Source organism: Antennarius striatus, chromosome 9, assembly GCF_040054535.1.
Source record: "Antennarius striatus isolate MH-2024 chromosome 9, ASM4005453v1, whole genome shotgun sequence".
Lineage (NCBI taxonomy): Eukaryota > Metazoa > Chordata > Actinopteri > Lophiiformes > Antennariidae > Antennarius > Antennarius striatus.
The window spans coordinates 15,721,977-15,790,368 of record NC_090784.1 but is presented as its reverse complement, the minus strand read 5'-3'; the positions used below and the strand labels follow the sequence as shown (position 1 = coordinate 15,790,368).

Below are 68,392 nucleotides of genomic sequence, written 5' to 3'. Positions count from 1 at the left end.
GAGATAACAGCTGATCAACACAATTAAGACAGGAACAGGAAGACGAATGAGCAAGATTTCTGGTTGACATCGGGTTGTCCTGGTCCTCACATGTTAAAATTGTGTTGTCCTGTTTGAACTTTTTATGATATACTTTATCTATAAATTATCTCCACATCTCTTGGCAGCTGGTTTTTCTTGTGTATAGTAAAAAATAATGCTGTAATAAGTATCTTATTACAGCATTATTTTTGGGCTATCCTGCTATACCAAATCAAACACCCACCTGATCTGAGTGAAAGTTTGGTTTACTGTACAATCTCCTGTCTTTTGCTCATTGCAGTGCCTGTCTGAATGCATGCAGAAGGACAGGGACATCAGGGGTTGTTGGTGGGAGGGGACAGATGCTAGTGGGATCCATTGGCATGGCTAAAACCTGGGCCTGTAGACAAAATCTGCTTGCCAAAATATTGCTTTCAAAATGTGAAGTCATTTGTTCCACTTAATGGAAAGCAGAGAGGAGGATGAGACTGGAGAGAGCAAAGGGCAGAAAAATCTTTTAGACACGTAGCCGTAAGAGTTTTTACAATATCGATTTAAGCTCTCTCATCTCAGCTTTAAATCCAGCAAATCGAAAGCCGTTGCACGGAAAAGTGATATAAAAAGGACTGGAAGAAGGTTAGGGAGAGATTGAAGAGATTACATGAATGTACAGGAGAGAGTGTGTGGGTGAGGAAAATTTGTATGTGGGAGCATGTGTTAGGAATATTATACAAGTTTGTTTATTGTTCAGTCACAAACATAGAACAGTACCCAGTGACAAAGGACAGAACCATTATACTTAAGTAATTAGAGCACAATTAATTGGCCACTGAGCCCACTTGTGTCTATGGAAACAACCTCCACCAGAGCAGAGACGGTGTCTGAGTCCCCTGTCAGAACCCCTGGTAAGGTCCACGGGTTGTTCCGCACAGGGCTGATGGCTTCTGAAGTGCTCAAAGCACCATTTGTTCCATTTCTATACTTTATTGAATCTCACATGAAAACCTTTTTCCTATTCAAAGTCCCTACATAAATAGAATGAAGGAGTCAAGGACACCTTAGCAGATCCTGACGCTGTACTTCTATTAAAATCCTCGTCTAATTCGCTACTCAGCCAAATATAAACCACACTCAATGACATAGACTGCTAGAAGAAAGGCTAAAATACAAGAACTAAAGTTAATTTGAGGAAAAATTAATGTGATGTTGTACTTCTGAATTTATCTGTGCACATATTTAAATCTACCACACTGAGGAAAAGGGAGATAGATATGATGAAATCTGTGTGTAAGTGTGTCTCCCTCGCGGGTTACATCAGAAAGGTTTAAAAGCTCATCACTGGTCTGTGTTCCACATACCTCTCATCATCTCACAGACAGGGGGAGGTGGAGGGACCTGAGATCCACAGTCACATAAATTTGTACACATATGCTTGAGTACACAGAAACACACAAATATACATAGACAAGGAAACAGAGAGAAGCACGACTGCACACAACCTACAGCATTGAGGGTCACTGTGATGGATGCCATCCCTGAATGGCCTCCAGTATTAAAAGCCTGGCGTCCTGTTAAAACAATCAGTCATGTCAGCTGGTCACAGCTTGAAATTAATCGTTCCTCTGTCCCTCATAATTTCCTGCATTAATTATTCTGGCCGTGTAGTTTAAATAGCCTCCATGCTGTGAGTGTGTCTTCCTGTACCTTGTGTGAAAGGACATTTATGGAGATGAAGAGCAGCTTGTATAGCCACTGAAGGGTAAGTGAGGCGGTAATCTGCACCTGCCTCTAGTCAAACACGGTTAGATGCAGCTCAACACCTTTCTACATGTCACTGGGGAGAAGATTGAGGAGGAAATTACAGAGGGAAGGTGAGGATAGACTTAGTGATGAATCATTTCTACTCTCGTCCTTTTTGTAGAAAATGCAGGATACCAAAATATTTGTTCAGTTAATTAAGCTAAGCTGTATTTAAATGAAAAACAGGGGAGGAAAAAATGTAAGCAAGACTATTTTGACCATCTGTGAAGGTTCGAGCAGACTTTCATTGGCTAATTACGTCCTACTAATGGAGAAGATGGATAAAGTGTTGGGTCTCCCTGTAACGGTTGTCTTATGAGTGATGCTCAGAAAATGTAAATATCTAACCATTAGCCAGATACCTCTCAGTTGTTTTCATAACCCGTGTGCTCGCTGAAGTGTTTGTTCTACTGTCAGAAAAATGTGTTTGATTGGTGTCCTCATCCATATTTCAAACGGTAGTGTACACAAAACGGTAAGATAAATGATGCATTTGAGCAATAATTTAGAAAGGATGTCTTTTCAAACTTGCGTAGAATACAAGTGTTAATCTGATGCAACAGGGAGCCTCTGCTCCAGTTAGCTACATAACACAGATACACAAATGTCAAGATGCATTTAACTCCATTAATTTATACATGAAGTCTATTCATCCTTTGTCTTTGCATGCTTATTTCTGCTCACAGAATCATACTGATCCAGATTGTGTCCATGCAATTCTTTGACAACGGCAGAAAACACTTTCAAGTTGCCATACAGTCAAGTCTATTCCTGTTGGAATCACCCAATCAACAGCTTTTGTTCAACTCATTAAAAGAAACAGTGTGAATCCCATGCTGATTTCTAATCAACAGTTCCACAAATGCTTGAATGTGAGTGAGAGTATCCATGTTTTTGTGACTCCCCTTGCTCAGCATCCCTTCTCGTCTGGTGTGTGAGGAAACTCCTGCTTCACGCAGACACAGTCAGTTGCTGTGGAAACCAACATGACTTTTCAGGCAAGGGGTGGAAGAGGTAGAGAGAGGTGATGGGTTGGAAATAAAACAGAGGTTTGATGAATATGAAATTCTCTGCAATTTCCCTGTGTGTGTGCATGTGTGTGTGTTTGTGAGTGCGTGCATGCACACCCAACTTTCAGCACCTGCATTTTCAAAGGTGTGATAAGCTGATGCTGAAGCGCTAGTGGCAAAGAGGAAAGATGAAAGAGAGCAGAGGAAATAAAACTGAATAAAGAAACTTGCTGTGCTTGTGGGGTTCTGGGATTGAGGGCAGGGTTTAGACTGGATTGAGGAAGCAAAAAAAAATGCTTGGGGGGCGGGGTTAAGCACGAAATCCTTACAATAATTCACTCAAACAGTGAGTTAAGTATGTTAACAGAGATCTCTACAGATGAGACCACATGCCAACATGACTTGAATAAAGTCCCACCAGGTGAGTAGCTTTGCTGGTGCTGCTAATCTGTTTCTTGATTCTAATTGGCTGACGGCCCCAAACTTTAGCCTGTTCACATCCTCCTTTAAGGGTTGATAGACTTACCTCACATACAATGATCCAGAGTACTCAAACAAAGAACCCTGCCTCAGAAACAGAACCCGATGTCCCACTGCCTGTCAGACAGACAAGGAAAGAGCAAACTGGGAATACAAACAGTACTGGGCCACAGCGGAGTCTAGCCTGCATGGAAGTTACAGGTAGGAGATAAAGTGGCAACCATCTAACTCCTGTCAGGGGAGGAAGCCAAGCACAACTCCCCTGTGGTATCATTAAAAATTTCATTGTGTCTATCTTCATCCAGATTCAACTGAATAGTCAGACAAATGGGCCAATTAACAACCTGTTCTCTACAAGTCCTTCTCTTTCCCCCCCATACTTACGGACATGTCCCTTTGATTCAGCCTCAAGAGACAGTATTGTCATGGAACCTATATTGTACACTGCTGTTTCTGTGGTGATTATACCAAAGACATGCCTCAGACCTCTTTTTTCTTAGTGCATAGCAACTTGGACTATCAGCAGCTGATTTATGTGTGTGGTTTGTAATATATGCTCTGGAAAAAAAATGATTATGGAGTGATAGATAGATGGGCCTACAGAGATAGGGTTGACCATATCCCCTTGTCATTTTATGGTGGGGATAACAAGATCTTTCCTGCAATCTTTCAGGGACAATGAATTTACCCTCGAACAGCAGCCAGCTCCCTGGGGCCACAAGTGCCCTCCCCCCCTACTAACTGTATCAGTTCATTTGAATGACCATTCCTTCCACTGTTAAGTTGCCTGGCAGGGCAAATACTGTACATGTGCAGCTCAACTACGCTCTACATTTCTCATTGAATGTTGGACCACCTTCTTAGAAAAATACATAAAACATTTAAACAGTTGAAAAAATGAAGGAGCTGCAGTGCCAAGAGCAAGTGTTAAGACTTTAATACTGAGGATGCTGACTGCACACTAAACTAAAGCATGAATTGATCAAGTAGACACACAAAGAGCCTGTAATCGGATCCATTTTACCGACACACTCATGCAGTTGTAATATTATACTCTCTGATGGAAAACTGATATTGCTTCCACAACTGTGATAGAAAACTAATCCAATCAAGTCTATAAAGACCTGAAGAAGTTAGAAATTTAAGAGTTTACTGAACAAAAATGGCAGAAAGCATAATTTCATAACTTGAGGTCATTTTTATGCATCTCTTCATTAAATAAAACTGTCCATTTAGGTATAGTCGAAAGGAGGAGTTGAAACACACACACACACACACACACACACACACACACACACACACACACACACACACACACACACACACACACCACACACACACACACACACACACACACACACACACACACACACACTCGCACACACACATACACACACGAACACACACCCGTATGTGTTTGGAGCGCTGTAGGTCTGGTTACCAGGGAAACAACAGGACTTGAGCACCAGAATGACAAGTTTAGGGATCTCCACTCCCTGGTGAATCATCAGAAGGGTTTTACTGTCATAAGGATGGTCGAGTAAGCGTGTATGTGTGTGTGTGTGTGTGTGTGTGTGTGTGTGTGTGTGTGTGTTATGTTTTTAATTTGAGTATCACCTTTCCAGGTAACACGAGTCCTTACAGATAAAGAGAAATGCCAATACCAATACCCTTAAAATAACCGTACACCACACTAATAACATACGAGCATTACTATACACTAAAACTATATCATAAGCACCAAAACCAATACTATACAGTACTAATATTGATACTCTGCTAATAACAGTACTAATATGTTAGCTTTTAGTACACAATTTGATTCGCATTATATGACCCCCCCCATCCCCCAACAACAAATTGTTTAAATGGTTATATTTAGGAAAACACATTATGTTTTAAATAAATAAGTTTTGATTGTTGGATTCACACAATTAACGATGAGCTGAAACAACTTTCTAGGATTGTTTAATTTATTTAACACACTTCACAGCTTTCTGTGTTAAATAGGACCAAAGGCATTGCTTTGGGCAACAAACAAACAGTGTAGGTAGTCCCTTGGCTGCACAGCAATCACTGTGGGCATGATCTAGTTCGCACTGATGACAACATTGTCAGTGTTTGGGAGTTTTTGTCACAAGTTTACAATCAACAGGAATGAGGGATAGACCTAAGAAAAATAAAGTTATTTAGTTGCTTTTACAGCATAGGATGCAGCTAAAAAAAGACAGCATTGAGAATTACACTAAATATTAATGCTGGTATATGATCAAAAACCATTTCTGGTTTCTACACACAGTTGGTCCTGTATGCTCTGCTCAATCCATAATCCATAAGTGTAAATGCCTTCCCTGAAAAATGAAGAGACTGAGAGCCATATCAAGAGAGAAAACGGAAGGCAGAGGAGATTGCAAAAAACTAGGGCATGAACATTACCCTGGCCCTAAAATTATAGAGCTCAATAATGACAGTGCTCCCTACCTGATAAAGATGATGGATGAGCGGGAAGCAAAAGAGGCCACCAGTAAATAACACAGATAACAAGCTCATTGCATCTGGGTATGCGATGCTCCCTGGGTAGAACAGTGTTTCACGCCGCTTTGCATTCACACCTCTGTTACTGTGTTTTATATTCACCCTGGGCCTAGACACACAACAGCCTGAGTCTATGTGTTGCCAGCTGAATTGTAAGAGAATGAAAATCAATGTAATCTTTTCAGAAGGAATTTTGTGATTGCTGTGACCACCTTCATGCTCAAATAAATGAATTTATGCACAATAAATCATGAGAGCATTCTTGTAGAAATGCCGGTATAAGGTTAGGGTTAGTCTAAAATTCTTGCATTCTTTCATCAATCAGTATAGACAGAGCTGCCTTTGCATTAATTATCAGAATTTGTGACAATTACAACCAACAGAAATCAACGCAGTTTGTTCTATTTACAAAGACCGCACAAGTAAAAATGAATTTAAATGAGCAAATGGCAAAGGTAAGATGAGAGAAATGTATTGTTGTATAACTGGTCACTCACATGTTACTGGACCTGCTACAGTGAGATTATAAACTAACAAAGGATTATTCCCAAAGACAATTCAAATGCCTGACAAATATGCAAATCCCAAAACAAATAGTTTTGAAATACTGCAAATGTGGGACAATAGGACAATATTTTAGTACGACTGACTATGTGACATGAGAGGCTATTACCCACAGGCATTTCCCACATTATCTATTCAACAAAGAGCTAAACAGATTTGTCGCCACATCAGTCAATACTACAACAAAAAGGTGTCTTTCGCCTAGTATTTAATGTTCTTTTTCACCATAATTGGGGACTTTTACTCTGCTCAAAATATTGTACTACAGGCTTTTTAATCACAGTACTTGCTTTTTAGATTTCTTATTTTTTGTTAATTCTCTGCACCAGTTCACAGTTGTGAAAGTTCAGCTGCTAGTTGTAATTAATGTTCAGTCTTGCTCCATCGACTCAAGTGTCAGATAAAGGTTGCAGGTTTTCCTGCAAACTCATTTACAGCGAATTGACCATTGCCATTTACACTAATCTCAACTTCTTATCAACTTAAATAATCCATATATTTGCTTGTCCTGAATGAAAAGGCTGTGAAATAAAATTGAGTGTTGTCATGGAAATTTCTGCAATAAAGGCAATTTTATCCCCACTTGGACAGTCGCCCCTAATTATCTGCATTAAAACATGAAACCTAGATACAGATGTCCTTAACGCAAGAACAGACAGCATCTCTCTCTCTCTCTCCCTCTCACCGTCTCTCTCTCTCTCTCTCTCACACACACACACACACACACACACACACACACACACACACACACACACACACACACACCCTCCTAGAAATGCAAAACAGATCAATCAAAATAAAAATACCCAGATATGGACAGCTCTTGATGTTAAACCACTCTGTTCAATTGGAGCAGGAGCTGAGAGATTTGGATGGGTCAATATGTATTGATTCACAGTGATACCAAATGCAGTAGATTCACAGTATAAATTAAATAAAGTGCCATTGCTTCATTTGGCAAGAGGCAGACATGAGCAGAGTGACATCATTATGGTGACATCATCCTAGCGTGTGCAATGCACCAGGTGCAAAGACACAATCAAAGTGGAGTTAGGCAGCGGTTTCTAGCTTTCAAAAAGTCAAAAAAGTCAAAAGATTTAATAAAAAAAACCCCAACAACAACAGAAACACATAAAACATGGACGCTCTGATGTTATAGATATATACTTTATTAATTCTCTCTGACAAAATAAAATTACAAAATAATTTCAACCTCAAACGGCACTTTCCTTATTCAGAATTATTTAACGTATTGTTAATACATATATCATAATTTTCATGACAAATGAGAAGAATACTATAGTTTAGTAATATTAGATATCAGCTATAACTGCGTTTAATCATAGTGGTAGAAAAGACTAAGCAATACAAAGCTAAATTTCGTTAACAGCATACTATACAATATTCCAAGCGTATGTAATTCAGTATTCCGGCCACAGCATGTCGCTATAAGACAGTTGTTGAGATCCATTGCAAGGATAGGCTTGTGTTTTTCTCGTCACACCATTAGAATTCCTCTCAGATATACCTTCATCTCCCCTTCTATGTTTTATTTATTTCAAAACATCTGCACCTTCATGGCCATTTATCCTTTATAAGGTTTATTTGTGTTCCCTTGTGTGAGTCCACCTTGGTCTGTTTTAAAGCAGTGAAGAGCAGTCCATGTACAGCACTGTAACAAGTCCATGCCCAGATTTTCACAGTTATTCCCTCACAAATATTGTCAAGAAATCTGCAACGCCTCCTGCCATCTTTTGTCTCCAGTGACAGCAGCGTTCCCTGCCTCTTATTGAAGTCCATTTAAGAGAGAGCACTTTGGTTGTTGAGGTGTGTGTATATTGGTGTGCATGTGTCGTGTGGGTGTCTCGTAGTTGAATTAATCAAATGTTTGAAAGTATTTCTTTACATTCGTGATAACAGCGCGGTTGCAAGTTGGAAAAAGGACTGGCAGTAAGATCTTCGTAGAGGGTCGTAGACACAACCATTTACTGTGAAAAATATTAACCATCTTATGATCACACAGCTATTATTTTTAAGAAAACTCAATTACTATTGTAGAAATCTCTTTATATAAGACTTTCAGAGGGTGAATATGTGTTAATTTGACTTCACATCTCTGTAGGAGAGTAACCAGGCTCTTTATTGTTGATGGATTGTGTTTGGTTTGTTATTTGAATTGCTAGCAGCATCTCTTGTAAACTATTACCTTTTCAGTTCTTCCTCCCAACAGCCATCCCAGTATGATGAGATTCTGAACGGTTGATTTGTCAGGATATTAAAGGTAACATTCACAAACCAAATCTTTTAAAGTTTGTGCAGTTAGCTGTGTAGTTATGATGTCACAGCTGTGTGTTGTTACTCTGAACTACTGCATTAGCTCAAACCCACAGAAGCTAAATCATTTGGATTAACATTTTTTACAGTGTGTCTACAATGCTTGGCAGTGCTCTGTGGAGTTCGACAGTGCATTGAGTGCTTGGCAGTGCAGGGTTCAGTATTGTCTTCTGGACTACTGCATTCAAGTGTGTGTGTGTGTGTGTGTGTGTGTGTGTGTGTGTGTGTGTGTGTGTGTGTGTGTGTGTGTGTACATATACGGTCTGCATGGTGAGATATTGTGTACTTATGTTTGTGCAGTATCAACTTGTATTGCGTGGATGGTGTGTTAAGTTGTGTAAGTTTGTGTGTGTGTGTGTGTGTGTGTGTGTGTGTGTGTGTGTGTGTGTGTGTGTGTGTGCGTGTGTGTGTGTGCGGTGCATGCCACTAGTTTTTTTTTTTTTTTTTTAAATTATGGTCGTATTGATCGAACCTTCTGTTAAAGGGATGCTCGTTAACACACAATTAGCATTCAGATAGAAAATACATCATAAGGATAAAAAGTCATGGTCATTAATTCCTGATGAGGAAAGAGAAAGACTGGGAGAGAGGGAAGGAAGGAAAGAGGGAAAGAGAGAGAAAAGGCCTTCATCAGTAATTAGAGTGGATTCCATTGATGAGCTGAGTTCATATAATTATTCCGAGTTATTCCTCTGCCCCTCTTCTTCCTCCTTCTGGTCCTCACTACCTCCATCGCTCAGCTTCTTGACATCTTTTCTCTTCACACCTTTCGGAGTCTCCATTTTAGTGTCATTTTTTCTTCTCTTTTCTTTGTCAATGAAAGCGCCCCAAAGTCTCTAACGTGTCTCATCAGTCATACTGATCCTCAATCTTCATCCTTTTATTTCTCCTCTCAGCTCTGTCTTCATCTCTCTCTCTCTCTCTCACTGACGACTAGTTTTAGAGAATCATTTCTCCTCCTTCCTTGTTTCTCTCCCTTCGTCTGAAGTGAGAGGACTACAACAGTCCGTTGATCCTCCGAGTCAATCCTCCGGCTCCTCCCTGTTTCTCTCCATGTTTGTCCTCTCCTGGTGCTGTGAGCCGTCTTCAGCAGCTAGAAGCGCAGGTGGTGAGGTTGGGGCTAGCCTCCAGGCTCCCCTCTGGGCTTAGCTGTGGTGCTGAGAGAGGAGATTCCAAGGCCAGAGTAGGGATCTGGGTTGGGGGTGGGACTGGAGATGCAATGGGGACTGGGGAAACTGAAGCTGGAGCAGTGCTTAGAGAAGCACCTGGGGACAGCGGGACCATAGCACCTCCTCCACAGCTTCCCCTACCTTCCCTCGTATCCCTTTCTCGAAGCAGATGGACAAGTGCCGCATGCTGGGCGCTGAGCGTGGCTGAGAGGTGGGCTGGCAGGGTGTTGAAGCCTGCAGTGAGCTGCTCCACCCGCTGCTCCAGCGACAGCATCTGGCGCTCCAGGTCCTCACTGCGGTCATTGAGCTCCGACATGAGCTCATACATGACGCTCTGCATCTGTAAGACAGGAGAGGAAGGGAGGAGAGGAGAGTTTGTTTCAAGTTTCCCTTTTTAGATTTAATAAGAAGAGACGGTGAAGGTAAAAAACAAAGTGATGCAAACATGGAAAACGGAAAAGTATGAGGCTGGGAGAAGTGAGTAAGACGCTAAGCAAAAGGAAAAACTGAAATCCGAAAGGGATTGAATGAAGAGGAGGCTGGAGGGAAGCCTCTATGTGGGTGTTAGAACATTGTGAAGAAGAAAAAGAAAGAGACTAGTGAGATTGAGGAAGGCCTTGTCCCTGCTTTGCACAACCTGGCCTCCGTAACCATGGCAAATACACAAATGGCCAATTGAGATGGAGTCACTGAGACGGCATAATTGCTAAATATTTGGTGCTAAAGGCATTTCTCTCTCATCCTTTTTCCTTTATTCAAGCATGCATCTCAATCCCTCTCCTCTTTCTGTTTCACACACACGCACGCACGCACGCACGCACGCACGCACACACACACACACGCACACACACACACACACACACACTCGCTCACATTCTCACTCAAACACCCACACACTAACAAAAAAAAACAATTGCGCTCCCCTCTCTCCTCTTATTTCCTCCACACTCTCTCACTCAGTCATCCCTGTTTTAACACTTTCCTGGTTTGTTGCTAGGAGACACAAAGCCACAGAAGTGAACAGGTCAGCACTGAGGAGGACTGTTGTTATACAGGGCGAAGGCATGTTCAATATGAGTTACTGTTACTGTGAGGTGTGCATGTGTGTGTCTCACCTTTGAGAGGTCCACAAGTGTATTGGCCTGATCACTGAGTTTTCTTTGCTCCATTTTCACACTGCGTAATCTGTAAACACACATATCAAAAACATACACAGTTGAAATCCAGAAAATAGAGTATGGATTACAATTTCCAAACCCATTAATCACACAGAATGTTTTATAACACAGTAATTATATAATGCAGGTGAAAATATACATAGATTTAATAGAGGAATAGATGAAGACATCAACTCTCTTCAGTCCAGTTAATAACAGGACCTGACAATAAACACTAATTACTGAACTAATGGTCTAACATAATTCATCTTGTCAAAGAGGGAAAGAAGCAAAACATAGATGAAGGTGCAAAAATTGATTTTGGGTCATTTAATCTTGTGATTGTTCTCAAATCTAAATATTTTATGATCACAGAATCAGTAGTGAAAAAAAAGCCTCTTTACTGTGATGCTAGACAGAGGATAAAAGAGATGTACAACAACCTTAGAAATAATTTTTAAAAATTATTTTTAAGGTTGAGTAAAAAAATGTTTTTGGCAGAAAAAAATCTGATCATGCAAAATTAGGTTGTGCGACACTCTTATGTAGTCATATAGTTTGTGTATGCTTGTGTTGGTGTTTGTGTGTGTGTGGTCTCACTGATGTATAGCTTGCAGGAACTTCCGCTGGTGCTTGCGGACTCTGGAGTGGTCGATCTTCTTCATCAGCTTGGTGTGTTTGTAGATGAGCCAGGTTTCCCTCAGCACGTTAGCCGCTGCATTCTTTATCTGCTCCCAGACAATCAACACACACACATGTGCACATACTGTCAGCAACAGGTAATGTTTGGCAACTGATGCAGGCAACAGGTTTACCCAACCCTGATCTCTTTCTGTTGTCCTTTATTTTCCATTACCCCTTTTGAAGAAAAAGGGGAAGCATCTTTCTGTTTTCAGAGGCTGCCCTCATTCTCTCTGTCTCACTCGACACTCACTGTCTTGCTTGCCAACGTTTTTCATAAACAGCCTTCTCCTAGGGGAGATTTGGCAATGAAAACCAAGAGGAGATTTTCCCTCACACACACACACACACACACACACACACACACACACACACACACACACACACACACACACACACACACACACACACACACACACACACACACACACACACACACACACACACACACACACACACACACCCACACACACACACACACACACACACACACACACACACACTTCTCTTTTCTCTCTGTATTTATGCTACATTATATTGTGAACAAGTCCAAATGGACCACATTATCTCCTCTGGTTGGAAGTCATTCCTGACCAAACCTCCTTCCCTCTTACAGTATATTTGATTAAGGTTGCGACTGCAATGAACAATAATGGTATGACTTTCCATCTTAAAGACAATCCTCATCGCTGCAGAAGAAATGCACTGCAGAACTAGCCTGTGTAGACTTCTCTTTTCTTAAGTTTCTATGTCACTATAGTTTAATAAAACAATGAAGTTTCAGGATGGATTTCCGACTTCTATGGACAACATTAATCTATATGTGTTTTTTCCTGTATGTCTCAGGTAATGCATATCTCTCTAGGTTACTAGGAATTGTAAAACACACCTTGAAAGAAACCATTGCAGGAGGATAACATAGAGAAGGGAGAAAGACTGTAAGGACGTAAATTGAATGAGAGGCTTCAAAGAGATGTCGAAGAGTGAACAAAGAACAATCCTAGCCCAGTCTGAAGAGCACAAAAGACCCCAACAGATTGGCTAATCAGCACCAATCCCATGCAGTCAAGGACTGGGCGCACACATGCACGCCTACACATTCACACATGTAGACAAACTCACATGATTGGCTGTAGATGAAGAGAGAAGGAGGCCCCAGGCCTTGCAGATGTATTTTCACTGACACAGAGGACGTCAAACCAGGAGGAGCCATTTCAACATAAATATAATACAAAACACCCCTTGAGGAGATTGAGTCATGCAGCCAACCAATCACCCTTAGTAATAGCTCCCAACAGTATGATTTATAATCACTATACAGTGTGTTCATTGATACATTATTCAAATATGGCATATAAGGCTCAAGAAAATAATGAGACAAAACAAAATATTTATGTTTAGTTCACACACTGGGACAAATGGGATTTGGGTGCAAATACAGGGAAAGCATAGGTAAACCCTGCGATCCCATGTTTCTCTCTGAGTCTCATAGTATGTCAATAGCTCTAGAGGCACAGTCGATGGTTCACTGTAAAGGAGAAGAGAGGTGGTGAAGGAGGCATAAGCAGTCTATAAAGTGTGGACAATTGGGATGGATCAATTCAAAAATAGAACTGAGGGAAATGGGTTATGTAATGAGGTGCGTTGTTTCAGCACCATGGATTCATTCTTGAACAGCAACCTTTTGAACTATTCGCAGAGCTACGGTCAGAGACATAGATTTTAACCGAAATTCTCAAAAAAAGATAAACTAAGATAAAAAGTAAAGGAAGCTAACAGTGGAAAAGATATCAAATGAAAACCCAGTTTATCCTAGACCTGTACAGTCATATAGAAAGATGTTACACAATCAGGTCATGTAGTCAACCCACACAAGTCAACAAACAACAAGTGTGCAAGTGGTTTTGTGGCCTGCCATTACTACAGGCAACAACAAACAATGCCAGAGACAAAACATCTCTTATGATATAAAATATCTTTTTCAATTCATCCATTATGTATAAGTTTGAATCCAAGCCAATATTCAAATTATGTAACATCTTTGAACACACCAGAAACTCAAACACATTCCTGAACTTTCATGAAGTAGTGGAATTTGAAATTACCAGCCTTTACTTTTCCCACATTCACTTTCCTGACTAGTCGGTGTCATAACTACCTGCACAGAGCTGCACACTCCATATAAAAATATTCCCTTCTTAGCTCGTACTGAATGCTGAAGAGGTACCATCTGAATAAAAAATCTGGTTGGTACACCTACAACCTCAGCGCTGATGTCCAACTTGTGATTAGTGTCTTAACGCATTCATTTAAATTAAAAATTGCTTAGAAAATATGTCTGAAACCAAACATCAGTGACAAGAAGGAAAACCTAGAACAATACGCAATTTGTCCAATTTTAATCATGAGCCAAATTACTGAGTGGCACACTTGATGCCACTCATATTGGCAAATTGATGTCGGATCCTATTTATCAGCTGATTAATCACTGCTGGCTGAAGGAATTATGATGAATGATGGAATCTTTGCCTGGCCGGTTCACCGGGGATATTCTCACATAATCTCTTGATAGCTGTCCATCAGACCACAGGGAGACCTTTGCCCTGCTTCAGGCCATTTAATTAGATTAAGCAAAAGCTTCACTCTTAATTTAAATCCCAAGATCTGCTCTATGTCAAATATCAGGGATGGAAAATACCACCCTGCTTCTAGCTTCATGATAATTCGTCCTACCAGTGTATATATTCTTTTTTTTTTTTTGCTCTTTCTGGGAATTAATGTAGAAAAAAGGTAAATGAATCATTTCAAATATTTAATGATATAGATAAAACAATAAAAAACCTGACAGGAAAACTGCAAAAATAATCACATTACTCCAACAGCAGCCATTCCTGAACCTGACAGAGTGTACATGTATAACCATGTTAGGGCCATATGTCCGATGTGGGTGAACAATGTTCTAGATGCTCCGATACAGGGGATACCTTATGGCAGGCACGAAAGAAATTTGATTAGAAAAATCTCAGCATGTGGAAATGTTGATGATTTACTGTGGAGTCTAAATAAATTGTAAATATAGGAAGAAACAGAAAGAGTAGAATCAAATATTAGAAGAAAAAAAAAAAAGGTATCACAAATTGAAAAAATATGAAGTGACCTCTGACAATTAATTAAATTAACGTTTTCCATACATTATTTATGTTGCTGGAATTTTTTCCAAACATAAAAGGAAAAGCTAACAAGCCTGACCCTTCCAGACCCAGGACATAATTACTCCCTACACCTAATCGGTAATTTGTTGGGCTTGTGGAGATTCACTAGTGTTTTCTGAAAGAGCAGAAAACATAAGCAAACAGGCCAATTACCTGGGCAACAACCTCCCATGTGCCACTGTGATATGTGGCCTCACCTGCTCTGACCTTTCTCTCCAAACCATGGTGAAAAAAAGATAAAAACACGTTTGTCTCACAAATAATCACAAACATTCACACATGCATGAACTCACAGCAGCGCAAAGCAGAGGCTTTGAACAAATCAATCAGGGCTCACAGAATTAAAATAGCAACTGGCTTTCGGTGCTTTTTCGCTTCTCCTGACTGAGATTATGAGCATAAATCCAATGTAATAACCATCCATATGGCTAGTGTCTGAATAAACAGGCTATTGGAAATGAATCATTTTGACTGTGGAGTGAGAGGTAGCTGAGTCGAAGTCTTTTGGGATTCGATTGCTCCTATTTGGTGAGTGGTATAAACGCTGTAGGGCATAGCAGCAACCCCTTCTTGCCTTGATCCCCCAGTGTACTCTGAATATTAAAAGAGGGTGAAGCTCTGAACATGCCACAGGGACTCGTAAAAGTGCTCTGAATTAACCAATGGCCAGGAGTGGATGCAGAATACACATTCAGAGTGTAAATTTATAGAATGACCTTTCATAGGATGACCCCCTCTTTTCAAATTTGCTAAAAAAAAAATCAAATTTTTTGAATTAAAGCACTGACTTCAGCCATATTCCCCAAATAATTGGCTTATTGCTTCAGTGAGTGACATTTAAATAACACGGAAGTGTCATCAACAGGAAGACGCCACTATCTTACTCCACTGATATGGTGTCTATGAGGTCTTAAAAAGTGTCCTATTTTTTCAGCATGAATTCTTGCATGTTCAAGGCAACGCAACCAGCGTGACTGATTTAAGAACTAGTTCAGTATGGAGCAACGCATGCTTCAGAAACTAAAGTGACAACATTTCAAACACATTAAACCCTCAAGACAAGAACTCCTGACATCAAACATCAGCTCACACATAGTTGATTTGGGGGACTAAGCTAACGGTTATTTAATTAACATACACATTAATCCTATCAAAGGGAGAGGAACACTTCACTGAATGCTGTGTGGAAGTTAACCCTTATGAATGATTAAAAAAAAAGAAGAAAAAAAAGCCCATCATTCTCTCTGATGAGGTTACGAGGTCCTCTGCTCCCAATCTGAAATTTAGATTTCAAAGTTTTAATTTCAGTCAGAGGATGAAAGTGGAGAGGGGTTAGTCAAAAGATGATAAGTGAAAATGTTGAATTATGTATCAGTAATTGTCAAAAATAATACGCATACTTGGACTAAAAGTGATCTGAGTGCTACAGATCATAGTGTGGCTCTGGCTCTATACCACTTAATTGCTGGTAAACAACCACACCCGATACCTCCTCCACACAACACACACCTAAAGATGAAGACAACAACATCAAACACAGATATTATCAGCAACATGGTCCACTTGTCACTGATTGGCATTTAATTGACATTCTTGTTGATCCTCAAAGGGAATGAAACGCCATCTCACTGATGTGGAAAGCCAGTGTATGTGTTTTGGTGTCTATGTGAGTGTGTGTGAGTGCACATACAATGACAGCAGGATGTAAAGTCGTTGCATTATTCATTAAAAAGCCTTGATTGATTGTATTCCCTTGTTACGATCATATGGCAGAGACTTGCCCCGGCCATGTAAATCAATGTGCATACAACAGCTTCAATCATTGGTCTCTCAGTAATAGAGGGCAGGAGACAATTACCACTGCATAAACCAAAGACCCTTTGAAGGAAATGTCACCAAGCAGCACATTGCATGTGTTGAATGAAGCTGATGAATCTCAGTTAACAGATGAATGGTTTTGTTAAGATTGTGGTATCATTTATTCAACGAGGACATTCACATTAAAATGCATCATGCGGCATTATATTTCATATTGCGGCAAATAACATGTTATCTGCTTGAGTTTTATTTCTATTTATTCAATGAATAGCCTTGCAAAGGCAAAGTTACTCAAAATGTTTCCTAATTTAGTAATCAATCATTTCAGAACATGACAAATGAATAGTTGTAGGGTATGTGGAAAGACCGTTGGGTAGCCAAACTACTTTGGAAAAACGGTTAAATCAGTCATGGATGAATGGATGGACATAAGTGGTTTTACTAATAATATTCTAATAAAAATGCCAATTTATATAACTAACTGGACGTTTCCTCATCAAAGCAGCTCTGGACAACTATGATCAAAGGCTGAACAGGTCATAGTTCATCTATTTCATTTAGATAATCTAGTACACACCCTTTTATTTCACTTTCCAAAAATGATTTTTTTGCAGGTTTACATGATATTCTTCTAAATAATAATATTATAATGTAATCATGTATGATGTCACTATATGTAGGATATTAACAGGCTACAGTGGAATTCAAATTTAACCATAAATTTGTAGCAGTTTTACCTTGAAGACAAAATACAGCAACGCTCGAAGATTTATGAGGCTGCTTTTAGTTTAACACTAATATTTCTGACATTGGGTATTATCAAGGTAAAAATTACAATGCTAACACGCAACTATGAAGTTACGGTGACATGTTCAATTTCCTTACAGTCTTAGTTTGGAATGATACAGTGCTAAAAGAATTATGAAAAGAATTATGAAAAGAATTATGTTGGATTAAAAAATGCAGTTAAACCAAAATTTGCACTTATAATACAATTAATAACTTCCAATTTAACATTCCTTTAGCATCAGACACGAGGCTGGAAATTATGACTCGATATGCTCACCCCGCAGTGCATGCACGCGCACGCACGCACGCACACACACACACACACATACACACACACGCATCGAAGGTGTCAACATCTTGTGAAAACACTGGATTGGACTCTGGGTGACCTGGTCAGAGCCTGAAGGAAGATGAGGTGACAGTCTTTCTTTGCTTAACATTCATTATTTTATCCTCACTGAAACTATTGATCATCCCACTGTGTTTAGTCCCACAGACACCCTACTGCCATAATGTAACCTACATATTTGATATGGGAGCTATTTTAAAACTTGAGTCTTTCAACCACATGAAAAATTGAAAAGGACCAGAAGAGAGGAGGGTGAGAGATGGGAGGAAGGGGCCACAGAGGTATGGATGAAGGGAAAGAGGAAGAGTCAAGGGAAGGGGGAGAGAGACAGAGGGAGAGAGTGAGAGAGCGAAAGAGGGAGAGAGAGAGAGGGAGAGGGAGAGAGAGTAAGAGGGTTTACAGTGATAAATGTCAGTGGAGAATAGAGACGAGGTGGTCATGAGGGAGGAAAAGACTGGAGAGAGATGGTAAGAGAGGGAACATAATAGAGAGGGCAAAAAAGAGTTGACCTTTTATCATCTTCTTTGCCTCAAATAACATTCCACTCAGTCATAACAACACAAAGTGATGTAAAGGAGTGTGATGGAGGGATGGTGGCTGGACACTGGGCTCTCAACTACTTTATCTTCGAACCTAAAATAATCTGACAAAAAAATGTGTGCTTTAACAATTTATAGTCATATTTATAGCCATAAAGAATGCAATTAACGATAGCTCTGTTGTATTTATGGATGAGTCACTCACTCACTCACATGACCGACATCACACAAGCCTACACACCCTTTTGGTGAGTTGTGTATCCATCATGAAGTTGTGCACATGTTTCTCGGCCTTGGTCAGCTCCAGCTTCCTGGCTACCACGGCAACCACCAGAGCTGTACAGCCTGCACCCTGCGAGAGAGAAGAGGGAGGGAGAGGGAGGGAGGGAAAACAAAGCACTGAGTCAGTCAGTAAAGAGGAGGAATTGGTAAATTAGTGCCTTTTGGCTGGGGAATTGCAGGGAGTGAGGACAAATATAAGAAAGGGAGCTGCATGACAGAAGGAGAAGTGAATGGGAGAGAGGAAAGGATTAAGAGGGATAGCTTTGTTCCAGATTCACATTTCCTCATATTGAGAGACAAGCCAAGTCTATTTTTCAATTCCAGTCCATCTGGAGTAAGATCCCTTCCATAACACCTCTTCGTGGAGAATTTTTAACCCGTATAAGATAACATAACGCGTCAAAGATTACACAGTGTACATCGTCTTCCTTTACCGGAGGATTGAGGCCTTCACAAAATGTAAAAGTGTAAGGCATAGAATGGTTTGATTGTACCCCACCTTAGCCCATGAGAAAATATGACAAATTCATACAGAAGATTGACAACAGACTCTCAACTAGAAAGGCATGATTGAGAGGAAAAGATGCAGCAACACAGGAAGGAAGACAGACTTAATTAACTTTCAGATTAGACAATGTTTTCAATGGGACTGTCGAGTGCTTACAGGTTCCTCTGAAGGGGCAGGCACCGAAAAGAAAAACAGAACGACAGGAAGAAAAGATAAAGTGAGAGTCAAGTAATGAGAAAATATTTATTGGGAAGGAAGGAACCTCAAAGGGTGTGGTTAGAGAGGTGAATGTTAAAGACGAGGTTGCGCCACGGATGGGAGGAGAGAAAGATGGAGAAGAAGGCAATGTTAATGAGGTCACATATCTCCTGATAAGTAATGAATTGAGATTAAGAGTGTTTAATGAAAATGTATGAGCACTCTTCTTTCCTGCGTGCCAGTGTGCATCTCACAGTGTGAGAGAAAGTGCAGAGGAAGAGTAGAGGAGATAACACGAGGAGTTACAGACTGAGAGTGAGGGAGCACGCAACATTTCAAAGCGTTTAGGAAATAACCATAGTGCACACTCTTGAACAGTTTTCCAAAAATAACTTATCTGGGTTCCGTAAAATGTAACGTACAAAAAGGCATTAGTGCCCACATCCATACTGCCATACCACTCTATTTGTGTTTATTTGAAGGCTATGAATAAAATATGATGAGAGCTGATGTACAACCCTTAAAGCATTCATACATGACTGTTGCTTTAGGTAAAAAGGCCTCCATATCTTTCTACTGTACAGTATGTCCAAGAAAAGTGCAGCACATTCTCTAAAGCGTGTTCAAAATTGTCCTCTTGGGTCAGAAACAGCAGGAGGCTGATTGGTTTGTACTCAAAATGATTGAACAAATGTGTGTTTGTGTGTGTGTGTGTGTGTGTATTTGTGTGTGAGTCTGTGCATGAAAGAGTGTTTGTTTTGTGTATATGCTGACATCCATTTGATTTCAGCGGGGTTCCCTGTGCAAGCTCCACAGAGTGACATGGCTGATAATGGCTGTGCTGCTGTGATTTGTTTCATGAGCCTGGGTGTTTCCCTTTCCTCCTCCATTACAGGGAAACGATCAATGCAGCTGTCAGAAAGAAGGGAATCACCCATCTGTGCTCCGGTGTAACATCCACACAGTTCAGGTAAAACACTGACGCTCTGCTACAGGTAGATAGTTTTACAATCAGGACAGCAGAATCACAGGAAGAAAAGGGTAGAAGATGCTCAAAACAGGAACTGTGAAACTATGCACCCCTTTGTTGGTTTTAAACAGGAAATCATTGTCAGTATGTTTTGTCTTTTTGACGCAATTTTGCTAAAAGAAAGCTTTCATTTGAAAGCAAAAACATTTTTTTAAAACTAATGTCAATTACTTAAAAATATATAAGGTAAAGTCAATGATTGCAAAAACATGGAGTCCCTTCTTGTCAGTATGTAGTTGATGCACCTTGGCTCAAACCACACACTCAGTGTGTGGATATGTCTCAACAAGGCTGGTACATCTGGATAGTGCAATTTTTTTCCAATCTTCCTTGTAAAACAAATCAAGCTCTGTCAAAATGCTTTGGGATTGGGCAAAACCGTCTCTTTTCAAGTCCAGCCACAAATTCTCAATAGGATTTGAGCTTTGGCTTGGCCACTCCAGATCATTCATTTTGTTGTCTTTGAACCTTTTTTGTGTAGCTTGTGCTTGGGTCATTGTCTTGGTGGAAAATAAATCTTCTCCAAAGTGCTACTCTTTCAGACAAAATCAGATTATGCTCCAGGGTTTGCTGATGTTTTTCTGCAGTCATGTTGTCCTCTACCTGTGAAGCATCCCCAGAGCATGATGCTACCACTATCATGCTTCAGAGCAGAGGTGGTGTGTTTGTAGTGATGAGCAGTGCCAAACGTAGCGCCTCGTCTGATGCCCGAAAAGTTCTGACCAAAGATCAAAGAACCTTCTTCCAGCTGACCTTGGTGTCAACCACATGCCTTTGGGCGAACTCCAGGCGAGATTTCATATGAGATTTCACGTGGCTTTCTCTTTACCAGACAGCTTCAACTGGTAAAGATCCCAGGAAGCAGTTGTTATATGTAGTCTGTTCCTTTTGAGTCTCCGAAGCTTTTAACTCCTGCAGTGGTCATAGGTGTGTTGTTACCTCCCCCAAGTTTTCTTCTTCTTGCCTGGTTGCTCTGTGTGTGTGAGGACGGCTGGCTCTAGGCACATTTATACAGGTGCCATACTCATTCGACTTCTCAATGATATGGTTAACTGAAGTCCGCCGAACATCCAGTGAGTCGGAAATCTTTTCGTAGCCATCTCCTGAATTACAATTCTCAACTTTTCTCTTTGCTTGGACTGTTTTGTCTTCAAATTGCAATTGCAATACTGATGGTGCAGCACTGGACCTCCTACACACAGGTGTCCTTTCTGTCTGTCTGTCTGTCTGTCTGTCTGTCTGTCTGTCTGTCTGTCTGTCTGTCTGTCTGTCTGTCTGTCTATATAGATATAGATATATATGAAACTCTGAAACTGCTGGCATCAACTAGCTGTCATTTTAAAGGGGGTGATTATTTATACACTCATTTCCTGGTAATCATTATATACTTCTAATTAACTGACAAGCTGGTAAAAATCTTTGTTTTTTGCTAACTAAAAAAAAAAAAACGTTGACTGTGATTTTATCTACAAAAAGGATGAAACATCCAAGGTGGTCAATACACAAAGAGCAAATGATTTGAAATAGCAGCTCATCTACTAGACATTAACCGGACGACCTGTCCAGACCCACAGGACAATGCAGAACTGCATTATTTGAAAATCAAACAAAACAGTTTGGTCCATGTGTTGAGTATCATCTACTCACCAACAACCACCCACAATTGCATCAATACACAAACACACACCTGGCATACCCTCAGGTACCCCCAGGGCAGTGGTATATTCCATCACAGTTGGTCTTGATATGTTGTCATAGTAACAAAGGCAAGAATTTCTCCTACAGAAACTGATTAGAATAACAACCAACAACAGGGGGTAAAAAAAAAAATCACATCCTGTCCATTGACCTCCACCTTTACCCTGTCAAATCTATCACCTGCACCTTCACTCCTTCACTGATGGTGACAAAAATAAACTGCTCTGAACCCTCTAAAGTGTTTTTCAGATGGAGTGTGTGTGGGGAGTCATACTAAGCGTTTATGTCAAAACTGTGTGTCAGTGTTTGTGTGAAGGAAGCAATCTGGAACAGTAGGCTTGGGACACTCTGTACCCTCCCACTGTTTTTAATTTATTTTTTTTGTCATTGTATGTATGTTGTAGTAAAAGTTGTACACTAAAACAAAAATTGGGTGATTCAGCCAGTAAAATGGGTGTCAGCCTGGGTTTGTCCAAGTAGGACTCTTCACATTTTTACTGGACTTCATAGTAGAGGAAGTAGGTGAGCTGGCAAATAGACAGGTTGGACACCTGGTGTGGATAAAAGAACACACTTGCATGTTTCTGCTCCTTTTGGAGGGAAGCATTGAATGAAAAATATCATTTATGTGACTGCAATAGATGATTCCAAGAAATTCTGCAATGCAGAAATATTATAAAAGGCTAATAATGCACCAGTTTTACAAATCACACAGGTAAACACATTCTGTATGTATTTATCATCATTATTCTCAGGGACTTGTCATTTTGGCAGTTATGTTTTTCAGATTTTTTAAGTGTCCTCACCTGAGTTCAGTGTCATTAATCTGTATCTCTACACTGTTACACGTCCACCTATGGTGGTCTCTGCTTGATGTTTTGGATTCTTTTTTACGAGTCTTGCTCGGGGGATGCCATTGCCCGCCCCTCTCAGCTTCTGAATGGATGGATGTTCTCACAAAGATTATTCAGGAACTATGTAAGTAATGCAAACAGGGCAGGTCACAGGGTCAGCATAGTAGGATTCTGAAATTCACAGGTATGCACTGTTCTCTAGTTACATAAGATATTTAAAAACCTTCACTCCCCCATCTAAGGTGACCTTCAGGTGTTTAGAAGTACACTGACTACTATTACTCATTCTGTTTTCCCCTTTGGCAACATAAAATGTGTCACATTGTGTCCTATGAGATAAGTATTAAGTATTCTTAGGTAACATATCATTATCACATTTAGAGTCCTATTTTTCTTTCCTATACCTTATAAAAAAATCACCAGACAGATAACAGATTACCACCTTTAATTGGAAATAACTTGATATTTACTAAAGCTGAAGAGCAATGTAAAAATGTACAATGTACATTTATAATATTGCAGTTGAAAAGACACAAAATATAAATTTTCATGTGATGGCATTAACAAATATAGATTAATTTAGTTAGTTAGTTAATTAATTAATTGAGCAAGTAACTGACTGACCAACCAGCATAGCAGACGTAAGGTAAACAGTGGAACTAATTTGTGTGTTTAAAATGTGTTTCTTTTTACATTTTTACATTTTACATGTAAGGAAGCAGAAGATGAAGCAGAAAAAGACCAGGATGGCAAAGGAAATAAGAAATGATAAGAGAAGAAAGAGGTGAGAATGACAGATAGAAAGAAATAGACTGAGGGATGAGCACCTGTGAAGCGCAGCAAATAGAGGAGCAGTCGGCAGCTCGAACACCCATATTAACAGATGGGCGGTAGATTGAAATAAACACATGGCCTCAGGGAAGAGGAGACGGACAAGTGGAAAAGAGATGGAAAAGAGTGATAAATAGAAAGAGGGAAACAGCACAGGAGAGATGTAGATAGTGGTACAGATGGAAAAAGAAAGACAGAGTGGGAGGACATGGCACACTGAAAGGTGGGACCTTCATTATGCAAAAAAGGACAGACTGGGGAATAACAACGGACACACACACGCACGCACACACGCACGCACGCACACACACACACACACACACACACACACACACACACACACACACACACACACACTCACACACACACACACACACACAAACCAGTAACATGTTCTTGTTTTCACACCCAAAATACACAGAAGCACAGATGCAGGCTAATTCAGGGAGGATTGCCCAAATTACACAAATGACATAATTTCTCTCACAAATAACGGAATAGTCTCTAATCTGCTGACCTCTGAAAGGGGCGAGGACATCTCTGCTGGAAAGGGAGAGCAAATGGGAGTAGGTAGGGAGGGAGGAAATGCACTGACCATGATTCCTGTGAGCAGACACACTCCTTTGCCACAGTAGGTGTGAGGAACCATGTCTCCATAGCCAATCGACAAGAAAGTGATGGAGATGAGCCACATGGCTCCCAGGAAGTTACTGGTCACATCTTGGGCATCATGATACCTGAAAAGACATACATGTGTGTGTTCAAAGTTTAAAACCAGACAGCAGTAAAGCATGGGAATAAAGCAGAGAACAACAGCACTGGTACACACATTCTATCTGCAAATGGGACTGCATCAAACTTCAGCTGCGCGGTCTTCAATTTCGACTGACTGAATTCTACACATAACTGCAGCTCTCGCTTCTATCATTTCAGCCCTATTGGAAACACTGTTGCCATAGCAACTACACTCAGTGCACATCTGAAAGAATTTTTTTTTTCCAAAAGAAAAAAAAAACTCTATTCAACAGAAAAACGTAAAGTTTCACCTTGAAAATTCGCAATAGATATTTTTGGTCTCTATTTCTCTGAAGGGACAAAGTCTTCACATCTTCCAATTTGCACTATGTGTGAAGCAGTTTAATTCAATTTTATGTTTTCTTCCTTTTGTTAATTGGGTTAAGACAAAAGAGGAAATGCCAATAAACCTGGATGAAGACCAGCAATGGCTTCCCAGCAGCCAGGCAATGAGGCATTTAATTAAGCTTATCACCCAAATGACATTTTCCCATCCATCTGTAATGACCTAGAAGGTATTTAAATACATAAAGAGGATGGTCAATTTTTACTTTCTTTTTTATGGTACAAAATAACTCACAAAATCGATTGCTGACATTATAAATCTTAAAATGCAGTTGACTCGATTTAGAACTCCTCTGTTGGAGTTCCACTGTTCACTTTCACATTATCTGATTATGTAATGTCATTAATTATTTGTCGACCTCTCAATCAAAAGCAGATGTACACACACACACACACACACACACACACACACACACACGCGCACGCACACACACACACACACACACACACACACACACACACACACACACACACACACACACACACACACACACACAGTCTTCTGCCTTGAGGGCAGAAAATAATCATTATCGCATCACACCTGTAAGTGTTTACTTACAAAAAAATAAAATCATTTTCTTTAAAGTGTAGTTATATATATATAATAGCGGCACGGTGTGCGGAGTTTGAATGTATCCCCTTGTCTGCGTGGGTTTTCTCTGGGTTCCTCTCACCTCCAAAAACATGTGTGTGATATTACAAAATGACCGTAGCCATTTTCTTGTAGACAATCTTAATTGTCTTGTCTACAGTCGCTTATCTGCCTTGTGTCATGGGTCTGCTAGAGCCTATCCCAGCCAACTACGGGTGAGAAGCAGGGTATACCCTGAATGACATGCCAGTTCATCTCAGGGTCACACAAAAGACAAGACAAACAAACCATTAACACACTCACACCAGGCTGGAAAACCCAGAGATAACTCTAAACAGAAGGGACTCAAACCCAGAACCTTCTTGCTGTAAGGCAACAGTGCTACCCACTGTGCCACAGTGACATCCTCTATTCTATTCTATTCTATTCTATTCTATTCTATTCTATTCTATTCTATTCTATTCTATTCTATTCTATTCTATTCCGCTGTTATCATATAATCTATCATATAATATCATATCATACCATTATATTTTCAGTGTCTACAATAAATATTAAAGCTTACTGTGTCTAAATCAATTTTTAATCTAACACATTAAAATGTTTATTATGCTGTTAAAAAAGTGTTGCCAAAACTATAGCATTGCAAATTACTGAGAGAAACTGGACAAACGAAGTAACAACTCCATTGTCTGGATCAAATTAAGTTTACAACTGGTGAGAAAGCCTCATAAACTACAGTCTTAAAAAGGATTATATTACACACATGTCCCAGATCATATTTGCTGCCAACTTAATTTTGCTGCTCAATTACTCATCTAATCACAATCCAGTTCTCTGGCTCAACACCCATGTCATATAAAAAAAAACAACCAACAACAAACAGCCAAACAGTTTTCCTGACCTCTCACACACTCGTACAGTCCATGCGGCGATGATCCACAGAGAAATGCTGAAGACCAGCAGCACCGTCCCGGGACAGATAGTCATGAGGGTTTTCATTACAAATCGGGTGTTAAAATGCACCTGCAATACAGAAACAAATTCACACTCAAGGTTGATAGTTGGTGCTCATTTGGTTACGTCTATCTAATGCAGAGTGACCTTTAATGTTAGTCTATCATGTTGCTTCTCTTATGGACACTCTCCATCAACCTACTACCACTGAGGGGCATCTGCACATTAATCACTAAGACTTTCTACGACATCATGTGCTTTAATAAAAGTTTGTCTATTTTTCAATCACTCGTCTTTCCTGACGAAATTTTTTTTTTTTGTTTGACTGTTAGTTTTGTACAGTGTGTAAACCTTGATTTTGTACCTTGTTCCCTACATAGACTTGATGTTTTAGCAATTAGTCTAATGAAAACCCCCTGAGAATCCAAACTGTAATTACAGTCAAGATCAGGGCCCGCCCTCTGACTTGGGTTGAGTTTAAGCAATTAATCCACTTCATCCACTTTGTCATCAGCGTCTGACAGATGGATGTTCTGTCACCAATAGTTGAGTCCTGGAAGTGTTAAGCAGCTGATAAATGAGTTATCATATTTGAGCTGTACTTCAGTAGTAGCTTTACAGCCCCTCCCAGTCACTGTAGCCTGGGGGTCAGAACATTGTTGTCATAGAAAAAAAATCACAAACTTTTCATTTAATCTACTTCTTTCTCTTGTCCTCTCCTCCTAACTGCTGCCGTTAATTCTATTGCACATGAACAGCATTTCTATTTCCCATTTATACTCATGTTTATTATTTTGATTTAGTTTCATTCTAAGTATTACACCAATCATTTACTGTATGGCTTCTTTGCATATCTACGCATTCATATCTATTTCAAAATACTTACAAAATCATTTCATGATTCCGGGTCAAATATATCATAATAGCTACGCATAGCAGTAACATAAAGAGCTGAAGAGCTACAGGACAAACTTGAGATGGTAAAAAAAGATAGTGACCAAAATTGAAAGCGACAGTACAGACACAGATTTAATGCACAATAAAGAGCTCTTGACCTCAACACCTTGACTTATGACTCCCTCGCCTATCGTAAAGCTTTAAACACCACACATGCTTGATTATGTTCAGTACATACACACTCCTGCAAGCACAAAATACCCCTGACCTTATTTAGGGCACCTATACTCCTGGAGGAAGCATCAGTGAAGAGTTTGCTGTGCAGAAGCATGACTCTGGCAATGAGGTAGAGGCGCAGGAACATGGGCACACTTAAGACCATATCCAGATCTGCCTCCACTTGCGATGGTGTATATGAGAAAGCCAGCCGCGCCCGCCACTGAAACTTAAAGTCCCCGGGCACTGGATGCACTGCAGACACCAGCAGCTCCAGAGCGATTAGAAGAACCCTCTCCATTGTCATGGCAATGCGCCAGTCGTCCGCCCCATTGTCGATGACGAACAACTGCAGGGAAAAGGGCACATACAAGGAGTTAAACAAGGGTTGGAGTTACACTCGTTTTAAAGTACGAACTTTTCTTCATGATCTTCTGCTGGTAGGGTCCAGTCTACTCTTCAGCACAGTTGCTTGATTTGATGATTAAAGACACCAGCAGTAATTTAGAGGAAACGACACTTCATCGAATCATAAATCTATTCGGTCTCCCTTTATTTCAGTTTGGATCACTTTCAAACAACCTGAGTCTCTTTCTAAAATTAAATCCAAAAATGCCTTGTTATCTCAAGTGGCCACTTTTGAGCAAAACAGATTCCTAACAATTATAATAAAACAGTTTTTCTTTAAAAAAAAAAAAAGAGCTTCAGCTTAACAATGGCAACAAAGGCAAGTACAGTTTTCTGCCCCTGCATTTTGTTGTTTTGTGTCCATAATTGTTATAGTTACTCCGGATATTGTCACCAAAGTCATTGTTTTAGGGAAGTGGTAAGAGCAAGTTATATCCTAGGGCCACTCCTACAGATGGTACTGACAGGAGTTGGGGTGGGGGGTGGGGTGAGACTGGGGTCTTGGCAATGATATGATGAGGATAATGAGATAGGGCTAATATGAGAAAAGGGTGGTGGAAATGAAAGGATAAAGATAGGTACAAGAACAAATCAGGTACATTACAGGAGGACACTGCAAAAATCTTTTTAAACCATGAAGTCATGTCTTCTTCAAACAAAGGATTTCCAGTGTGTGGTCAAAACGTCGCTGTAAGGAATGTGTTTCAACAACGTTATGAAAATGCATGTCCTTAAATAAAACAATACAAGTAGCAAAGGAAAGATTATGTCCTTGACTTCCACCAAGAAAAAATAGTTTTCCTATTCTTCTAAGCATTGTAGGAATTATTGGAGTTAGAAGCTAAACGTTGTAATTATCCCATCTTGTAATGGCAAATAATTCTGAAAGTAGATGAACACCATGAAAATTGAATGGATGTTCCTTTGGCAAAAGTCTTGAAAAACATCTCATCCAAACCTGTTCATAACTTTTTGTTATTCTAACTAGATGACAGACAAACAAACAGGAACCATCGTGACCTCATTGGCAAAAGTAAAGAGGCAATACAACCTAAATAGGTCGGGGCACAATGAGAGAAACGAGGAAATCCCTGCTGTAACTCAGCAGTGTTTAACAGACACTTCACTGCCTTCAGAAACAGTGAGAGCCAACATCGCTCTCTACCACATGATTCATCTCAAGGGCTTTCAGCCCACACAAATATTTATTTAGGAAGAAAATTACAGTAACAGGTCAAGCATGGGAACAACTGGGCACGACAATCAGCGAGTCCATGTCACAGCCAACTGGTCAGAGCGACGGAGGAGGGCTGAGGACCTGCTGTTTGCTCAGCCAGCTATGGATACAAGCAAGCTACACATTTGATTTCCATCTATATGTAGCACAGCAGGATGCTCATGTTTCCTTCAGTTGTGATATGTTTGCGTACATGGACCAACATGTGTACCCACATATACGACCTGCACAAAAGGTCTGAGTTGTTTCAGCTATCGTTTGAACCAGGGGTCAAACGCAGGCGGTCTTTAATGATTTTGGTAAGTGTGTGCATGTGCAAATGTGAGTGTGTACTGTACTTCAGTGTATTTGTGTATGCCTAAGTGAGTTTGAGAAAGAGTGTGCAGACCTAGTCTCGTCATGGTGACTGTTGCCAGGGAAACAACATCAAAGAGCAGCCAAGCTTAATTAGGATCCCCAGTGAGCAAGAGAGAGAGAGAGTGAGTGAGAGAGAGGCAGAGATAGAGAGAAAAAGAGAGAGAGAAAAAGAGGGAGAGAGGGAGGAGACAGAGATGAGAGCGGGAGGAAGAAATAGTAAAAAATGACAAAAACACGAGTGATGGGAGAAGAAAGAATGTGAGATACAAGAAAATGCAAAGGCAAAGAAGTGTGTGACATCTGAATGACGAGGTAGAGCAAGGGAAGCAAAAGTTATTTTACAATTATGTTCTCTGCAGAGACTTTTGTGCGTGCGTGTGTGTGTATGTGTGTGTGTGTGTGTGTGTGTGTGTGTGCGCGCGCGCGCATGTGTGTACATGCTAATATTATAGGAACAAAAATCAAGTTGCAGTCATATTTTGGGGACTTTCTTGGGCAAAAGCTGGTCCCTTTGAGATAAAACTCTTTGGGGTCCAGAGTTGATATTGCAGCAAAAGTTGGGGTTTAGAACCGGAGTTTCAAATGAAGGAATGATGTCGACAGAATCCTGCTAGCTGACAAACTAAGTTTTATGTCAGAACGGACATCAACTCTTCAGTCTTGTTCTTTCTCTCTCTCTCTGAATGACATCTTTCCATCAAATCAAAACAGAAGTGATGCCATTTCTTGCCACTGGAGGAAGTGAGAGGTTCTCTCTTCCCCTTCCCTCCATCATCCCCTCCTGTCCTGTCCTCCCTCGTGCTCCTGCTGTCAGTCTTTTCCTTGCTAAATCGCCAAAAGGAAGGGATAAATAATTAAATTCCATTAGCAAAGTAATCTGTCAATGGGAGTGAGTGAGTGTCACTGCCCCTACATGACCATGACAGAGGGACAGGATGGGGGTTTGGAGGAGGAGAGGTGTCTGCATGATTGAGTTAACAAAATTGTCGACTCTATCAGGAGAGAAAAGGGGAGGAAGGTCAGACAACACCAAAAGCTAAATAACACTGGACATAAAAAAACAAGCCCATCGGGAAAAATAAACAAGATTATGAAAAAACTGTCCTATGTTTTTCCTTCATTTTAACATAACATGGCATCACAGGGCAGGGGGCAAGGGACAAAGAAAGGAAACAGAAAGCAGAGAGGACATAAGCAGGGCAAGTAAGATAGAAAAAAAATAGTAAAATGGCCGATGGGAGGGAAGGAGAAAGAAAGAGAGAAATGTAGTGGTAGCATTAGTAGTAGTAGTAATAATAATAATAATAATAATAATAATAATAATAATAATAATAATAATAATAATAATAATAATAATAATAATAATAATAATAATAATAATAATAATAATAATAATAATAATAATAATAACAAGGCAGTCAGAGACTGCAACATCCTGCAACACCCCTGAATTAAAATTTTTACCCTGACCTACGTTCATAGGTCAGGGTCATTCAATAAAGACCCACGATCCATCATGTAACTGGTGCATTCTATTTGTCATGAGGTTTCAGAGATGTGTACCTAAAAATGTATAAAAGTGAAAATAAGGTCAAGGTTGTGATTAATAAGGTCAAGGTTACGTGGCATACAAAAGTGCTTTAAACAGTCGATAAGAATGTGGGAAAAGATAATACAGATAGAAAGTGGTTTAATATCACTATGGAGAGGGTCATAAATGTTTAAATTACCGTAAATAATAAGATAAATAGTTTGTCGCTCTATCGCGGAATTCATTAACTGCGTGTGGTTCCTGGAACGCATTAACTGCAAGAAACAGAAATGAGGGCGCACTGTACAGAACTTATCCAAAAAAAAGCACAATGTGCTTCACAGAAGAAAAATACAAACATAAACTGAACACTTTATTGAAATTAATTAATTGATAAAATTAAATCAGAAATATTGAAGAACATTGCCGCGCATTAAAAATTTAACTCAGGTAAAACCAGAACGCGCTTTCTGAAAAACAAACAAACAAAAAAACCCCGAAAACATTACTACTGTTAATCTCCACAAGCAGATCATTCCAGAGCTTTGGGGTCCTGATAAAGAAAGCTTTGTTGACTATAGTTTTGAATGTGAACCAAGGGCCTCCTTTTTAGTGTTTTTTAAAGCCCTAGCAGATAAGGTGTTCAGATGTTCAGTCTGAGAAGACAAGCCCCACTGCTACATCCATCCATCCATCCTTGACTTGACCCCTTCCAGTTCCTGTGGCCATAATACTTTTGTAGTTGAGTTAGGTCCCAGATGTTTCTCATCATAGAACCAGATGCAGTGCTGGCCAGACGAGAGCAACTGAGATAGCCAGGAACAATTCTGCACACATTAATGCACGGCCCTGTCAAATGCAGAATACACTGAAGAAAAGGTAGATGAGGGCAGAATGGCCTCATGTCAACAATTCCCACTGGAGGGAAAAAGATATAATTTCAGTCTGGGATGGAGAAGGACCTAATCAACGAAACAGTAACAGAATGAACACTGAAAAATTGTGGCTGCCTGCTTTCAGGCACAGAGTCACACCTCTGGGAAATGTCTGGGTCCTAAAGCGTGGAAATCCCTGAAATCGGCAGAAAATAACTCGGGCGAGCCAAAGACACACACGCACGCAAACGTGTGCATGCACGCACGCACGCACACACACACACACACGAAAAGACAATATGAGAAAATGCAGAGAAGATAACACTCAACTTTAATTGCAGCTCTGAGGGAAGACCCCAGTGGCTGTTTCTACATAGCAGAGAGGGAAGGAGACAGGGCACCATGGAAGTAAAGATAATATGCTGGTAGGTGTAAAGGATGAGAAAAGGTTCATGGCATGTGAATTCTATTCTGCAACTTAAAAGAATTAAAGTGGCAATGAGGAAATAGGAATTTCGAGACAATAGTGGATCAAATTCTTCTTCATGTCCTTGTTTAAGGAGGATGCTGTGGTTTACTTCATTCCTGTTTGCTCTTCCAACATTGTTCTCAAAGCAGGTGTATGTAATATAGAATTAGCAGAATATGACATCATGATATGATTGTATTAGACAGTTTTTGGGAGGACTAGTGCACAATTTATTGTTTTAATGCCATTTGCCAAGATTTGAGTGGCTGTTAGTGCCAATCTGGTGTCTTCCTGATCAATGACCTGCTTCTAAAATCCCCTGAAATTAACTTAACAACATAGTTCACTGATGCTCAAAGTGCGCTAATGGAGTGGAGCGAGAACTCTTTCTCACACACTTTTTGACTGATTTCAGCAATTCACTTTTTGTCTCCTGTGTCTAAATATCTTAAAAAGTTTATGAGCTTCAATGACTGTGTTCATCTTAATGTTCAGTTTTCTTGTTGCTGGGTATGGGTATAGAGGAGGAAAAGAAACAAGCCCTCCAGTGAGTGAGCTAAACCATTCAATAGAGCAAGTATGGAAAATACATGAACGTTAATATGTTGACTACCTTGAATATGACATGAAACATGTGACAAATGAGGTTTGACTTGGTTCAATTTGCAGGTATTTCGTTTTCTAACCAGACATTTATTTTATGTTGTTCCTTCTTAGTCTTTCTTCTTATGTTCTATTACCATTTGGAAACTGATGGTCATATAGTAGCTGCATTTTCTGATTCATCATTTATCCCGCTAATGATATTCCAAATCAGACTCCATTATTCATGGCCAGTCTCAATGAATGGGTATAATCTTTACTCAAATTAATGATGTATGGCTGTACAGATTGTACAGTAAATCACTGAATTCTCAGAATGTCTCCTGACTTCAAGGCCAAGATAACAATCTCAGCTCAATATATAATTATATCTGCACAGCAGTAGTATTTACCTATTGAAATACATAGTTTCACAGAACTAAATACTACGGGCAATTTGGAACGGCCAATTAACGGCGCATGCTTTTGGAGGTGGAAGGAAGCCGGAGAACCCGGAGAGAACCCACGCAGACACGGGGAGAGCATGCGAACTCCACACAGAGCGGGACTCCAACCCGGGTCCGCCGTGTTGAGAAGCAAAACATTTTCTTTTCCATCATTTTTGCTTGTAAGAAAATTATTAAATAGATTCCAGAACAAATTTAGTCCAACCGGCTGTAAAATTATAGTTTCTATACCAGTGTGACACCATTCAAGTCAATTTAATACTGATTGTAACTGTTTTTCAGTAGGTGGTTTTAAAGCAATGGAAAAAATGAAAATGAAAGAAAGTGATAACAAAAACACTTAAAAGCGCACAAAGACATATATAGAGATGATTATTTTAAATGTGATAAGAAAAAATCCAAAACTGACAAATTATTTACAATAAATACTTGACAATATCATTGACTGAGCATTGGGTAACTTACATCATTTTGTTGTGAATAGGGCCACAGTGTGAAGATTGTGCTTCTGTTTCTCTCAGGTATTTCATTGTCACATAGATTAGTACTTCTGAATGATTGCTAAAAAAAGCTACATTTATACTTTGTCTTTTCAGGTGAATTGACAGATTTGACCTCATTCATTCAAAAGAGGGTTCAAACTTGTACGTCCTGTGTGCAGGTTACAACAATTTCACCAAGAGTGGAATTTATGACAACAGCTACAGACTATGCAATAATGATTGAAATAATGATCTATCATGGCAGTGTCCTTGAAATCCCTGGTATTTCCCTGTGTTTTTCCTTTCCTTGTGTTCCCAGTTGGTCTTCATACCTTAACAAGACCACCATTGTACCTCTGCAGTAAACATCTCAAGTCAAATCAATTTATTGATTCATTTCTTGTGATTCCTTTAATCAACCTTCCTGCTGTCTCTGTCAGCTGTTGTCATCGTTTGTTACTCATGAGTCATGACCAACCACCTTTCATCATCATCATCATGCCATTCCTTCTGCCTCTGGATCACATTCATTTCAATGCTCACTGGTTAATTCCAGAACTTTTCTATGATCAGTGATCAATACACTCACCTGCGTCTTGATCACTGGTCTCACTTGTGGCTAAAACGGAACAATCCAGTCAACATGCATCCAGCAGACACAGATGATCAGACCAAACTCTGGGTGAGTTTTACTATGTCCTTGCTTTCCAAGGTGCCTTCAGGGTCCATAGTGATCAGAAGCTCTCAGGAGTTGTAGAGATCCCCTGTGACCTATTACTTAAAAAACTGTTGGGTATATCACCTTGTCTTCTCGTAGTGTGCAGCTTCCTCCAACTTACTACCCCTCCCTCTTGAGCCTCGTCGCCTTCTTGCACTACAGAGCCCCAAATTCATCTCCTAGGTTACTTAGCAGGAATGATTTCACTGAGGATATTTATAAGAGGCCTTAGTGATCAGGAGAGGAGAAGGTAGAGATAGCAGTTATGAGCACAGTGACTAGTCTTCAGCCTCCTTTAAGCACTTCCTGCTCCTACTATGTATTTCTTATGAGGAAAGCAAAGCAACGTCCAGATGACATTTTAATTGTTTGAAGTAAAACAATGAGGTTCACCAGTGACTAAATCCCCATCTCTGAGTTACAAAACCTGAATGAAAGTGGAAACCTGAATTCTGCCTGATTAAAAAGACCTTACCCTTGCCTGACTGGAGGGGGCAGAGTTCCCTGGATATAAATATATTAATTCAAGCTAGGCTCAAAATAAACCCCCCTGAACCTCAATGCTCTTAAAGGTGAGCTCCTTGCCCATTTTCCCTCACCACAGCAATTTGTTGCAAATCTTCCTATCCAGCAACCATTGTGACTATATTCAGTTTCGCATCATCTCACGCTCTTACAGTCTCAGGTCACCCGTGGATTATTAAACTGAATCATCATTTTTGATTGCCTAGCTAGAGCCCATTTACCCATCCATTCTGCCCTCTAGCTGCTCATTCACAAGTGAAGAGCAGCTTGACTTCATTTGGGAAACTAGACGTTTCCCTTCAATATGAGGATCTTTAAGTTTTCAGTATTAAAACAAAATAAACTTCCTTTTGGTGTGTCCTGTTACAAGTCACCACAGCGTGACATCTTTCTTCCATTTTAGATGAACACTCATACTTGTTTGGCAAAGTTTTTTACATCGGATGCCCTTCTTGCTGCAAGTCTCTGCAATTATTCGGGCTTAGGACCGGCCTACAGTTGACACTGGATTGTACCCCATAGGGCTGCAGATGTGGTGATTGAATCGTGGTCAGCACACATATAAAGCATGCGCTCTACCACTGAGCTACATCCCAACCTATTCAGTTAACGGTGTGACCTCTTTCTCCTTTATGACTGCTCAAATGATCTCCTCCCTTGAATTTTACCTGCATATAAGAACTGGACCCAAACAGAAAAACAGGAGAGAAAATCCATTCATGAACTTCTAGTATTGGTATTTCCCATTTGTCTTCCTCTGCTGCTCCAGGGTTCTCATTTATGTTAAAGAAAGGTCACTCCCTTAATCACTGCACATATTGAGGAAAGAGATTTCATTTCCATCAAAAATAAAACCCTTGCCCCACATTACTGCAACCTTTGAATCCACCCATAATCCAACCACCAACCACACAACTTCTGTAAATTACATTTAAGGAAGTCTTACCACGTGCTTCGATTATGTGAGGGAGACTTCTCACTTTGAGTATCTTGACTACTGTGCTGTCTTCATGACCCTTTTTGATTTTGAGCAACATCTTCTGAATTGAGTATCCATCTGAATATGAAATCCTGTTTTTTTTCCTCTCAACTTCACATATCAGCTGCGTACTAAATCCACCAATCAGGACGCAGCGTGACTACATCCACCAATCAGAACGCAGCCCGACAAGATCCACCAATTAGAATACAGCTAAACTAGATTCCACCAATCACAACGTGCCAAAACTAAATCCACCATTCAGAACGAGGCAAAACTAAATCCACCAATAAGGATGCAGCTAAACTAGATCCACCAATCAGAATGCAGCTAAACTAGATCCACCAATCAGAACGTGGCAAAACAAATCCACCAATCAGGACGCAGCTAACTAGATTCACCAATCACAACGCAGCTAAACTAGATCCACCAATCAGGACACAGCTAAACTAGATCCACCAATCAGAACGTGGCAAAACTAAATCCACCAATCAGGAAAATAGATCCGCCAATCAGAACGCAGTTGAACTAAATCCAAAAAACAGTACGCAGTGCGACTAGATATTTTGTGTCCATATATTAATAGTCTCATCAAATAAAAAAATGAGGGTCCATTTCTAATTTTAACAACAACTGTTGCAACTATGGTGTTCCTAAAGAGCCTAATCACTTAAATAATTACAATTTTTCTTTGAAAAATATTCAAAATGGTTTAAATTGTGTTAAATATTTTGTTTTCTGTGTTTACTTATTCTGAGACTAATTGAATAGTCTTTAAAATATCTATTCACACACAAGGTAAATTAGTACTGAGGAAAATCCCATTGCATAAGTAACAGAATGGTTTTTCAAGTTTAGAATTTTCACTGATTTGATAGGCCAAAAACAGGACTGCTAACTTACCTTAGTCAGTGTGACTGTGACCTCACAGTCTGGCAGGATTTAAGTCGTGAATCTGTGGTTGCTACCCTTACGGTAGCAACCACAGAAGGCTTTAGTTAGTGAGAACTGAAGTGGCTTCTTGGATGAGAGGTGAAATATCTTTAAACCCTTAACAGAAGTCTGCCGGTTTCAGATTCAACCTTCAAGGTTGATGTGATATAGTTTCACTTTTGTTGGCATAAAAACCTGACAGTGTTACAGACAGTAATACTATTTCAGATAAATTTGAAAAAATAATAAAAAATAGTGATGAGTTGTGATTTTAAATTGTAAGTGCTGTAATTTTTTTGCTCTAGATTCTCCTGTTATTCTAAAATAAACACTGAATTGAATTTAGAAGTGAGTATTAATGCAGTGGAAATAGGATTCAGAGATGCGATGAAGAACATCAAGTTCACCCAGAAAAAAGTAAAAAATGTATTTCCACAGTCATAATAACCTTTGCCAAGTATGAATCATTTACATATGCATGTACAGTATATACTATATAAGGCCCAGGTCATGAATAGTAGAATACCCTTTTAACAGTTGAAATGATACCAGAGTGTTTCAAAATGAAATGTCAGAACTTTTACCCCAAGCAGAGCCGGCAGTGCCTGAAATACATTCAGGCAAATGTTGGGATTTTATTCACTGCAGCGCAGCAGTGCTGAAAATACCAGTTATTAAACACTAACAAGCACCTGAACAACCACTTGATAAGGTTTGAGTCATTATTCAAATAAAGAAGGAGTAATGATGCCCACCGAGGTAAGAAGGGAACAAAAAAAGAACATCTTTAAAGGTGCTTCAGTTTTTTGTTTTTTTTTAAATACATTTTTTGTGGTTTTCGTTTTCATTTGTATAGTGATGGGAAAATGATCACTGATAGTGAGCTGGTCTTAAAGTGACAATCAAATCACATTCCATTAAAGCAATATCTACCTTCAAAGAGGATTCTTGGCAGTTTCTTTGGATAAAGGTGTTTTGAACCACTGAGAGAACATCACACTATCGCCATCACATTAAAATGTTGGAACATTTGGGGATGTTAACACCAAATATGTCTTGGTAAACGTATTTAAAGTGACAATGTGATTATCTATTTAATGTAAATAAAGGAACAAAACTATAAATCATTGTTCAGATGTTATTTTGTTTTGTCTAAAAAAGAATTTAGAGTACTTGTGTTGTTTTCCATATGTTGGTGTATTTAAATTAGCGTCAGCTGCCCTTTTCTAATATGTAATGCTGGAATGACGCCTCAGAAACCTTTAAACCAGAGGCACACTCTGACAGGACCATGTCAGCTACAATGTGCTTCAATTTGCATTCTACAGAAAACCACCATTATTTCAACAGCATGAAACTGAAGAAGAAAATTCTGAATAATTTCAATGCAGGAAGTAATTTAAGGGCAAATTTTTATATCTGTTGACAATGGAACTACAGTACATGATTATTTTACTATATATGTTGCTGACAAGTGGTTTGGGAAATTATTAGCCATATTAAAAGAGACAGTATTGACATAGAAAAAGGAGGAAAAGGAGATCAACATTTACAGAAGGAAAGACATCAAGAACGAAAAATCAGGGTCAAGAAAACAATGTGTTTACGTTTGTAGAGTGACAGAAATGCAGGCAAGAGATAGAGAAGGAGAAGGGTAAATGTGCAAAATGTTGAAACAAGGGAGACGAGGCAGGAAGAATGGATGTGAAACAACAATAAAATTGAATTGAAGCCCAACGGAGGAGGAAGGAGACAGGTTTAATCTGATAAGCAAGAAGAGAAAGAAGGAAAGAGGAAGAAAAAGGGAAGAACACGTGGATGGAAGCACTGTGTGAAAAACAACATGAAGGAGAGAGAAATGGAAATCAAAGTGTCTGAGGTGGTATAAATGCCAGCTAAACCTGATAACAACATGTTCTCTAGTGATTCTCTCTCTCTCTCTCTCTCTCTCTCTCTCTCTCTCTCTCTCTCTCTCTCTCTCCCTCCCTCCCTCCCTCCCTCCCTCCCTCCCTCCCTCTAAGATATCCTCTGCTTTCCTATACATAAGCAAACAAGGTTTGGCACCAGCGGCTTAGGCCCCGTCCACACAATGATGGATTTTTTTAAAAAGGGAACTTTTTAAAAACGCATCGAAAACGGTTCGCGTCCACACGACAGCATTTTTAAAAAAAATCTCCGTCCACACGTAAACGCAGCAGTGCGTTTTCAAAGACGGCTATAAGCATGCCAAACCATGTGGTGGCAGTATTGAGTCAAATTTTATCCAATAGGAATCCTCCGTGTTTTGTTGTCACAACACAAGGGCCCATAAATATGACGTCACAGCGGTTTCCATCGCAGGCAAGACGTCAGCGTTTTTTAAAGTCGCGGATAGGCCGTCCACACAACAACGCAGACCCAGCGTTTTTATAAAAATCCACCTCGGCCAGCGTTTTAAAAAAGTTGCATTTTCGTTCCGGATATCTGCGTTGTCGTGTGGACGGAAGGCGTAAACGCAACAGAAAAGTTGCGTTTTCAAAAAATCCGTCATCGTGTGGACGGGGCCTACAATAAAATGAATATACATGTAATGAAATATATGCTTGGGCTAAGGCATACCATAAATATGTGAAAGCAGTTGTTCACGCTCCCTGAAACGATAAACACAGTCTCTGCACTCAACTATTTATATAAAATTGTTTTTACTTTTCACCTCTGCCTCTTCTTTCCTGCTGCTGGGGGCATTTCTCACAAGATACAGTAGAAAGTAGCCTGTTAGTAAGCAAATGCTGCTCTCCACCAGTTTATGATAAATTATCCTTCATTAATCCCTGCAGGGTGGAATGTTCTCTGCATTTAACCCATCCTCAGGATAAGGAGCATCAGGCAGACACTGTGTGGCACCCAGGGAGTTCAGTTCTAAGCCACTGCTTTGGTCAAGGGACAAGCGCCCAGGGCTTTCTTGTTTGGAGGTGAATCATAGAGCGCCGTTCCCCCACATGACTAAATGCCCAGCTGCCCCTCATATGTGTGTGCATGTATTACTGGAGGTAACATGCAAAAAACAAAATGCAGATATTACCCAAACAATCATCTCTGGTACATCATGTGACATTTCAAAATACTCTCTTGTTTTGCCAAATCACTGTAGAGCCTTCAGGTGAAATGATCTCTAATTTGCATAAGGTTAAAATGTTTCGACCTTGGTTTGCTCGTGTTTTTCATATCACCAGTCAGTCCTGTGTGGACTAGAGCTCCACAAGCAATGAAAAGTAATGTTATGTCCCAGTGATAACAAATTAGAAGAAACTGTTACCTCAGAAATCTAAAGTCATCCTGCAGACAACTATGAAATTTATATTGCATGCAATTTCAGACAGAAAAGAAATAACCATTTTCTGAAAAAAAAAAGTTTTCAAGTGGTTATACTTTCAACATGAATGGGCTAAATTGCATTGACCTTTGAGCTGGCTTCTATGTAGATTTATTGTTTACTGCAGCTCATTGTTTGGGTTTTCCAGGCAGCAACTTTGCCAATTTGGTGCAGATTCACCTCATCAGCATTTATTTCAGCTGTGGCGGTTAGTGAAAAAAAAAATCTGAACATTTCATAATGTGATAAATGTAAACATGCACAACCATAAATATCTTACAGGGCTGATAAGAACCATAAGAAGAATGAATATTGCTCTATCACACACCAGATGGCCAGACACACTTCTTCAAATAAATGCTAATGTTGTTCCCAGTGGTGACTGGTGGGAACACTTTTTGGAGGTAAAAATTTCCAAAAACAAAACAACACTGTGATGTTGCCTAGACACTAATGTTAATGTTCCAATACCTCAGATAGATGACTCAGCCAGAGAACAGTGTTCAGTCAGGAAACAAGATTCGTTTATTCAACTGTGTGCAGAGATGTAGAGAGGATGCTTCACAATAGAGATTTACCCCGTCTCCAGTCAAAGACAGAAACAAGCTCAAGTACCCTGATAAGCTAAAATGCAAGTGTCAATTATTGGTTCCAACCGTATATGTGTTAATGATTTTGCAGGAAATTACAGAATTTTCTTTTATTACTGAGAGTTTTTATCTGCATAGAATACTGAACAGCTAATTGAATTGCAGCAGTGAGAGGTGATAGATCCTCTGAGCAAAGCACCCAGGTTTATGAACACTGCTCTTGCAAATGGATCATTTTCATAGGCAACCATCATAAAAACACACTACCTTGTAATTTTAGGTTTTATATCAAACTCTGAAAGGCCATCTGGTTCATCTAGACAGTTTCAAATGTTATTCTCTAAAGGTTTATGCTACAAAAAAGTATACTACCAATAGTAGTTTTTGCTATGAACTGAGTAGGACAATACTTGCATCTATTTTAATTTCATTTTAGAAATATCCTTCTGTTTGGACGATCTGGTTGGTTATATATATCTTCTGGGTGAACCACACAGACTTTTAACAAGGTAGTTTATCAGATTACCTCAACAGGAACTGTTAATGTATAGTGTTGTATACTTTAAAAGTTCCTGTTGGGGAGGAAGCCGGAGAACCAGGAGAGAACCCACACAGACACGGGAAGAACATGCAGACTCCACACAGAGTGGAACTCGAACCCAGAACCGCCTTGCTGTGTGGTGACTACCCACTGTGCCACCGTGCCACCCTTCTTATTAATAAACCCAAATAATTACCTGGTTATTTCAGTAAATCACATAAAATAATTTAAAGTAGATATGATGGCAAAAAATACATAAGTAACACAGAAGTTGTAATGAGTCCTTAAACTGAAACCTGAAAAGGTTTCAGTTGTTGCTGGGTAAAAAACTCATAAACTTCTTCAGTCCTCAGTAAAGTTCTCATCAGAAGTGATTAGAGGTTGAATCCTGACATCACCTCCCCTCCCTGCTGCGACTCCCACCTGTACTTTCACACTGCCCTCCCTAAACTCCAGATCTAATTTAATCAACAGGAGATTAACAGACCATTTTACCCCCCACCACCCCCACCCCCACCCCTCTCATTCAGCCTTACAGTAGCATTAGCATCCCTGTCATGTGCAGCAGCCACAGTGTGCGTGGGAGTTTCCCCGACTCTGTGTGTGAATGTGACTTCAAACTTGTGAGCAGAGGAGAGGCTTCTTTTATCAATGAAGGCTTAACCACAGACTCAAACACACAGAAGCACATGCATCACATGTGCATACATTGACGTGGCTGCATGAATCTTAATACACTGTGGCTGCCCTTTACAAACTGATTACAAGTCTATCACTCTCTGTGTATGACAGTGAAGAAGATCCAGCTGTTTAGATATTGATCCACGGAGGGAAAGCCTGAACCTTGGAGGAGAAGGCATCTCTGTCACAGAACCACTGGCGCTATAATAGACATTGTGAACAACATCCAAGCTGTGTTGAAAAAAAAAAAAAGAGTCACAGCATATGTGGATAGAAGGATTAATGTGCTGCTCCGTGATTTAGCTGGTGGGTGTAATAGCTGGTGTGGGGGCACTTATTGGGTCTGATTCCTGCAAGGCTTCCATAAATAGTCAATGTACATTGATTGCAAATGGCCTCAGATGAAAACCCAGGCTAAATGACTGTGGTGCCATTATATTAGTGAAATGACAAACAACCAAACAGATATCATGAAGCATGAAAGCGTTGCTGATTGATTGTTGCAGCCTTACAAGAAGCAGAGGTTATGCCTGCTTTGTGTGCCTCGGGTATGTGTTCATATGTGTTCTGTTTGTGTCTATTGAATGAGAGTTGTGTTACTGAGTGCATCTTTAATGTTTGGTGAGGCTCTTCTCAATGCAAAGCCATGCAGACTTTCTTGTCGATCCCACCACGACTCTCATTAAAGGCATTAATAGGCTATAGCTGAAACACACCTGGGTCCCCTGGTCTATCTCAGGAGCCCAGAGGAAAGCTGCAGAATGTAGATTTTGCATGAAATCCCAACTAGGAAAAAAATACACTACTTTTGGTCAAAATCTGGACATCATACTTGTGTACATCAGAAAGTGAAGAGTCAACAAAATTTGAAAGCACTCTTTGCCGTTGTGAGGAAAATGCTGCAACATTGCATTATTGAGGGATACACATTACTGGTCTGTTGATGGTCTGTCTGTTGTGTCAATCCTGAGTAAACAGCCACATGGAATAAATAATTGTCTTCACTGTAGCAAAAAAGAGATTGCATCTTACATTTCTGCATATGATAAGAATATTTTCTGGAAAATAACTACTTTGTTGATTTTGTTAGAAGGGTTTGGGTCGATTAGTATGCAATTATCTTAACTTTGCATTTTTTCAAGCTTATTGATTGAAAACAACAAGCCTGGTTTTGTCCAAAGCTCACAAACTCTGCCTCAGCTCAAGTTGTGTTCCTCAGTGGGTTGTATATGCATTTCTTTTTCTTGACCTTACAACCTTAAAAAAAAGACAATTTGTTGTTCTGATAATTTAATGACCTTAAATAGACCGTATTATACTTTTATTCGAAGAATAAGATATTAAATGTTAATTAGTGAGCTGCATCGGAGCAACTCTGACATTTCCATGTTTAATATTAAGGAGTTCAAACTCTTTAGAACAATGTCAGCACTTTCCAAGTAAGATCACTGCAGCCAATGAGAGAGATGTCTCTGATCAGCTGACAGTGCTGCTAGGCAACGGGAAAGATTTTAGCCATTTTGACTGATGTCAGCTAGCATATTACTGTTAACTGAGGTTAAAACTCTCACCTCCAGTTCTCACTGAAGGACAAACTACAGACAATATCATTACAACAATTCCTTCGTCCTCAATCACTGCCTGCGTTTTGCTATCTCACTCTCATTTTGTTTGTTACAATGCTGCGCCTCTAGAGATCACATGAGGCGGTGCGGTCAGAGCTCTCTCTGGCACAAGATCCTTAATGAAATCCTGCAGTGTTATGTACGCATCTTGTAGCCTGTGCATGTTTGAGACTTGAGATCAGATAATCTGTGGAGATTTTTGTAATGTGTTTATGAAGAAATCCATTTTTGAGCCAGGCTTCAGGTATGTGTTATGTAGGGGTTTTTTTTTTAAAGACAGAAGTAGTCCAGTTGATTCCGGCTTCTTCTAGTCTTACAGCAAAGCTAAACAAATCACCTCCCAGCTTTTGCAAACACTACCTGACATGAGAGTGGTATTTGCTAAAGCTACCAACATGTTGAACACCTGTCTGTACTTTTGTGGCAGTGTTTTTGCAGAGCTGACCATCTGTCTTACCTGAACTTCCCGTGCGTGGTAGGCTATGATGAGGCCCAGCAGTATGACTGTGGACAGACTGATGAGACACTTCAGGGCCAGAGAATACATGGAGCTCTGTGGACAGAAATGGACACACAAACCTTAAAAAACTGGTAAGCTAAAAAACATGGGATTTTGCTTTAAGGGTTATTCGAACATTCTCAACAAAAGGACAAATAACTTTCACACCTTTTAAAATCCAATTCAACATGGAGCAGTTCCCAGTTTCACAATGTCCTCAAAAACAGTAAGGATCAAAATTATAAGGCTTCCAAATGCTGCACAGAAGTAAAATGATAGCACTTTTAATTTTTGATCATTCCCCACTCAAGCTTCAAAAATCCCCTCCATGTCTGGATTCACAGGATTAATAATCAATGCAATGGGGAACTTGAGATCAATACAACTGACGGCATGCCAGTGATTTCTTAAACGCTCTTTCCTCAAACGTTCAGAGCCCAGATACATTAAGTGGTTTGAATTTGTGTGTGCACACATCTGCAGGATAGACGCACACATATTAATTCATTACTTTATTTACACACCTTGTTTGTACCAAGATATAAGCTGTAAGATCACTGGGAAAAAGGGCAGCTATTTCAGAATATAGTTTAACTGGTAACAGCATGTTTGGTCTTTAGGAATTGTCCAATTCTCTAAAGCCAAAAAGACACAAAGTTGTGTTTTCCTTTTCATAGGACTTGTTTGCAAAAAAAAAAAAAAAGAGAGTATCAGCAGACATTAAAATTCTGTTAAAGGCACTTTAAAAAAAAAAAAAAAAGCTACACGTGTCTCAGGTAAGTCTTTCTTTAAAGTAGCTTTTATTGTGTGTTCCTAAACAATCATGCAAAATGTTGAACTGATTCTGACTTGCTGACCTTTTACTACAGAACAATTTTGTCTGTGAAATCCACCACATATTTTTTGTCAATATTTTATTTCTAAATTGCTGACAAAAATGAAATATGAGGGAAAATAATTGTGTTCCCATAGTTTAAAATGTCAGGGAAAATAGGAACATAAATACTGGCATTTACATCTTCATTTTACATCTTACATTTACAAATTTCACAATCAATGAATTGATTTGTTTTAATGCTAAAACCATGTTTATAATAACAAAGTGGAATACACTTAAAAAGATGAATTGTAAAATGCATTCATTCCTGATGTCCCAAATATCAAAGGATGGACACAATGATTTACTGCCGTCTTCAAAAAGTGTGCCATTTTAAGTATGCATCCAAGCAAATCCGATATTTCAGCTATTCCACATAATTCTTTAAAACAATTGGCTGTAGTCACTCTCTCTATCCAGCTGAGAATTTCACATAAATACACATATTACTCAGCCTTTCCATCAGTATGTTATTAAGTAGAATCTACACTGCGTTTTAGATTCATGAATATATATTGTGAGTTAGTCTTGTACAGAATAGAGAGTGCTAGTGTGTTACTGTGTCTATTTAGGGTCTCTGTAGATGCTTTGTGGGCTTAATAGTATTCATTCAGCATCACATAAACACTTAGAAACACTCTCAGTCTAGATTGTTAATTCTCATGACTCTCTCATCTTCTGAGAATTCTTTATTCATATAATTAACAGATTCTGTGAGTACTGAACGTGTAACTGGGTAGCTTTTCTTTCCACCTTACAGAGACTCACATAAGCACATAGCAGCAATGCTTTAAGTGAGTATTGTTCTCACATCAGTCTGGCTATGGGCCACTGCACAACACTGAGAAAATCCCATCTAGCTTCAGCTCTCTGCTGATTTCCTCTATCAGCTTGCACAAAGCACTTCTTCTGTCTGTTTGTCTTTATTTTCTCCATTTTCTTTTCTTGTCTCAGTCCTTCTCTCTTCGGCTAACATCTCATTTCTACTCGCTGGGTGCAAAGAAACCGAATATTGTTGTGTTATGAGGAAAATGTAGTCAAGGATTTCAGTCCTTCTCAATGTATTTACCTTCTGTTCTGTCCAGGTGCGTTTCAAGTTTGTAGTTCTGCCTGTTTAGAGAATAACATAACTAGGATAAGTGTATATGACTATATGCTCGCCTTCTTTATTTTTCCAGTAGTGTTTTCACTCTAATTGGTTGACATGATGCCATTAATTTCTAGAAACTAGACACTTCTGTCTGTTTGCAATTCTAAATGAATGCACCTGCATTAAAGTCTAGACTAAGGCAGCAACAGTGAGGCTAAAGGCTTGCTCATTATTCAACATGAACATGGACAGCTGTCAGGTGCACACATATTACAACCTGTTGATCTAGAAAACAAGATAGCGTTCTTATGAGAGCAATAAGGAAAAAAATAATTTGCGTACCTTAAAGGTAGATTAGACAAACTAAATTCTAAAAGTGTGGATCGCAATAGATTTCTCCAGTCAGCCTCTCTTTCTAATGTTTCCATTCATACGTGTCTTTTACAACAACGGTAACGGTTCATCTCTCCTACACTCAACTTGCCTCACTTCATTTTTTGTTAGCACACTTTCATTTACACTACAGCTGTAGTACCTCCTCAATGTAGCCGGTTGCCATAGTGACACACCACAAACATAATGTAGTGTCATTGTCAAATTGACAGGGTGCCATTTCACCTAACGAAGTAACATCCTCATGTCCTCCATTACCCCCAGTGAAAATTTCTGTGTTTCTTTTTTTTTTTTTGTATTTGTTCGTATCTCAGTGATGACACATGGTAGTGTTGATTCTTTCTGACTGATTAGTGCCTCCACAGTTGCATCTAGTATCACCTTGACTTCTTTAGACCCTCAACAGAGCTGAAACCAAAATTAGCACCAGGTACCAGGCATCATATTTGCCAATGTAAATGCACAAAAAGAAAGAAGGGTAGAGGCCTGACGACCCGACTTCGTTGGTGTAAAAGTATGGAAGCAAGCCCAAATAGTGAGGAAAATGTAGTCAAAGACTTTTTTGCAGCAAAGTAGGAATATAGAATTAAAAATTGTTCCAGCATCAAGATGTCAATGTGCTCATGTACAATTATTATTATGCAGACAAGTTAAGCCAAAAATGTCACATTACAACGTACATTTTTTTCCACTTTATCAGATATTACAAGATACGTCTTTGTCAATTGCAAGAAGTGCAAACTACGAAATGTTTTTGGGTGTGCCAATGTCAACAGGAGTTTCCTGTTAATTTTCCTTATCGCAAGGCCATGATTTCCTCTTTCATCAGTTAGACAAACTCTTCTTGATGGATTTCTATTTAACTTGTTAGGTGAGCAACTGTTGACCCTTGCCCTCTACTGGATGACCTTCAAGTGAAGAAATATCTTCTTCCAAAATAACTCTCCACCTGTTTTCTCCCCACTGTTCCAGCCACATACCGCAATAATAAAAGCAGAAGATTGGGTGGCAGAGGTTTGACCCAATTATGTTTGAAGTTGGGCGGGAGAACTCTTTTGTTTAGAGAAGAACAGTTTTTTCCAACACAAGGAAAATTATTATTAATTTTATCTTGATACATGGATAATACAAGGTGAAAATCAAGTGAAAATTTCAGTAACTTTTCACTTCACAATATACATTATATTTCAGAAAAACTGGTGGAGATTATAGATGCAGTAATGTCATGTTTTCAAAAGTTTGGGACGTACTCTTCATCTTCCAAGAGTACTTCCTGGAACATATGTGGAGTTAGAGTCATAAGCTATTCAGTTATATTTCACATAAAAGCTGGAAAAAAAGAACAAATAGACAGCTTGTTTTGTATAAATTTTGAAAATGCATAGAATGGCTATTTATAGCTCACTAACTAACAAATGGTTGTGATTTAAAATGAATATAATGTTTGGACACAATGAAGACTAACAGGCCTGAACAGGGAGTTGTGGCCTATAACTTCTTGTTAAACGAAGAGACTACTTTAATGTACAGTGTACAGGCAGGAGGAAAGCTGCAAATGTTCAAGGCAACAGAATTCTATTCAGAGGTTTCAGTGTTGGGCCGATGATATTGTGCGTACTGGCTCAGTATCACATCACCATGTCACACTGCAGTGAACAGAAAAGAGTCCTCATTAATGTTAGTAGTCTATCTAGGCAGATGGAGAACTTGTGTTCATGAATAACATAAATACATATTTAACTATCTTCAAAACCAGACACAGGATAATAGATAGGTGGCTGATTCCATAGCAACAACAGCACAAACTTAATCCTTTATCGTTATATTTGTGAGATTCTAGACATCCAAATCAATGAGCAGAAGGATGAAAACAAAAGCTGGTGACCTGTGTGTCATCATACAGGGAAGTTGTGGAATTAAATATACGTTGGAACATCTTTTACATTCAGGATGTATTTTTGCAAGTGTGTCTCCTCTCCTGTTTCCTTTTGTGCATAAGAGTGTGACTGGTGTGTGTTGATCCAAGACGCTGTGAGCCGACGGAGATAACAGGCTTTTGGAGCTTCTTGGTTAATAAGCAGAGGAGCACACACACACACACACACACACACACACACACACACACACACACACACACACACACACACACACACATACACACACAGGTAGAATCTATTGATTCTACCTGTGATTTTAGAATGAGGGTTTTCCCTAATTTTTTCTCCACCTCATTGACACAGATGCTAAAGTGAATCCAGGCTTTATCTTCACTTTGCTCCTGGTAAGTTGCTCTCTACATGTGTCGGTGATGCATGTGAATGTGTGTGTGCTCTCCCTGTCAGAGTGCCTTCTTGCAATCAGTCTCCAGGGAAACAGGCAGTAGACACAGGAGCGATGTTACCTTTTCCAGGATTAACAGACAGACACACACTTGACTGCACGTTGACACACACCATTACAGGCCTACACACTCAATTAAATCCAGACAAAGGTAGATGTGAATGCACGCGCACACAAACGCACTAGCAGGTGCATCCATGTACTAACACAACAGAACTGAATACATAGAGACCTGACAAAACACAGTCCAAATGTGTATATACACAGAGGAGACAAGTCAGTGACGTGAATGTTTATGTTACTAGTGGATGATGCAAGCTACAACGTACCCATGTGTACCAACACACTGACACGTTCAGAAAGAGGTAGCTTAGCCTTGTTACACTGAAAGAAACAAGCATAATTGTACTTGTTCAATGTGAGACCTGTGGGATCTGCCGTCCCACAGAATCCTTGAACATGAAGGGAGTGTGGAGAGAAGGGAAAGGGGGAGGAAGGAAGGGACAGGATGGGAGTGAGGCTCAAAAATGCTGAGATGGAGGATTGCTCTTTCAAAGAGTATGGCGGTTGATTTTGCTTTAAATTTATCAACAGTATTTATTTTACTTATTCATAAATTCTCTGATAATCTTTGTGTATTTTTGGGGGAAAAAATAACACAGCAACTGTAAGTGGCCTTGCAGAGCAACGCCTGTAAAGGTTCCAGTAAATGACTGAAAGAAAGGTCACAGAAAGGAGGGGGAGTGAGGATAAAGAGATGCAGTGCTGAGGGAACATAGGAGGTGTTGTAAGCTTGCTAAAACTGCACTGACCTCTTACTCCCCATAAGTGAGAAGATGGAAAGAAGGAATGTGGTGAAGAAGTATGCAAGGAGACAGGAAGTGAGAGCTGCCACTAATCTGTGAAATCCTTTGCTTGTGGTGAAAAAAAAGCACAGTTAAAGAGTATATGATACACACAAACACACAAACAAACACGCACACACATACACACAGACACACACGCGCACACACAAAGCACCCATCTGGATGCCGAGGTGTTGAGTGTGGGTCCTGACAGTGTGACAGGTGAAGCCAACAGCAGCTGTGCATTCCCTCAGAATAGTCACGTACCATTGCTGGCTGGAGTGTGGCGTGGAGCCGAGGCCCCGAGGTGCCGCATGGGCCCTTGTGTAATGATCTATTGATCTGATAGTGACAGGCCACATGCTGAGATCCTAGGTGTTCAAGGTTCTTGGTTATTCTCAGATAGAGACACATGTCAAACTAGGAGATGCTCATAAAAGAGGTTTTAAAAGAGACACTGTCATTGCACTGCTATTATCATTTTGATGTGACAAGGTCCTGGGTCAGTGTCACACTGGTAACGCAGGTCACATAAAGAGCATATAAAAATACATTGTGATGTCTGACAGTATGGATTCTCTAATAGCGTGTCTATAACTATGTTATTTTGGCAGTTGCACGCATTTTACGGGTAAGCTCGCACTTCTGCCTAAGAGCAAATTAAATTATTTCACATTCATGAATTATTTCATCATCTAATATTCCCCCGCATAATCTATCTTGGCACAGCAACTGTGATTGGACACTTAATGATACAGAAATTCCCTGCCATTGCCTTGAGCACTGAATATCAAGAGTGAAAGAAGTTTTCAGACACTTTAATTATTGCTGTCAGTAAATACCACAAAAATTATTAAACATTTTTTAGCTGTAAAAACTCATTGAAGTTGAAGTCCATTATGTATTAGGACTAAAATGTAAAAGTGCATGTGTTGCAGAAAAAGACATCTTGTGAGTGATACATTACACTATATAAGACGATTTCCCGCAAGCTTTCTTTTACGACCTCTCAAAGATGATTTTCAATACACGGTCTGCAACCTAGCACCTCTAGAAGCCCGCATCCATTTGCAATGTGCGGGTGTGTTTCTGGTTGGGGAGTGCATGTGTGGGTGAGTAATTATCAATAATCAATAGAGGAAATCATTCAAGGCTTCCACTCTAGCCTGGTTTAAAGCAGTGCAACTCCCTCTCAGTTCTCTCTTTCATCCTCATGTTCTATGCTCATTTTTCACAACAAGAAGCAGCCTTTTTTCCACCACGATTATCTAAGCGAGGACTCGCTCTGATGGAATTCCAGTTTGTCCCCAACAGTATCTGTTGGGGACAAACCAAATATGCAACAGCAAGAGAAATAATGTGGAAATCTGCATTTAAAAGTGATTTTTGGGGAAGTATAGTTAACTCTTTGGATGCAACCTGCTTTTTAAAATGTAGAATCCTAAAAAGGAGACAAAAAAGATAAAAATTCTACCTCACGACTGACTTCAGGTGCTTTTCCCAACCACAAAAGTAGTGCGGTGGGGGATGGAGTCCCATCATACTGTCCATCATGTTTTGGTTTCCATAGCAGAATTTTATTTTGTGGATTGATCTGTGGCTCATTCTGGTAGCTGGGTTCGTTTCCACACTTGATCTCAAAAACTATTCAAAATGTGTTAAAATAACTTCATACACACAACAACCATGTTTCCATGGTTACAAGCTGAATCTAGGACTATTCTGTGAATGAGGTTTGCCACAGATGAAGGTTTATGAGCACAAGTATCTATCTATCTATCTATCTATCTATCTATCTATCTATCTATCTATCTATCTATCTATCTATCTATCTATCTATCTATCTATCTATCTATCTATCTATCTATCTATCTATCTATCTATCTATCTATCTATCTATCTATCTATCTATCTATCTATCTATCTATCTACGGTGGAGAGTGAGTATACTAGATATAACGGAACCTTTCTGTGATGGTTCCTGGGTGTGTGAGATCATAGCTGTGTGTCCCTCAGGCATTATCAGACCAGGATCAGGCTTTTGTCTTTGTCCAGTGAAGTGCACCCCTGACGGTTGTATTTCATGCCTGTTTTAATGAACATAGATAGCTCTGGCAAACACAATGGCTGTCTTCCTCATGATTGCAGCTGTCAATCAAATTTTATTGATGGACACTTCCACCAATTTCAAGAGAAGATGCTATTGGTCAGAGCTCTCGGAACTAAATCAAGCTTTTCATTACCATCCTCCCCTTTTCCCTGCTTCCTCTCTCCCAGCTTCTTTTTCTTTCAATCACACAGCTCCAGTTTTTTGCCCACTACAATGGCAGAGTAAGAGGGAAAGTGAGGGGATAAATGAAAGCAAAAACAAAAAAGGAAAGCAGAATAAAGAGACAGGCATGGAGTTGAAATAAAAGAGACAGTTGGAGACATTACCGGAGTCTGCTGTCTCCTTCAGGCAGGAGAATCGGTCGACAGAAAGGAAGAAAAGAGGTGAATAGAAACTGGAGAAAGAAATTTCAAACCATGAATTTTAATGAAGCAAGGTTTGGCCTTTAAGACTGTAGATTTCATACAGTAATGAGTGTCGACACAAAGAGAAACAAAAGAAGCAAAGACACAATCGGACCACAACAGGCAGGTTTTTCTAGCAATGACTAATTCAGAGGGAGACCAAGTGTGAGCTGAAGACCAAGGACTATAAACTGAATCAAAGAAAGAGAGAGATAGAGTCACACCCATCTAGCGTGTCCAATGATCCATTCATGACAGGCTTCATAAGAGGAAGTAATATTTCCACCTTATTAGGTCAAGTAAACCCACCTTCTGTGACATGGCAGACAGATGAAGGGACGGGAACATGGAATGAAGGATGATTGTATCAAAGGTGAGCAAGGCATGCTCTAAAATGTGTCTCACACACACAAACACACTAGCACAGCCAAAATAACCACACAATAGCAGCCAGGGGCCAATTCAGCTTATTAGACTCCCCATTAAACAGACAAATGAGATTCTGGCCTCCTACTGATAATCTACCCGGCTGTCCTCTGCATCCCTGTATTACATCACCAAGAAATGCAACTGTCAAGCCTGGTCATTAGAGTACACAACCCTCCAACAACAAGAGCATGGTGCAGGTCAGACACTCACGGACATGGTGATTAACCGGTGAAAGCTTGCTCTAATTATCTGTCCACTGATCCATTCCAGAGTCAAAGTTGAGGCAACTTGATAACGTGGGAATTGAGGACATGGGCCATTAAACACTCTTGGTTTTGTTCCGACAAACGACCTTTTTACTTCTGCCAGTCCTGTAATTTTTCTTGGGAACTATCAGAATAAACCCAAAAATACTAATGAAATTATTATACTTTACTGGAGAACACAAATCTCCATAAAGGCAGTTCAGTTTCCATATTATGTCATTGGCACTAAAAGCAATTGCCCCATTATAGTTTGGAGATTCTAGCTAACCACCATCGCAAAATGCTACAACCATCATTATGGCCTGAGGAAACATTTTGGATCTTTATTAACACTTTAAATCTACTGAGGATACATGACTGGGGAAATGTACCAGTTTGATACTGCACCTCCATGGCTTTGAGAGACCTATTAAGAATTTTTCTTCTTAAAAATAATAGCAGTAGAGGCCAAGATTTTGAAGCCAAGAGTCTGTCTCCTGGAACACTAATTCCTTCATGTCTCATCATGCAACTCTATGGGGATCTTTCATTGGAGCCTTGGACCCTTCCTTTGTTCCATTTTGTAACAAAGACTTCTTTAAATTTTTAGTGTCCAGTGGCATTAGTGCTCTGATCTAAATCAGTGGATTCCCCCATTGAGTGTCAGAGGTTTGTTCCCTCACCTTGGTGTACACGCCCCAGGACAGCTCCGTCTCAATCACCATGACGACAATGCCAAACATCCCGAAGATGAGAGCATAGTCGCTCAGTCTCTTCCTCTTCTCAAACAGCGCCCTGCGGTGCCCCAGTTTGTAACCGATGTTTTGGTTCTTTCGTTTGGGCGCCTTGGAGGTGCTACCCCTGACACTGGTGCCAACCGCAGCAGCACCCCCCTGCCTGCTATTCCTCCCCTGCTGCCCACGTCTGCTCTCCACCAGTGCATGATTCTGGTGGTAGATGGACATCTGGTTGGATGTTGAGTCTGTGATGTCATACCCACCTCTGGGGTACGGTGAGTCTTTGGATGAAATGACAATCTCTGGAGGGCTTTGAATTGGGGGTTGATTGGTAGAGGACTGGGCCACTGTGGAGGTAGGAGGGGCTTCTCGCTGTCGGTCATACCCCCCTGAAGCTGTTGCACCTGCAACAGCTGAAACACCGCCCTCTTTGGTTTCGCTGCTGCTGTCTGATTCGATGAGGTTTCTGCGGGAGGCGCTGAGGCGGCTTAGGGGCTTCATGACCCCACCTGTGTACTTACAGGAGCTCATGGCAATCTCTGTGAATGGGTTACTGTCCCTACGGTGGACCAGAGGGCTGGCCTGTCGGTGTTTGCATCCCCTCTCTCTCTCCCTGTCACGCTCTCTGTCTCTCTCCCGCTCCATGGAGGGAGAGTGGGAGGAGTAGAAGAGGGCATTGTAGACAGGGGAGTTGTCCCCGCTCAGGCTGTGCTGTGAGCCCAGGCAGGAGGACAGCGGGGTGCTTGTGGGGTGCAGAGCATTTGGAATGGGTGGGGGCAGAGGCTGGGCTCCGGAGGATGAAAGAGGCAACTTGGGGAGCGATACTGTAGGCAAGCTGGGTGTGGCAAGGGATGGGGAGGGGGTGCTGCCATTTAGGCGGTCAAGGCTGGAGCCTCCCATGTGGTTGGAGTGGTTTGATCCTGGCTGGTTGCCAGTGGTAGAAGGAAGGGATATACTTCCCAGGGGAAGAAGAAAGCGCTGGTCCTCATCCTCACTTCCTCCTAGAAGAGCCAAGCCCAGAGAGGGGGGAGGCTCCATGGTCACGATTGTGGACACACACCTGTATCAAACACAGAAAACAAGAGAACTCTTGAGAATAATATTTATCATGATTGTTGTAATGAAGACAAAACAGACAAAGAATGGCTGCAATGAGGTGGTTTGTGATGGATCATGGTTCTCCAAAGACTAAAGATGTCTAACACAAAAGGCCAGCAGAGCGAAGAAAAGTAGCCATAGTTGGGGGAATACGGTCTTCCTTGAGTTGTGTTTCAGTCAGCTGCCCAGTCAGCCCCTCTCAGCAGTCAAGCTGTTTCCCAGTCTGTTCTTATTTTGTCACAACCTACAATGCTTTCAGCAGTCTGTGGCACAAAATGTCATCTGTGTTACATTTATATTAACCAGGAGGTCGGTGCAAATCCTCCATGGAAAGGAGATGATACTCGGAGAGTAATAGCAATCAACAGCAGTCATTTCTGATGCATGATAAATACTGTGGCAGTGAATGCATCATATGCATAACTTGTCCACATTTGGTTGCGTTTGATCCAAAACAATAACCTACTTTCAGTATGATATAACCAGACACCTTCACAGCCCCCTCCTCTCTGTCTGCTTCTCTACCTACCTCCTACCGCTTCTCTTTTAGTCTATGTCCCCCAGGTTAGTTGTGTTGAATGACTGGCTGGATGAAAATACACCACCACACTTTTTCTTTTTCGTGTTGTCACGGCCATCCCATCATCTTTTTGCTTCACCTCCTTTCATATAGATCCCTCCACAGGTTCCTCGTTTGTCTCCCGAAATTGCGCGTCGCTCTCTACAGATGTTGCCTCCGTCCTCTCCCACTTGATCTGGTCAGTTTGTTTCTCTGCCGATCATCAGCGGTCTCTTGATGGTGTCCATTCCGACCCCGTCAGTGACAATTGGCTCTGGATGTAGAGGAGTAATCCATGACGAATGGATTCTGTCGCTTAACCTGTGGCGGCACATCCAGCATCAAACAGGCAAGAAAAAAAACAACCTGGACGTCAGGTAACAGTCCTCAGATGAGCGGTGGAGCCTAGCATTTGATATGTGACTCCATCGACTTAGACTCAGTCTACAGCTCTGTCTCTTCGCATGTATCCCTCACTCTCTCATCCAACTTCTCTCCCTCTTCCTCCGCCTCCAGCGCAGGCGTTCATTTCCATTGGACGGAATGGGAAATGCGTAAAAGGCGCTGAAAACAGGTGGCAGGATTTGTAAAATGAAGCCGCCAACTATAACTTATTAGACCCAGGTTATTTTAGTGGTTCTTATTTTTACTGTGGCCATAAAAAACGCATTTATGGCTGCTGCCTCTAGAGACCACACGTCTTATCTGACACCTGTAACGCACGTTAGAAGACTCAACGTGAAAATTACTGGCGGGATAATTTCACATTCCCGCAAAAAAGAAAGAAAAAAAAGATATACAATGCAAGTGCACAAAAAAGGGTGAGGCATGGGTAAAGCTGTGACCATGGCTCTGATTCTTCATCTAGTCATTAATAAAACTCCCTTTCAGTCACTGATGGGTCTTGCAGTAACAAGACAAAGATTCCAACTATGACGCATGAATGCGTTTCTGGTTAAGAACACGGTGAATGAAGCTGCGTTTGCAACTGGGATTAATAAAGGTGATTTAAACATTATATTAATAATTGCGACTGTAAAGAAAAATAGACTAAAAAAGTCAAATGCGTAATTTAAAGGAGATGGATTGAATCAATTCATGTTAAGGAGTTTTCTAGTTTCAGGTCCAAAGCATTTTTTTTATTTCAAAATCTGTGTAGTCTAAATCTGACGCATAATACCTAAAGGGGCACACAAAGGCCTCAAAGCTCCATTTAATCACATTAAACCCTAATCTAAATTCAAACAACGCCCTATCAAAATAGCAGCCCCCGTGAAGGCTTCTGTTAAATAAAACAAACAAAACAAGTTCCAGATAGTTCCATGGACGTCCGCCAAGTTGTTAATGCATAGCTTATTAATATGCATAAAAACTATCTTGCAGTTGTAAAAGAAGGGACAGAAATTATTGGATCCCCTCATGCATCCACTCCATTATAATATTATTTCCTCTATGCTACATCCCTTACCCGTCCATCTGGTTTCACACTAATTTGTGAAGTCAATGATGCCAAAAGCCTTATCTTGCCAAAATAAAAAAAGTTCCTGGATCCACCCCTTTGTCTTCATTCATTCTACAAATTGATATTGTGATATTTTTTTTATACATGCCCAGTCTTTCTATGAAGTTTCATGAAATTCTATCAAGTAGTTTGTGTGGCGGAATGGTGGTGCAGTAAGTAGCGATGTCACCTCACAGCTAGAAGGTTTTGAGTTCGAATACTTTCTGTGCAGAGTTTGTTTGTTAGGTGAATCTATCATTCCAAATTGCTTGTAGGTGTAAATGTGAGGATGAGTGGTAGTTTGTCTTTGTCTGGCGTCTCACTCAGTGTGTTCCCCGCCTGTAAGTCTGCTGGGATAGGCTGCGACAACGCACTTGACCCGCAAAAGTGGAATAAGCAGTCAAGAAGATGAATGAAATGAAGTTTATCTGTAGTAGAGGTAAATGCAGGAGGAAAAAAGTGTGCCTCTGGAAATATTAAATACAGAAATCTCTCTTCACAGAGCCACTCCAACCAACTCTCGCACAAAGTGTCATGACATATTTTTTTGCAATCTTCCACACAAGAAAGCAAACATTCAAATATACCAATGCCAGGGAAAACACTACCTCCACATTGCCTTGAAGATAATGAAGCTATTCTGCCTGCTCTCTGTCCACATCATGTTCAGCCTTAGTTGGATGAGTACAGACACAGAATTGTAATGCAAGCTGACAGAAATCAATAAATCAAATCATATTGCGTGTGAAATTATTCAAATTGTTTCAATCATTGGGTCGATACAGCAGATTATGTTTATATCTGGTGGAATATGAATATGAATAAGAATATGTTCTTTGGTCAATGTCAAATTTCTTGCATGTTTACTCGAGCTACAAAGGCCTGTGTCTCTTTGAATCTGACAGTGAATTTCTTCATCCGTGTCTTCCCATTGAGAATGGTTGTACACACCGTCTAATTTCTGCTCTGGGCTGATTCATGATGGGTCAATGATGGAGAGTGACTGGTTCAACAAGCGGTATAATTCCTCATAGAAAGGCCCGGGGAGATGCCAAAGGTCACATCCGCAATCACAGTCATGTACAGGGAACAAGAGTACAGAGATACAAGACAGAATGAAACAAGTCGAAGCAAATATTGACCTTTATGTGTGCATGGTTTTATTCCTGATGAGAGGATGTTTCTGCTGTTTAGTATTACAACAATAGTTTGAAGAAACTTAGACTCAGAGACTTTTGATTATGAGGATGTAGAGCTTAAATTGTTAATTGATTGCAAAAATAAGGATTCATTTCTTCCATCCATCCATTTTCTATAATCCACCAGTCCTTTGCAGGTTCACGGGGGCTGAACCAATCTCAGCCAATGTCAGGCAAGAGGTAAACAGCCTCAATAAGTACCCATATGTCCAACATAAAGAAGGATCTTAGGTAACAATGGAAGCCCTCTGGAAAGTTAATTTGTATAAAGTCGGCTAGAATCATCCATATAGAACATGCTGTCAATAACAGGTTATTTCAGCTTTCTGTCACTACAATGAGTCAAAGGTCCATAAATTCTCTTTAACTTCATTTCATTTGCTTCATTTTAGCATTGATTAGCAAGAACAAGCATTTTGCTCAATGATTCAGAAATGTGCATTACAGATATAATTATTATAAGTCCAATGAATACTAAGTTCAACCAACAAATTGTACTTTTGTTGTTTCATATGTCATTTTTTTTCCATTTTACAAAAAGCAAAGTGACTTAAATCACAAATTAAAGCTGTGAACACCTTTTACATTGATCAGTCATCACTATTGTTATCACCGTATGAATCATCAGCACATATTCAATCATAACATCCTCTTTACACCTTGGATTGGATTATTTACTTGATGTTGTCATTTCATATACTTCAGTAATGGGTAACATAATCGATCAGTGTTATAACCAGGTTGTCCTGTTTGACAGTCTCTCTACAATCTCTGCAAGCCTCTTGTTTGTGTGTTGTTGTGCAAAGAGTGATTCTAACATTACTTGACACAAACCATTCACACTCACACATCACACATTTACACCTATTGGCAATATTTAGCTACTTGTTTGTCTGTACCTAATGCATGAGCACAAAGACCCCGGGTCTGGATTCAAAGCCAAATCCTTATTGTTTGCGCTGTGATGCAACGATGCTCATTAATCCACCATTGTGTTTACATAAGCACTGAATTGTTTTAAACAGAGATGATATATATTGTGTTACACATTTATAGATTGACATCTGAAAGGTCATAAATAATCTTTCTGAAGAATTGCATTTTAAATTGTCACCTGGCGTTTTAGGACAATTATTACCATTAAGTGACATTTTCCTAATGAATTTAATTGAATCTGTAATCAAGAAAATAATTAAGAAATTTGGGAAGGTAATCAGCAGAAAGTTTAAAACACTATGCGGACCTGTGTGGTTTGTGCAGGGATTATTACCACCTCTTGTGTGTTCCTCCTTTTCCATTTTTTTCATTCTTTTCTTCTCAAATGATAATGTCCGTATAAATTAATATTGATACAGGCTGAACTTCAAACCTCAGGTTGCAGTTTCTTCATGGCTGCCGTGCAAATAAAACCCAGGAAAGTGAGGGAGAAATTTGACAAACACAATACATTAGGAGCAAAGAAAAGGAAAATAGGCTGCCAGACGCCCAGGGGGACATCATGATTGACATAAAATAGGAATGCTGGCTGGCCACACTGTATGTCTATCTCTCAAGTCTTAATATTACTGACAAAGATTATGGGGCAGCAGAGAAAAGATGGAGAGTTTGAATGAAGAGGGGGATGACAGAGAGGAAAAATGATGGCTCATTGAATGAAAAGGTTAGTTTGCAGTCCTGCCCTGCAGCATGATGTTTGATGTGAGAAATATGTGAACCAGAGAATGAATATTAGAATACTGAGAAGAGTAATAAAGTGGGATTGCAGTTGCTATGCCAACACTGTAGTATACAGATGACTGCTCAATTCACCTGATCTATCATTCTTCTCCGTCTGAATTTAAACCACGTTAAAGCTTGACTACAGGAAAAAATGTTGTTTAAGTAACAAAAACTGTGACACAACAGGTGGATGTAAACGGAAGAAATAAAGAAACATGCAAAATGCAAGAAAATAAAAATCAAAACCAAACAAAATCAAAACAAGGCATTGAGCAGATTTTTGCTAAAAACACATCTAAAGACTCTAAATGCAGTAACACACACAATCCATACACACATATGCAACAAAGGTTTCATTCAAACCATATGATGCATATCTGATACTTAAGGATATTTAATGTTTGACACCTTCGGAGGTTGTTACCTTTGGATGGGCTTAACAATAGTATAAGCTAAACTAACTGGTTGACTAGTTATTTATCAAAGGGTGAAGAATTGTATTTCTCTAAGCAAGTTAGCAAATAGGGATAAGCAGATATCCTTAATATGCAAAACCTTTACTTAAAATGAAACAACGTTGTCAAACTATGAACATACTGCACTGTAAGTGACTTACCTGCACTCAGTGTTTCTCCTACGAATGCATTTTCTGTTAAAAGCAGAATGTATGAAGAGTAACCTGAAAAAATATGATTAGCTATGATTGGATGAAATTTGAATGAATAATTTGATTATCATTTAATGTTGTCAGTAAAATAAAGATACTTTTATTTTATCTGTAAAGCATTATAACCCTTATTCACATGTAGTGGATAAGAAGTAAAATGTCTTTTTAAGTGTTCTTAAAATAGAAATGTACAGTAAAATATATTCAATAATGAATAACACACATTCACACAAAGGTTCATATAAGTACAAATACAGAGCGGATAAGTAAATAGGGATGCTTCTTTTTTGGGATGCTGCGTCAGACTCGTTTGTTGTTGGCTGGATTTATGATAAATGTCAGAGATGAGTAAGTGCATCTCATAGCTACAAGGCCCTTCTTAAGAAACCAGAGGCCTATCCTATCAGGCACACTCTAATCATTGTTCTACACCAGCCCCACTGTATCTTAATGGCTCAGATTGCATTAGGAGCCTGCAAGCTGCACGGGCTAACCCACAGCATAAAACCGACAAGCTGTATGCAGATGGATCTTTGCACAGTAAACAACACTGATCTGACTGCTTGGGAGAAACTAATCAAATACAGAGAACAGGAGACTACAGAGACAAGAGATGCAGAGGTGGAGCATTTGCCAAGGGTGTGGAATGAATGACGGATATTACAGAAGCTGTGGGTAATGGGTCCGCCGTCACATTCAAGTGGGGAGCAACATGTGCAGAGCGTTTCACCTCCAAACAGCTGTGGTGTGTTAATGAACGGACTGAAACACACACACACACACACACACACACACACACACACACACACACACACACACACACACACACACACACACACACACACACACACACACACACACAGAGCCTGTTGACACAGGTTTATTAGACTATGTCAAACACCAAACGAAACTGCATGGTCCTTATCAGGTCTTTTATAAGATACAAAATATGACTCAGAAGAAGAGCTTTGACGACTTAGGACCAAGTTTGCAGTTCATGTGGGTGCAGCTGTCATGTCGGTAATATTTGAAAGTGTTTGAAGAGTTCAGAGGCTAACTGTAGTTTCACACTGTCAGCATGATCCAGAGAAACTGACTGCTGTGCTGGTGCTGATGGACCGGAGAGCTGCGCTTGTGTCTGGATGAAAAGACACTAGTCAGCAGACAAGGCACTGCCAGGCTTCCACTCAAGCACACTTGTTCCTGACACTCTAAAATCAAAATCCTTTTTATTTATTCCTGAAAAAAAAAAAATCACACGGCAAAGTTGTGGAATTCTCCTGGACGATTCTACAGGAAAAGAGGACAACTGGTAACAGGTGAGGGTATAGTTGTGTTGTGTTTCTGTTAAGACTTATTATGAGCATCAAAAATACTAGAGGATGCGTCTGCAAGTATTTTCTAAAGCAATTAAGCTATCTTTAGCATTAAAGACAAACTACTGTGTGTCTGGGGAGGATACAAATGTCTTTAGCTTTACGGATAAATGTGAATGCGCCAGACAATAAAAGTTTTGTTGTCTTGGCTAGCGCCAAATTGATGCTTCAACATATTAATGATAAATTCCTATATTAATGTATTGTTGAAATCTAAGTGCTAGCAATCTAAGGTCAAAATGGAAAGTTGAAACAAAGAAGGAAAGCCTCTCAAGGACTTCATTTCACAGCAAGCCACCAACGAGTTCTCAGAGTGACAGGAGTGTGATTACTTAGAAAACGTGCCCAGACAAGCATTAAACACCCAATTTTCAAAGAACTATTCGGTGTCTCTGTGTGAAGAGAGATCCAATCTATCTTAAACTGTTCAAATTAAGACTCTGACCCTAAGGTTTTACAATACAGGACTTTAATTCAATAGTTGTAGAGGTGTTTGTCAAAGATTCACATGCTGACTTCAAGGCATCGGTGGCAACGCTTGAACAAGTGATCAGAAATCTTTTTCAGGATAAATAGGAACGTAAGGTGTTCCCATCGGAAAATTCATTCCTTCATATCAATACACCACTTAGTTCATGTGGCTTGGCTTGTGGTGAGTTCTGCTGCAACATGGACAGGGCAGCATTATTTTTCCAGGTGCCTTTCAGATGAAGTTTATAGCCAGTGCTGTTTCCTACAACATCCCTCTTTTGGAAACTCTTCCTGGTCCAGCTCCTCTGGAGTAATCTCTTTCTCAATATCTGATCTGTTTTACAAGTGCAAACAAGTTTGTTGTGAAACATATTGTGCTGCTTGACCAGGTTTTGTTACCTCAGATGCTCCGGGCAAAAGAGAGAATGGATGACAAAGAATGAAGCTGGAGACCCACTTTTGTCTTAAATAGTACAATAAATTTCTTTTCAGGTTTATTTAATTATAATCATTGGAAAAGTTGCTTTGCTATTATTTGTGTGTCCAAAGGGCATCACTTCCAGTGGATTTATTGTAACATTCAATACATCTGCCTTTCGACAACTCATAAAACAGCTTTGGACTCAGGATTATCCTAACCATCAGTTGGAATCCCTCTGCAATGATTTGTGCAGCATTTCAGATAGTTGGAGTCACCCTACCCCGTCACCACCACTCTACCCCCATCAGCCAACACCATTTTTTCTCCCGTTGATTGAAGAGACAGTGAGTTATGAAAGGTCATGACACATTTAGGTTTCTTTAATGCGTAGGTAGTGGGCGTGAAGGTCTGACAAACGGAACACTAATACATGCTCTGTGAATCGGGATGCATTTTGCTGAGTAGGACTGAAAGTGTGTGCAGCTGTTCTGCTGTGAGTGTTTATAAGTGTTAAAGGACTTGTGACTATAATGTAAAAATGTCAGAGTTTGTGTGTTTCAGGTTCTGCAGCCTCCCTGCCTGTCAGCCAATGACACCGTCTGATTCCAGTGAGATGTTTGACACGGAATTCCCTAAACCATAGATACCAGACCAGACATTCAACTACGGAATTATAACTGAAACACCACATCTTGGGTAGCAGTGGGTGGCACTGTTGCCTCACAGCAAAAAAAGACTGTATCAGGTGGAGGTTCCATGTTCTTTGCTCGTCTGTGTAGTTCTCTCTGGGTTGAAATTAAATTCTATTGAATTCATTTAAGGTCAAAATATAATGTGGAACAAATGTGTTTCCTTTGCAATGAGGGTGCCTTGATGGAACGGACAATGTTGTTTCTTGTAAAGCGCTGCTTCTGCTTGTAAATGTTTGAAGCTGAAACAAACAAGGACAGTCTTTCAAGGATTTTCACAGCGGGCTGCCAATGAGTTCTCACAGTGCGATCGGGGTGTGATTACATGCAAAACGTGCCCAAAGAAGCGTTTATCCCCCCATTTTTTAGAGAACTGGCCTGTGTCTGGGTGGAAGACAAATGCAATTTGGACATTAACTAAAGTACTTGGCAAATTACTGTAAGATCCGTTCCGCAAGTTTTACAACGATGGTTGATTTTATGGCATCTCTTACCAAAATAGTGAAACACATAGTCCACGTAGATTTTTTCAGTCTTGAGTAAAAGCAAGGATCTGATCCCTGAAACCTGGCTAGAAGGGAGGGCAAAAACCACAGAACTACTTAAATTTGGAATGGGTCTGAATAAAAGAAGAGGATCCTAAATACTTACTTTGTATTATGCATTGACTGTCATTTTTAATGAGACCCTTCTTCTTTCTTTTTCGAAGGCTTTGGAGACTGTAGGCTCTATCCTGTAGACACACCTTGGACAACATCCTAACACTCCACCTGACTCCGCAGTTTTTCATAACCTTGTGTTTTGTTGTCTCAGAGACCAAGCCGTTTCCCTCCCCTATCAGTCTTCAGGTATTCCCTCTTTCCCTGCTCTCATTTATTTCCATTGAAGAGCATCGATTTGCTTGTTCAAGCCCCTTGGACTTGACTAATATTTCACTCTATGTGTCTGCATGCTACTGGTCCATCCTTCTCTCCATCGTGCTTCACTCCCCTTCCTCTATCATTAGTCCTTCCCTCCTACCATTCAAATACTTGGCAGTAGAGACAGCTGGAATTCAACTTGATGGGTTTCGATTGCGATTGAAACAAGGCCTCATTATTCTACACGGTAAATCTATGGAGCACAAAACACACATGTACTTTATATGCGTGCTAGTAAGGTCATATGACTATTGCCCATTTAAAGGGAACCTTGTTGGCCGAAGCCTTAGCACTAGTGCAGTTTAGAGCTATTGCCATAAAACTATCAAAACCTTTAAAATGTCTGTTTTACTCTCATGTCATGTCTGGATTCCACTGCTGCATATCGTCCTCTAATGATACAGTTATCCGTTTGGGAAGTGGGAGCATTAACAATAAAAATATCTAGGAGGCACTACACTGATTGGCCTGTGATACTGCTACCATCATTCTGTCCCTTGAGAGGAAAAACGGCTGCTGAACTGGAGACAGGACCACATCTGATGCTGCACAGATCTGATTCAGAATTAGACACCAGGAGTGAATATCACTATTGGTTCCCACTGACACATTACTCCTAGCAACAGCCCTAAATGGCTTGTTTGACGCGTTATTGCAAAGAGTGGCTTCTCTGTATAATCCTGTTGCCAGCAACTAAAAAAAAATACACATTCTGATTACCATACCATTTTTGTTTTAACCTCCCTCATTAATACAGCATCTTTACATTATGTATTTTCAGTTGCATACATCACATCCCTCTATCACTGCCTTTTATCTATTATTCATTTGTTTATTTATGTCTAACTGCACGTTTGATGATGTTCACATTTGGTTTGATCCCACTTGATTTCTCTTACTGTGTTGAATGCAGATCAGCTGCTCTCGGCTACATTGATGCAGACTCTAACTTCCTCAATGTAAACTAGTCTATTAAAAATTCTTATGGATTCAACTTTAAGGTTTAGAAGTATCATCAGGTAGAGACACAGACACATCAACATACTGACTGAAACTGAAAATAAAATGACCCAAATATGTCAACGCACAGGGCTTAGAACATGCCAATCGTTTGATAAATCATTGTTACACACATCTTGATAAGGAGATCCACCCACTGATGTTATTAAGCATCAACCATTAATATCAGGTCATCCTGGGCTGATTTTATGTAGCTTTCATCAACGTCACATTTCCATACAGCCTTTAGGTCAGAGGTGGGGACATGTTTCCATCTGCTGATTATTTAGAGTATTGCAATTGGCAACACACCCAGGCAAAAAATAACTGGATCTGACCACCACCCTGACAAGTGCCCCTGTTAAAAAAATAGGGAAAGAAAAGCCTACCTGTTTCCTGAAGATTTCATTTTCAAACATCTCTTTGCACTCATTATTTCCTGATATGATACTAGCATCTCATCCAACAAATGAAAGTACAGAGAAAAAGTATGAAGTCACAGATGATATAAAACTAATAAGAAAATATCAGACACGAGACTCCACTGAATATTACTTTTTTACTTTTTGATATTTATTTATTTAAAAAAACAACAGATGTTTTTCAATTTAATTAAAACATCAGGAAAAATATATAGAAAAGGAACATAAGTATATATATAGTGTGTGTAGATAACATACACACACAGTAAAAACATGAGAACCAAATTACAATTTTTGCACTCAGAGGGGTCCGAAGTCTACATCCACTGTCAAGAACATTTCCAATTGATAAAAATTACAAATTAGATTTTTTTTTTCAAAGCTCCTCATTTACATATACACAAAACAAGGAATCACTGTTGATGTGTTATATCAAATACATGTATTTGATTTTACATTTACACTTTAACTTATTTAAGTGTGTACTAAGTTTGGATTTTCTGCTGGACCCCACTGAGCATCTGTGTGTTCATGTATTTATATGTACCAGATGTGCAATTATATTGCACCAGTAATCTACATCAAAACTCAAATCTTGAACAGATTTCACAATCTTAGACAACAGAACAAATTAGCAGTCAATAAGAACCGGCCATGCAAAGAAATCTCAAAGCTGTTTTCTGTTGAGATGTTTAATCCCTGGATTTCTTAGCATGGCCAGATACTGATAAACATAAAGACAAAAGGGAGGAAAACATTCAATATCACAAAGTAAGAACAGACATATTATCTGTCAGGGTCACAACATCAGTTTGTCTATATAAAAGTACAGAGATATGACAGATTGAGGGGCAATTACCAATGCTATGCTAATGGGGATAACTGCATAAACACTCGGGTGGATGGCCAGGAGAAAGTGTACCAGCTGTAAATTAAAACTCAAATATTGGAGTCACTGTTTGTTAGTCATTGATCAGAATACAAGGTATTTTTGATATTGTAATGTGGTGTACATGTAAGCAGGGAATGTGCTGACAAAGGAGCACTAAATGACATCTACATCGTCTTATTCAAAAATCCGTATTGCTACCAACTGTCCTCACGTATGATGGATGTTCTAAAAGCAAACACTTATCAGACGACAATGAATGTAATCACAACCGCAAGCACGGACAGAATGTCGGATGAGATCGGGCTGAAACACAAAACAAGGATGACAAAAAAGTGGTCAATAAAAGGCTGTGAATCAACGAGGTCCAAACTGCAAATGTAAATCTCAAAGAACAACAACAATTTAACTCACTTATCAAATAGACCAGTGGAAAAATAATGGTAACATACAAATTGTGATTGTTTGGCAGACAGTCGGGAAGATGACCCACTCCAAGAGATGACACGCTCTTGTCACTAGACAAGAGACGACAGACAAGACCTGTGACACAGCTTGTTCTAGAAATGCACTCTTCTGTAAAAAATGCTTGGTGACCCGTCTTTATGGGTCCTGAAAATCTTTTACCTTGATGACAAATCGAGTTAGCTCTTTCTTCTTGTATTAAAGGACTCGAGATTTTTTTCAACAATTCCTAAGCATGGCTAAAGTTTCCCAGAAGGAGCTCATTGGTCAGCATTTATGCAGTGATAAATGTTATCAAGGACCCCTTACTAAAGGAAGACGACTTTGACTACGAAGACTTCTATACTTGCCATGAATGCTGGACTGAAGGTGTAAAAATAAAAAAAAATTGCAGTCAGGTAACAGCCAATTCCATTCCTGCAGACAAACAAAGGTTGTACTCAAATGTGATTGGTCAGTACAACTTGGGACTATATTATGAAAAGAGAATGGCTTAGATAAAAAAAACAAGAACTCTGTTTCTTGCCTACTCATTGTGCATTCTTCTGCTGATATCTTCAATAAAGTCTACTGATTTGTAAATTAAAACATTTACTATAGTGACCTCATTCCAATTCCATTTTAATTCAGTGTTTACATCATTCTGTACACCCCTGGGATCGGCCCATGCTTCTCTCTGACACCACTCACGCCTCAAGCTTTGTACTTGCCATCTTCCTCTTGTTTATTCAGTTCTTTTCCATTGCTCCCCCTCTGCAGCCTTTAATCATAATCCAAGATACACAAGACACAACTCTGGCCAGTGGCTACACACTGAGTCATTGTATCCGCTTATTTTCCATCACATACAATCCTGCAGTCGGCCCCTGCCTTGTGATTTTTATGCTCGCACATTTACATCGTGATGCTATCTGTATTATTCTAAGGCTCCTCTATCTTTATCTGAATTGCTCCACCATTTCTATTGCTGCTGTTTCCAAAAGGGACGCTTGTTTCATAGTTTCCGACCCTCTCC

The 68,392-nt window shown here is 39.8% G+C and overlaps 2 protein-coding genes across 5 annotated transcripts in view; both read right to left on the bottom strand.

The window, feature by feature from the left end:
- Positions 1-9,323: 9,323 nt before the first annotated feature.
- On the bottom strand, positions 9,324-56,063 carry kcnn3 (potassium intermediate/small conductance calcium-activated channel, subfamily N, member 3). Its single transcript, XM_068323711.1, has 10 exons — positions 55,740-56,063; positions 53,929-55,042; positions 44,471-44,566; positions 27,714-28,010; positions 26,496-26,617; positions 24,455-24,596; positions 18,700-18,810; positions 11,671-11,798; positions 11,029-11,098; positions 9,324-10,253 (listed from the first exon to the last, which is right to left on the bottom strand). Exons 2-10 carry the CDS (start codon positions 55,018-55,020, stop codon positions 9,831-9,833), a joined length of 2,481 nt encoding a protein of 826 aa, XP_068179812.1. The 5' UTR covers positions 55,021-55,042; positions 55,740-56,063; the 3' UTR covers positions 9,324-9,830.
- Positions 56,064-66,152: 10,089 nt separating this feature from the next.
- adar (adenosine deaminase RNA specific) overlaps positions 66,153-68,392 on the bottom strand; it is a 14,024-nt gene continuing 11,784 nt past the window's right edge. For all 4 annotated transcript variants that reach the window (XM_068323248.1, XM_068323251.1, XM_068323250.1 and 1 more), the window contains exon 16: positions 66,153-68,392. This exon is cut by the window's right edge and continues 231 nt beyond it. In XM_068323248.1, the coding sequence (XP_068179349.1) occupies positions 68,299-68,392 (94 nt within the window). In that variant the 3' untranslated portion in view covers positions 66,153-68,298.

What these genes read in the sequence shown, in the direction of transcription:
- kcnn3 (XM_068323711.1), bottom strand. Translation starts at nt 55,020, where the DNA reads ATGGAGCCTCCCCCCTCTCTGGGCTTGGCTCTTCTAGGAGGAAGTGAG. An exon ending in ACTGTACGAGTGTGTGAGAG is followed by an intron (nt 24,597 to 26,495) that starts GTCAGGAAAACT and finishes ATGTCTTTTCAG; the next exon opens with GTATCATGATGCCCAAGATG. An exon ending in ATACACAACTCACCAAAAGG is followed by an intron (nt 11,799 to 18,699) that starts GTGTGTAGGCTT and finishes GTCTGGGAGCAG; the next exon opens with ATAAAGAATGCAGCGGCTAA.